Source organism: Scomber japonicus, chromosome 6 (assembly GCF_027409825.1).
Source record: "Scomber japonicus isolate fScoJap1 chromosome 6, fScoJap1.pri, whole genome shotgun sequence".
Lineage (NCBI taxonomy): Eukaryota > Metazoa > Chordata > Actinopteri > Scombriformes > Scombridae > Scomber > Scomber japonicus.
The window spans coordinates 20,435,707-20,505,209 of NC_070583.1; the positions used below are offsets into that span (position 1 = coordinate 20,435,707).

Genomic DNA, 69,503 nt, shown 5'->3' on the forward strand with positions numbered 1-69,503 from the left:
CAGATGTTATGAAGCACTGAACTCTTGCTAGTAGCCATTGCTCTGAAAACAGTAGTTTCCAGAGAACCAATTAGATTATTAGTCCAAAGGTCCAGTTGCTAGCTTTTGAAGCTTTTCAACCTCAACTTATAGTCTTCTTTAAACTACACAAAGTAAGTTGTGGTTTTGTTTTTTTGTTGCTGCTGTTTTTGTCCCAAGTGTAAAGAGAAAATGTAAAAAATAGACACATCTTTAACACAGAAGTACATTTATTCAGGTCTTAATACATTAATATTGAACAAGTTACATATTCGTATTGATTTGCAAATTACACAACACAATTCCAATTTATTTCCTGCATATAAGTTAAATGTAACAGATTTTTATTTTAAAATATGTGGGAACTCTTCCTCTTATTACGAGGAGCACTTTGTTATAAAATGTAAGTAAAAGTGCAATATTTTTCTACTGATAAAATTACAAAAATTGGTCCAGAATCTGGGTTCTGAGCAGGACTTATCTGACAGACTAAATATTGTGTTTTTCATTTTTAAAAATGCAATATATCTTTACATTGTTTTTAAAAGTAATTTGCTTTTTGACGCTATTTTCTAAAAACTGTAGCTAAATACATGAAATACAACATTGTCAGTTTACAAAAGCTTAGCATGTCAATCACTGCATCATCTATTTTCTAAATAAACTTCATTTTTTCCCCCCATACAACTATCTGAAACATAGAGTTTTGACAACAACATCACCATAGTATCTCACAGCGCTATGTTACAATAAAATATCTCTGTAATAAGTTCAAAAGAAAAAGGAAATATAACAATAGCAACATAAAATTAAGGTATACAATGCATAGATTCAATCATTTAAAAATGTAGATATAATTTACTTAGTACAGCTCTTTTTCTTTTAGAGTGAACCCTGTGACACTGACTACATGGATTCATAACAGTTTATCCTGACTTGAGTGACCGGCACAAATATATATAATTCTGAACATATCACATGATAAAAATGCTAAATATATCACTTTGACTTCAAAGGCAAATTTGGCTATAGTACACTATGGCATGTTTGGGTAAGAAAAGGCAACACCTGGCACCAAAGCCAAACAGCAGCTTCTTTAACGGCTTCTCTGCAGAGCCTTTTGAAATGTTAAGAATTTCATTTTACTCTTCTCAAACCTGCCCCATCTCCCTGGCTTCCTTAAAATCTATGTCAGTGGTGTCAGATTATGTGCTATTATTGGCCTGAAGTATGCAAGTTTTCATTTCAGCCACATACCCCCCCAAAAAAGATATTACTTCTGGTTGAAGATGAACTTTTTGTTGGTGCGACTTGAATAAAAACTTGCATACTCACTACCCCCAACATATGATCAGACACCCACTGATATATGTGGTTTCTGGATAAATCAAACAATAGACATTATTGTTAAATAGGCAGTTTTCAGTTTTAGTTTGTTATCTCTAAGCCACTTGGTCTTTCAGCCACCATATCAGTCGACCTCATGAGAAGCTAAGGTCGCCTGAATCGTGTACATTATGTGTGACTCTGCATAATGAGTCTCTGACAGGCTGACAAGCTCATTGTTAGTACAGCAATAAAATGGGAAAAGCAAGTCAAGAAAATGCAAATATACAAGCTTGATAAGATACTTAACACTTAGTGGCGCTGTTCAGGGGCAACATTAAAAAATAATTAAAATAGGACTTTGAATGAAAAAAAATCATTGGAGCTATCAAGTCACATGTTACTGTTATATCAAATGTTTAAAAAGACACAGAGATAGGTAGAGGTAGGAAGGACAGAGTGAAAGTAAAGTCTCATTAAAAGCAGCAAAGCTGATCTGATTGACAGCATCAGAGGGCTCTTTTGGCCTAAAAGGAATCATACTGTGCTAAATTAAATCAGTCACGCTAACCTTTTTGAGACAAAGAAGAAAATGAAACAAGCTCTGAAACTGAACACGGGACAAGGCTGGTAACTCACAGTGTCTTTAATGACAGTCACCGGCAGGTCTTGGACTCAGCCTTGGTGTGAAAACAACAGTAGCACTGAGAATATCTTTTATCCACCAACCTGCCTTGACCTCCTCACATTCACAGCGGCGCAAAGAGTTCAGGAACCCCTAACAATAACAATCTACAGTCACTTGTTTCTTCTTGGTTTCTAAAGAAAAGTGAAAGCAGGACACTGAAAATAAAGAATCCACTGTACGTTTCTTCAAGACTGCTAGATTTGAGTATGTTCTGGACCGTAGACATTTACAATATAAAACCCTTCAAGCCTGCAGTCAATATCTACTTTGTTAGGCACAATAAATAGGCCCCTGTGGTATTAAGGTTCAGAGTGACAAACGACTCAGAACAATTGTGATGTCTGAGTGCAGGTTACGCACCAGAATAAATCTATATTAACCACAAATAATTTAGGTCTGTAATATATACTAAATCTAGTAAACATCTACTACATCATTTTAATATACATTCTTAATGTATGTACAAGAAATCAGAGAGGGTATTACCATTTTACAGCCTGATTGAGATAGATCCTCAAGCACAGATGTGTCTAAAATAATCTGATCCAGTTTTCTCTGTAAGCTCATTTCTGCTGCCTTGATTTTTGCTTCTGTTCTGTAAACATGATTTACAGTCTTAGAAAACACACTACTAGACCTGATTTTACAAACTGTATGATGCCATTATGTACATTCAGGCAAGAACAAAGTGAGTTATTATGTAACATCGTCCAAAGATCCCTTGAGAGGTCTGTCTCTTAACATCATGTCAGTCCACAAAACCCATGAGCCAGATTACCTTCATAATTTGTCCGTAGTGGTAATCAATTATCACTACACTGTACATAAAGAGTTTGATTGTGAAAACACAGTAAAACAGCATTGAATGTTGTACGTTTGTGCTGCTGCTGCTGCTGCTGATGAGATGTAGTTTGCTTTGTCACATGAAAAAGTTGCAGACACTATCACTGTAAAGTATCTGTAATCTTTGATGAGTAAACCAGAGAGGTGTGTTTCCGTTGGCTCTTATGTTAAGGCGAAATGTTTGGCACTTAGTTTGTACAGAATATTTGATATTTCAAAAATAATTCTGATTTTTATCTTGACCAGTTCAGGGGCCTTAATGGAGACTTCAGCAGATTGTGACCAGTCTTAGTCTGCTGCAGTGATCAGAAAGGCATCTTTGAAATAGAAATGTTGATGGTACAGAATTTGCAGGTGATGTTTGGATTAAGCATCCTCGGATGCATTTTTTCTTTGAGTTCTGATTGTGTCTTTTACCAAATGGCAACAACAAGAAGTCAGTTGAGCAGAACTTTTTTTTTTCGCACTACAGTCTCTACCCTGACACCCAGCTATGTGTGGTGGTCTTCACCCCATGGGAGAAACCTTGCTGGGTCACCATTGGCTCAAAGTTGAAGTCCAGTGAGTCCCCGTCCATCAGTGTCTCATGGAGGACAGTTTCCATGTCAAACTCAAACTTCTCAATAGACATGTCATCCAGGTCACTGGGCAGCTTCTCCGGGTGCGAAGGTGGTGGCAGACCTGGTCGACCGTATCCGTTGGTGTTGAGAGGACAGAAGCCACCAGGCATGCCTCCAGGGCTGAGGTGGCTCGAGAGGCCATAAGGCACCTGCATGGGGCTTTTGGTTGTAGGCAAACGCATATTGCCCCCGCTGTGGCTAAGGGACATGAGCAAGCGGCCATTCATAGCCGGTGATGTGGCCGGGGCTTGGCTGTGCACATTGTGGGGGTGAGTGTGAGAGAGATTGTGCGGGTGACCATTCCCTCCTCCCATTAGTTTGGCTGCATGCTGGCTGCTGCTGTAGGGTGGCAGCATGCAGCCTCCGCTGGACTGAGACACCACAGTGTCTACTGATGGCATGAGCTCTCCATGCTGGTCTGTATCTGACGTCAGCAGCTCCTTCAGAAGCCCAGGGCAGCTGTACTGACCCATACTGGGCCCGAAGGTTGGCTTGCTCTCTGGAAGTGTCTGCAGTGGCATGGACGACAGGCTATTCATGCCCACTTGGCCATACGCACACTTGCGATACTCCTGCTGGGGCTGGGAAGCCATGCTGGGAGAGCTGTAAGCAGAGTACCCAGGGCTTGGCTGCATCATAGAGGAGGGGGAGGACTGGGAGGAACCAGGGGTCGTTGCCCCTCCTCCAACCTGAGAGTTGTTGGGTGAGAGCAAGTTCAGGTTGTCCAGAAGGTTCTCCATGACATTCTCAGAACTGTGTCCCAAAGAGCCCGTCATTTCTGTGAGGCTGGGCAGTGTGGCTGTCATCTTGGCCCCTGGGGCTCCAGGGTAGCCCATGTGTACGTCTGCCTCCGCAAGGTCATCCTCAGGCATAAAGGGTGAGAGGCGTCCACTCAGAGTGCTAGCGTTGGAGCTGGTTCGAGGTCTGAAGCTGCTCCACGCATCGAAGTCGTCGTTGCTGTGAGAGTTGGGGCTGCCAGGCCACTTGGAGTAAGAGCCTGGGCTGTCGGCGCCTCCGTCAGGGCCGCCCTGCAGGGACAGCTGTGGGGAGACAGGGAGACTCTCAGTGCACCAACAGACATATCGTATGTGTCAGGATAACATATACTTCTGCTAGTAAAACACGAGGTTGAAGGATACTTAAAAATCTAATATTTTTATAGCCAAAATACTGTATCAGTAATGCAGTAAAATGTAGAGAATAGATACCTAGAGACAAGATAATTCATTAGCAGTGTGGATATGATTGTCAAACACAAAATCTCATTAACCTCAGTTAATGTTTTTTTTTTAGTTCTATTACTATAAACATAGAGTGATAATTTATGAAAAAAAATATGAAAAGACTAATAACATCAATATACTTTCTCTAAGAAGAAGATTGGAACAACCATTTATAATTTTCAAATTCTTATTTGAAAAGATAGATAGTGGAGTGAATGTGGAGATAAAAATGTTCTTTTTTGGCAAACTAAGCCAAAAGCAAAACACAGTTTGGTTCTTTCTTTACCTTTTTCTTAGCTGCCCTTCCTCTGCTCTTGGTTAACTTGCTGTTGTTGTCCATGGAGGCCGCCCTGCGACGTGGAGACTTGCCGCTCTTTCCACCCTCTGGGTTTAGCATCCACCATGAGCTCTTCCCCGTCCCCTCATTCTGGACACGAACAAAGCGGCTGTGCAGCGACAGGTTGTGTCTGATGGAGTTCTAGAAAACAGGGAGAAAGAAAGAGAGAGAAAAACATGGTGATGAGAAGACAAACAGACAGAGCTTTGTGTTTGCCCTTTTCCCAAAACACCTCAGATTTGCCTCCACATAGAAGTGCAAATCCATCCTTACAGGTGGTTCTCTTTTGAAAACACACCCGGCTTGACAGCTGACTTAGAGAGGAAAAAAGGGAGATTTTAAGGTCACTCAACAATGTAATGCCATTTGCTATGCAAAGAAACACACACACACACATAGACACACACATACACACAATAGGTGTCAATACATTTACTTCATGAGCAATACATCCTGAGCAGAGTAAGGCTTAAACTGCAGACAGTCTTATCTCTAAACACACTGTATATGCGGCCCTTTATTTCCTTCACAAAAAGAGTGGGTCCCACTTTAAAACAGCATTATACCAACACTCACATTCCACCTGACTACGTGTCTTTTCTAAATCAGCCCAAAATCAAAGGGAGGAAACAGACTAATCTTTCCTCCTTACAGACACATTAATACTACGCTCTAACGTTGCTTAGTGACACCCCCAGTGGAAAAACACATTTTTGTGAAGGAAGCTAGTGAAGCATTATAAAAACACGGCAAACAAAAGAGCGTGAATATTGGGCAAATGTCTGAAGGTGAGGCACTGTTTCTGTCCTACTTTAATGTAACTACTGTACAGGGAGACTTGTGTTACTCAACTTTCCAGACTTAATTTTCAGCCTGTGATGATTTTGAGACTAAATTAGCCAGAACTGTTGTTCAACTGAGCATTTACCTTCAGAGAATAATTTATACTCTTGCTCTGTGTTGCTTTGTGTCCGGGCCATAACATGAAGTAATGAGCCTTGGCCAGACATTACTGTGCATGCGTAAGGCTTGTTGTTTTGGAAGAAACGCTGGAACTCCCGGCACACATACACACACACACGCGCGCACACACAGAGCTTAGCATGCATAGTGGCTAACGTCATCAAGCCTGTTCCCGCTGTGAGTCACTACTTCACATCTGGTTCACAGTCTGCCCTTTGCTCGGTTTTCACCTCTGCTTCTCTTCCTCATCTCTACCATATCTTCTCATTCTCGACTATGAAACGTCATCCCCCTCTTACGATGTTATGATTCTTTCAAATGCTGATGTTGTCTATTTTTTCCAATTTCTATAAAATGACAATATGGCAGAGCTCAGGGTGACAACTTCAAATTGCTTGTTTTGTCCAATAGTCCAAAAGCTCAAATATATTTATTTTACAATGCTTTAAACAGAATATCATTATACTTTTTAAAGGCTGAAAGTTTGGTATGTTTGCTTAATAAATGACTCAAAAAATTAAAGGGATATTCCATCTATTTCATATTGCACATTTATAAAATTTAAAGACTTTCAAGAGACAATCTTTTAAAATTAATGGTTAAATTATTGCAGAAGAAGCTAGAAATATTGTGACTTTTAGTCTCTATTAAACTGTAAGAATGTTGGTGCCTACATTTCCAACATAATGAAACTCAATAGTCTTTTAGCCTTATGTCTTTTGAAAAGCCCCTCCACAACCACAGGAGATGAAAAAAGTGTCCCTTCAATCAATAACCAGAAGTGCTGTTGTTGTCTATTAAATACTATCACTTCCTATTTCTGCTGTAACGCCTCCTTTCATTTGTCAGTTCTTTATTCTCTTTTCATTTCACCTCTTCCACTCCTCCTTCTCTCCACCTCTTTCATATCGTTACTGCAGGACCTCAGGCTCCAGGGCACATGAGGGCGTGCTTGAACACTGGCCCTTCACAAATGAATGAAATTACCTTCGAATCAAATGACCCGACACCCTCAGCCAATAGTCTGGGGCTAGTTTGCATGATCTGAGGGACGTGACAGCCCCCCCCTCTCTCCTCGTGCACATCGGTAGCTATGACAAAAGGCGAGGAGGAAAGTCTGGTCATGAGCCTCTCTTTCCCATGACCACTAAGAGTGCTGGTAATTTCAGCTGTGCTGCAACAAGGAATGACTGCAATGTGAGTGCAGACGCCGGGATGTCCTGTTACAGCCTTATATCATCCTGATGACAGGAAGGAGAAACTCACAGCTAAAATCTCCACTTTGGAGTTTCTGGTTTCTATTTTGGTTCATGTCACAGCCAGTGCATTGGGTGTTGTGATGATCGAGAGTAAACTAGTTTAAAAGTCTTGATGCAAGAAAAGGAGTACAAGTGAAGGGTCATAAAAAATGCTCTGATGGGAAATACCAGGACTCGGCAGAACTCAGTGTGCCGTGTGGGGAGTGTGGCTGAGGGTGTCTGCTGGGGCCAATGGAAAAGCCTCGTCTCACACTCTGTGTGTGTGTGTGTGTGTGTGTGTGTGTGTGTGTGTGTGTGTGTGTGTGTGTGTGCCAGCTCATGTTTTTTGTGGAATGGCAATGTGACAAACAGCAGCGCAGTATGGTTTTGATTTTGTTGTTCACTCCACTGCAGCCACTGATATGGTGGTTTGAATGCACACGCGATTGGGGATGAAAACATACACATGAACACAAAGTTGCACTCAAACACATGCATGCACTCAGACACATGTTTGAAGCAGACATGCACATACAGGGTTTCCCATACATTCATTTATTTTTGGTGGCCCGCCACAGCATCAGAATTGCCCGCCACATATTACTTTTCTATTTTTGACGCTGCACGCGCCACTCCCTCTCTCTCACACACACACAAACACATAACAACAGACCCATCTGTCAACAGAATAATGTTACACACTCCAGTACAGTAGGTGGCCGCATGCAATTTTAATGTTAATTTGTAGTCTACCAGTAAATCAGAGAAGATGTGGAGGGGTATGGTTGGTGGCTGGCCGAACCAATCCAGAGATCACAGCTTTCTGAGCCTGTTAGCATGTTAGCATGTTAGCCTGTGTGTGTGTGTGTATGTGTGTCATAGGCTACTTTTGGGGACAAATTTCCTACCTAAGTTGACTGGGGATGGTTTGTCCTGCTGGGGACAAAAGCTGCGTCCCAAATTGGAAAAAAAAAGGTGATTTTTGGGTTAGTGGTTAAGGTTAGGGTAAGGGTTAAAATTAGTACCCTAGTGGTTATGGTAAGGGTAAAATGCTATGTCAAGTCCCCAAAAGTCAGGACATCAGGCTAACAGCTAAAACACTTCATACTAAGAAGAATGACAAATTGCTGTCTATATTTGCTCATGTACTTTTCATAAATTAGATTTTTTTTAATATAGAAATTAAAAGTCTGTTTCATTTGGATCCTGCGACTATATGTGACACTCATTTATCTCTGGCTGCAGTACACAGGAATCTCACATTCCAGCTAATCACTGTGTGCAACGTTCAATCATAAGCACAGCCAACTTGTTAGTATCTCTTAGGAAAGAGTAAAGGCAGGATTCCCAGCCAGGCAGCCATCACAATCAACATTCCTCAGCAAGGTTACAAAACCAACGATTTCACAGAACTGAACTCTAATTACCGTCACTGGAGGATAGTGGAGAGAAACAAAAGATTGCGTAAAGATAGACAATAATACCAAGACAAGACATGGCATGTTGCTTTCATTCAATTCATTATTTAATTAAAGTGAATACTTTCTGCAATGGTGAACCTCATGATAATAAATGTTGTGAAGAACAGGCAGCCAGCTGACATTATCTCTGAAAACTGAGTTCATGTTAGCCAGAGATAATAAAGAGTTTTCTCTATTCTGCTTGAGCCCACCACAAGGAGCACCACCTCCATTCTCTGAGTCAACAGAACAGAGCAGCGCTGGCAAAACATGAGGAAGTGACCACATGAAAGAGGACTGTGACAGGAAACAGAGCTAACTTCCTGCCTCACAGGAAACACGGCGGTCGTGAGGTAGAAAAAAAGGCATGGAATGCGAAGCGGCAAGCATCGCGAGCCAAGTGGACACCGCAAATTTAGCTTTGCTCCCCCGCACCCCCTTCCCCTCCCTCCTCCCTCCTCCACCCCCCCCCCCCCCCCAAAAAAAAAAAAACTGCCAGTGAGTTTATGTTTAGCTGCAAACACCAACCCCTGATGTCACACTTTATTTATTAAATGAGAGTAATGTGCACTTTGTCGCGTGACTGTTTCAAAATAAATTACATGACCGGATACGTCACGACTGACTCAACAAGTGGCTGCAGTATGGGAGTCTGGGTGGTGTGAGTGAGTGTGTGTGTGTGTGTGTGTGAGAGCAGGAGAATGTGTTTGGAGCGTAGGCTATTTAAGAAAAAGAGAAAGAGGGGTTGTGTGTGACAGAGTGGGCATGGATCAGTAAAGAACACACTGTGCTGGTTTAAACTCTTTCCCTGGCAGTACTACTGAAAGGCCACAGTGTTCAGTACATTACCTTCTCCTCCTTTCCTTCCTTCTCTCCTCCTTATTTCTCATCCCTTTTCTCCTATAGTCATCTTTGCTTCTTGCCTTGTCACCCTTGCCTTGTCACCCTCTCACTTCCTTCCTACTCATCTCATTTCCTCTCTCCTTTTCACCTTTCCTCTCTCCTACCTTCTCATCTGTTTGCAATTTTTCTTTTCTCTCCTCCTTACTGTCTCTTTCCATCTGGTCTTTTCTTCTTCATCATCCTCTCCTTCCTTCACCCTTTTCTCACTGTCTTCTTATCTCTTCTCCTTTCCGGCTCTCTTTTTGCAGATGGTAGCCACCTACCTGCAGAAAACTGAGTGACAAAATGCCAGACAGATGCTGGCAGACTGACCGAAGTGCTAACGCTTTCGGAGCTGCTCAAATGTCAACTCATCTAATGAAAAAATCCCCATATGAACGTAACACCACCCACATGCAGGGCTGCTCTGAATCAAGTGAAGCCACAAGTGAAACCTCAGCTGCAAGGCCAATACAGTTATATGTATATGGTGTCTGCAGCATTGCTCCTTCTTCAGTCTCAAAGCGTGCAGTAGGTATGAACTCACACGCCAGCAGTTCTCTGAGCAGTTTCACATGCATTTACCAGAGATATGGAACTGATCAAAGTGAAAAAATGTGGTTTCCCTGCACTATTTCCACTGAACTCATTAGTGTAACGGTGCTGTCCTGAGCAGACTTTTTCACCTTTTGTTGCCCCATGTTTCAACCTTAACAGTTAGTTTCAAACGTAGTTTTATTTTTGCACGATGCACAAAAAGTTTTCTTGCAGAAAAATATGACGATAATACATACAGTAATATACAGTGCAGGAAGAGGCGGTTAACCCAATGTGCGTATTTGAAGCATCAACCCATGTTATAGAGAATACCAATTCATATACAAATAATGTTATGACATAAATGTGATGGCAAACTAAAATGAGCTATAATAAAAAGAACACGGATAATAACAATAAAAGCAAAATAAAAACAAAAAAAGTGAGTGTCTGCTGTGTGTGCATGCAAGTGAATGTGTTTGCACGTGTGTGTGTATGTTAATGCATGAGTGCAAGTGTTTGATTGAGCTTGTGAGCGCGATATTGGTTTATGCACCTGTATTTACTCCAGAGCAAGAAGTAATGATACATTTCAGTGTGAGTGAAACAAATAAAACCTGCACACATGGACAACAACACATGAAAAGCAGTTACTAAAAAGCAGTTAAGTCATCTTTTAAGCATTTTTTGAGACATTTTTATAAAAGGAACAGTGTTTTGTCAGCTGGGAAAAGCCATTCCATAATTTGGTACCTCTAAACCTTTTTGAAAATCGACATCTGCAACTGAGAAATTCAAGATTAACAAGTAAGGTAAGAATGGACATGGGAATTTGCTTTTTAAGTAAGTCTTGAACTATTCAAAACACATATTTGAGAAATATTGATGTCATAAATGGTTTCTAAAGTAGAAGAGCAGAACAGATGTGTTACTCTGATCGGGTTGCAGTCCTAACAAAATGTATGAAAGAGTAAGGAGACAACAGTTTGTGTCTGACAAGATGACTAACCCTCCTCTTTATAACAATAGATTTATTCATTTTTCTGCTAACCCAGTTTGTTTGAGCTCTTCAACTCAAACTCTCATCAACAATATTTCCCAGGAGTCTCAACAGACTCAATTGTTATTTTAGATAAATTCCACTGTAAAGATTTATTCATATTCAAAGATTTATTTCAGGGTGTGATTTGTGAAATGTTTTTATTCATGAAAATAAATCAGAACCAGAGGTGGACCTATATACTATGAAGTATATTAGGCTATTTGTTGCATTAAACCCCCTCCCCAAAGCTCCTTTCAGTCCACCCCACTCTGCCAGATCTATCTGTCAATATAGGCCTACTTAATATCACTGTTTAATTCTATGCACAACATGCAAATCTATGCATAGCATGCAGCAAACTTCAATATTGAATTTAAAATAATCACAACATACAACAGCACGACAAACTTATATTCTCTTTTCATGCTTTCCCGTGGAGGGGTCATCTGCAGCGTGTTGCCCCTGTTTTACCCAAATCTCTGTGGAACTCTGAGCAGGGAAGGAGGCAACCCCTGGTGTTTTTGTCTCAACCATCTATTATTTCCCATTCCCATCATCGCCCCCCACAAATCACTCCTTGGTTTATTATTAACGTCCTTAATCAGTGAACTGACATTTTATGAGAGAGCTAGTGTTGTGTCATCTGCAAACATTATTGAGAAAGAAAATTTGAAACATAGATAAAGAATACTAATAGTCCAAGAATGAACCCCTGTGGAACCCCACAGGGAAGTCTGGCTTTGTTGGATTAGCAACCTTAACGCAAACAAACTTCTGTAGGAATCAAGATGGAAAATATGTTATCAATCAAAGTTGCTGCATTGTCGATTTATGAGTAAGAGGGGAGAGAGTAACTAGAGTAAAGAATATTGAGGTAATTCTTGGTAAAGGTATCTATTTTTAAACAGTGTTTATCCTCAGTGTTTATCAGGTCAAGAGAAGTGGACAAACTTCCATTAAAATCACGGTGACAGAATAAGGTGGGCGAGAAATAACATCAACAATAACATTCTTTCCATCAGAGACACCAGCAAACTCTAAAAAATCAGATTCAGAGAAAGGGAGATCATCCCTAAATTTAAACTCATGGTCATCATGAATAAACAAAGATACTCCACCTCCAGATCTATTCTGTTTTATGTAGTGAACCAAACTGCATTTAAGTAATTTAAAGATTTCTCTAGAGACGCCTGTAAGCCTGAAAAAGCAATTTGTTTAATTTAAAGTTTGAGGGAAGATAAATAATGAAAGAATTTGTCATAGCTGCTGGAATGGCTTCTTACATTTAGACGAGAAGTAGAGAATATATAAAGATAGAAACGCATAAGTCATTGAAGCGGTTTTCATTATAAAAACTAGAGAGGTTAGATGCATCAAATGATGGAAGAAAAAGTCTGGGTCAACATTGGGATTGTAAGAGTCAATTGTAGAGGGATCAATGGGCTTAAAGATCTAGGTGTGTTTGCACATTATACCTACCTATTTTCTGTGTAATGTCTGCGGCTGTAAGGAGGACAAACCTACAGAGAGTGTAGCTCACCATCTCTGACCGCCAAAGTGAGTAGCCCTAAAGCTGCAGCTTGGTCATGTCTGGAGCAGCGTGCTTTGTGCTGAGTCTGGCAGAGTTAGAGCAGTGTGGTTAAGACAGAAAATGTGTAAACCTGTAATTATCCTAACACCACCTCAGCAGGTCTGAGGTGGTGTTGGGGGCGAAGGTGATAGCGGGACGACAAATGACGGGGATCTACCACTCAGAGTCATCAGGTTTTTCCCCTTCATGTCTGATGAACTTAGTATTCTGTGATCTAGAGGCTGATTACTACGTATTCCATTAGAGTATGAAAGTAGGTTTACTAAAAGTGGTGCATTGTGGTACAAGTGGTTGGTAAAGGCAGATCAAAGTGGTAATATCTAGAAGGCGGGACGGTGCAGAGCAGACATGAGAAAGATAAGATGAGATAAAGATAAATGAATGGATTGTTATATGTATGGTAAAACACTGAGGTTCAGACAATGCAATGAAATTCTTATGGGAGAAGCTCTTCTTGGCATAAGATAAGCTGATGGGGGTTAGCGCTGAGTATCAAACCTAAATGACTTAATAGTGTCTGTACAGAGTATCGACAACTGTATCAAAAGGCATCAAAAACTGGCACTGATGCCTGGTCAGATTCTTTTTTTCTTCCTTTACTTAATAATTGATCAAGTTTGTTAAATCAGAATTTCAATCTCAGACAAAGTTCTTACATAACATTTGTGGAGTATATTTATTTATTTTGGGTTGTTTAATGGGTGGATTTATTGGAGACCAACAGTCAATGAAGACAAGCTAAAAATGGGTTGTTATAAAACTGTCTGCATCTAAATTGTGCCTTAATTTGCTCAGTCACAACATATTGAGTGATTAGCGTCTTTCTTTCTTTCTATCCTTCTGTCACACACACACACACACACACACACACAAACATAACAAAAGGAAAAAAAGCAATACACCCTCACATTACCACATTCACAAGGCAATCTGAATAGCCTGTGATGACTTCATGTGTTTGCAGTTTGATAGGTTGATAGGTTATCATCAGCACCAATATTGAACTGACCAGTGATAATCTGACCTATTTACTAAAGTCAATACAGCAATGATCATAAAAAACGGTGGAAATAAGAACAGCGCACAGGAAATGTAAAGCTCCGGGCCTTTTTTATTATTTACACCCTCGGTTTCATTAAAACGGTCTGGAGAAAAGGAAATGATTGTTGTCATTAATGTTGCGTAGCAGCGAGCAACACAGCACAGGCCTCAGGTTTGAGTGGCTGGGAAAAGCATAAATGTGTCACTGTTAACAGAGATATAAAAAGAAATCTGTTTTGCCACAATTTCTGTTTTTAAAAAAAGTCTTGGATTAAAAATGGAAACTGACCCTAGGATATGGTACGATCCAGAAATAGGTTGTCTCTGCCCTCTCCCTCCATCACGCCCCCTTTCTTAGTTCTCTATTCCTCCCTTGTCCTTTCCCCTTGCTCCTCTGGGACATCATGCACATGCACTACTGGCCACAGCTGATCGCACACTCGTGTTGCAACAAAAAGAGTCCTTTTCTAACCTGCTGACGTCAACTTCCAATAATTCAATTTGGCAGAGAAGGGAGACAAGAGGCCTGGACACTGAGTGCTCAGTGTGGAGCTCCTTAAATTCACTTTAGAATTCTATGGGTCCAAGTAGCAGTCTATGACTTCCAGGAAAGTACCTCTTCAAAATGGTCATTGTCAGATGCTCAGTTATATGACTGATCGTAAAGCGCAGATGGAAAGACAGAAAACACAAGTCATGCAGGAGCAAATCTGTCTGCAAATGTATTTACTGACGGCCTCTTGGCAGGATCTCCTTTTCACAATCCTCTGCAAGGAATCTGAGTGCCCTCCCCCCAAACACACACACTGAACTTGGAAGACTGAGAGGATGGTGACTGGTTAAGCTTAAGATTGATCGGTCTCACAAATGCTGCAGACACATGATAAATAGGCTATATGTGGTTTTGTGCATACGGTGAGAGGCAGCATAGTCGCTGACACTCCAGGATCTTTCATCGCTGTATGATAGTGTGAGACAAGTGGCGTAGTGGACGGGCTATTAGTGAACTTCCTGCTGCATTGTATCCGCACAGGAAGAGCTGGCCAGTCCTGATACTGATCCCACTGAAGCCTCTGGTTTCTATGCAAAACACTGCAGAATAAGGCCCTCATAGATGCAATGCTGGAGCCAAGCTGAAGAAAACAGCGGGTTCAAGAGCTACTACTTCCTAATCAAAACTCTGTAGTCTGACTGGGCAAAACAAGAGGAAAAAGGAAAGAGGGGGCCCTTGTCCAGGTAAAGTTTTTCAGCAGGATTACAATGGCAGATAAAGCGCTTACTGTACATATTACAAACAGTTAAGATTTGCTCTCAATTACAGATCCAAAGAGGTACAACAAATCATGCGCTATTTCCTGGTCTGACATGTGGACAAATTGCTCCAACAGAGATCTTGGCTGTATGTATGAGTGAGTGACCATATATGTTTGGTGGCTATAAAACTTTCAACAGCCAATGAGGTTTTAGTTCTTCCTTGTATTTATTTCACGAGGACATCGAGGGAGGATGAGGAGTTGACGACCTCCTGTTAAAATCTAAAAAACATGCAGTTAGTTGTTATCAAAGGTAAGCCTATGTATGTTCTTGATCAGTTTCAGCTTATTTGAATAAAAAAAACCAAAAAACATAAAAATTAAACATTGTGTAACTTTAAACCAATTGTCAATTTAAACTTGCTGCTTTAAAGCCTTAAAGGTCTTTTGTCCTTCAAGACATAAGGAATGTGGACTTTACTAACTCTTAAAGGGCTGGGCGATAATTATCCTGTGATGATGTGATCATAGTTATCATCTTTCAAAACTCAAATGAATGATTCAAAGTAAACTGTGATTAAAAATTAACAAATGCAATCAACAGGCGTTGTGCAGTAATTAATCTTCAACTGACACGTCAGCTGTTTTCAGTGCTTACACTTTAACTGATGTTTTAACCGACAGTTCAACTACTCGAGTACCTCTTTTTCGAGCAAGAAATTTACATTTGAAAACATTTTTTAACCTATTTGCACAGTTTAAAAAGCTTTGAGAGGTTTCAAATGTGCAATTTCTCAGCAGGAGCAAGTATGTAAATGTTCTTCAGAAAATCATGAATATTTCCCAGAGTCACTGATATCAGAACATATATTAGTGCAATAAAGATTTGACCACGCTCCCCTCATGTCACTTCACCTGGAAAACCCATGAACTGTATGAACTTCATCAGTAAGTGATTTCATTTCCTCATTTTTCTGGCTGTACATACATTATGCTGTTTATTATGCCTGCTACATGTACTTTTTAAGATAATGTCCCCGTAGTATTTTAAAGCTCAGTGTGTACATGTCAAGCTCCCTCACTGATTTCCTGACTCAAACTTAAATGGCACGCAGTTCATGTGTACAGACAGGGACCGGGTTGTGCTGGCTAAGCTTGCCATGCTAAAATATGTGCATGTGTTGCTATGTGGAACACAATGTGAGTCTGTAAATGCACAGAGCTGTGTCTGTGGAGCGGGGATATTTTTCGCCTCTGATCAGCGGCACGGCTGGGCTGGGCTGCTGCCTGCTCAGCCTGGATAAAGATGCAGTGTGTGGACCACTGCTGGGTGCCTGTGTGGCGGTCTGCGTCCATAAGCCTGACCCAACAGTGGAGGAAAGGAGGGAGGGAGGGAGAGGAGAGTGTTTGGGGGTTATATTTATATGCTTGTTACACCAGTTCAACCTGGCAAACACGGGGATATCCCCGAGCTGTTTATACTGCTAGATGTTGATTCCAACAATAAATCACCATTTGGTTTCGAGAGGATTCCTCATGATTTGTGTACTTGTTTTCTGTGATATTTCATGACACTGTAAAGCACTTAGATAAATATGTGTACTGCCACATTGAGTACTTAAAAAAGATCACATCAACTGCATATCAGAGAAAAATGCCTGCCTATACTATACTGTTTTCTTCTGAGGAGATGACTTGTATTACATTAGTCTGGGTTCATAGTGGTTTTAACTCTACTGGCATATGCACAATGTCCATGATGCAGTCTGTACACCTGTATGTTGGGCTGTAATGCCTTACCTATTTGAAAGATCTAAAATGAACATGACTCAATCACCAAAAAGTCACAAAAAGTACAAAAGGAACCTTATGAGATGTAGTGGAGCCATTATAGCACTTTCATCACAAAGTAATTGTTTTCTGTCATGGGCTCATTATGACAAGGAAATAAAATGTGTCACTGTACACATCACAAAATAAATAAATATATGTGAACTTCACAGAGGGAGTGCTGGGAGACTTGATTCAAGTGAATTATTTTAACAAAGACCAATGACGAGATAGTCACTGTGCTCCATTTCATGGTTATCTCCTGATGATATGATAGTTCCTTCAAGCGTCTTAAAATGTAAAACATAGTTTGTTTAACATAAAAATACTGCTTTGTTTTACATTTAACATTTGCTGTTTTTTAACATTATCACCAACGTCCTTGTTACCCGGCCTTGTTGCGATTACACAATCACCATTGATGACACACGTTCAATATGTGCAACACTATGCAATATAAGTCTCTTGAGTGCAGTTGTGATTTCAGTAGTCATGGAAGAAAATAAGCTGAAAAGGGTGCTGCTTGTCTCTCTCAAGTTATAAAGTGGAGCAAAAGCAATATGTATGACTACAAAAATTCTGCCCAACGTTTAAAATCTCCTCCGATGATTATTAAAAACCTGGTGACTAAGGGCTTACATTTTTGTGAGGGACAGTACACGGAAAGTGTGACATCAAACAAGGGCACCAAAAGCTGGACTTGGCATCCCAGTTAGAGGGGCCATTATCAAACTGGCACCAGTACAGGTCAGGATGAGGTCACATGAGTAAACCAAAGCCTCACTCCAACATTTACTTTGGCTCTATTTAGCCTAACTGAGTTCCATTTAATTTAGCTCCATGTGTTCGTGATCCTGCACTATAAAAGGCCAAAGAGATGTCTGCAAAAAAAAAAGAAGCTCTGCTGATAATGTTTTTAATTTAAAATGATTAAATAGACAGATGATGAGAAAAACAAGTACTGAAGTATTTCCAAACTCTAAGTGGAGCAAAGAGGAAGAATGAAAAAAAAAAAAAATGAAGGAAATGCTGGAAGAGGAAGAAGCCACAGAATCTGACATCATGCTCAGTGTTGCTTCCTCTCCTGATGACATCACTACCATAGTGTTGCGTACCTTGTGCTGCTTTCAAAGCACCCACTTCCTGTCACCCATGGGCTGAAATTTGCATCTCTTAAAAGGGAGAGGAGCAGGTGGAGGAAGAGAGAGGTAATAGAAGGCTAGAACAGGGATAATTTCATGCAATCAGTGCAGCAAACTACATGTGCTGAGAAAATAACATAACTGCTGGACTATACAGATGTACTGATGGAAAAGCACACATTTTATTTCCCTCACTTTATGTGACAATAAATGAATCACTTTTCATGAGATCACAATGTTTCTACAATTCAGGTTTTCCGCTGTTCTGTCCTCAAGAGAAGCACAAAGAAATGACAAGTTGAATAAGACAGATGATGTAAGCTCATTAAATTAAACTCATGTAAGTATTATATGCATAGAATATAAATATGCTCAGAATAGAAGATGTGAGATGCACGAATGCAACAACAGCACCATGGTAGAAGAGAGAAACCATGGACACGTTTTCCACTTGAGCACACTTGGCTGCTTCCCAAATGTTTTCTCTCATTTCTCAACCTTTGGTGACAGTCAGTGAAATAATAATCGCATGTCATGTGATTAAACAGGATAAAGCCCCAACTGAAGCTGTCTGTCAACACTGACAATAATGATTCAGGATTTGTAACATCCCAACACAAATGATCTATGTCGTCAGCAACTCCATATTTATTTTGTTCCTTGGTATCTCTCTTGTGGGTTACTTCAACCAGAACATGAATGATTCATTGAGAGAAAAATGAGTCCACAAGTGGTTACATGTTTAATTTTCCTGACTATGACTGCTGCACTTCCTCGAGTCCAACGCAAGAAACCTGAATGAAAAGCCACACAAGAAGCTATAGATGCCACCCGCTGACTCTCACCCCCCCTACCATACATCTAACCAGAAACATTACTGTGTACATCCATTGTGAACCATTGTACAGTACCCCAAACATACATTAGTACACTCAGGAGAACTAATTTTTCATTCTCAGCTATCAATCCTGATAATATAATAGTAACATCTAACTCAGAAGAAGACTTGCTTCAGAAATTGCTAACATAAGTCATTTCTGGACTTACAAAACCTTTCTTTAACCAGTTTTATGCATGCAGTGTACATGTCTCAAGTGAAGCCTGACTTCTGGTAACCTCTCCTCTTCCGTGTGTGAGGTGTTTCTTTTATAAACACTACGTCAGCCAAGATTCTCGCTATACGACACAGACAATAGTGCTGCAATGTCGCAACATCTATGCACACCTCAAATGAACACTCCAGTAGGCAGTTTCGTTACGCTGTTGTACGCACTTTGACCTCAAAACAAACTAGTAGTGTGTCCGTGACAACAGAGGTGGGGAACCCGCGGTCTGACACACAAGTCATAACCGCACTTCTGATTAAAGTGAGCATTTGAATTTCCACCCATGCCAGCCAGCTACAGGGCTCAAGTGAGCATTCATGTATGTGATAGAGGGCCTGAATGCATGTGTGATTGTGTGATAATGCCGGGCCAGTCTGACAGGCACCATGCATAATCGCTTTAGGGCGGGAATTGCACAACAATGTGGGTCTGGGTAATGCCTGTGGTTTGGGGCCCTCAGCAGCGAGCAGTCCCGTAAATGTGTTGCTCTACTCAGCACCCTGTGTGTCTGCAGCCGGTTCTCTCTTTCTCACACACACACACACACACACACACACACACACACACACACACACACACACACACACACACACACACACACACACACACACACACACACACACACACACACACACACACACACACACACACACACACACACACACGTAAGCTATGAGGAATTGATGGGAGACCAGATATTTCATGTGTAAAGAAGCGTTGAGGGATTTTACTTCTCATTTCAGTGGTGAAATTATCAAAATCTGTGTCACAGTTCCCTTTTCTCACACCATAAAACAATGCGGAGGCCATCCAGACAACTCTACAGGACATTTTTACAATTTTCCTGACTGATGAGAAGTTGTGATGGCAGACAGAGCAACAGTATGTACTGTGAAACAAACTGCCATGCCTGGGCAAACCCTCTGCCAAAACAGACAGTCACGTGCTCTCGTCCCACTACTACTAACCCTCACTCAGAAAAATACAACATTCTGACTCATCCTAAATGACTGTTTACCTGACCACAGCGCTGGATGTCAACTCTCTGTGTTTTTCGACTCTAGACAAGCAACCTGCGTGGGCACATTTTTTTTCTGTCCTGCACTTGACTCTCCGCCGGCGTCTTTCTGTATATCACTTACACTTTGTGCAGTAACTGGATGGTACACTCACTGAATGATCTGGTACACAGCCAGAAAAAGAACTGACAAAACAAAACACTGGCAGGGGTGCAGCAGGGTTCACAAAATCGCAAAATGACAGGGGCACTTTGCAGGGATTTTCCTGGGTCATTTCCAGTCAAGTGAAGTATTCACAAGTGTCACGTTGCCAGCTGTTAAACCACTCACGAAAAGTTAAACCGTATATTCAATCAAAATATTGCTTCTAATGTAGACAGCTAGCATTCCTCAACTCAGTAAATGTACAGTTTTAATAGATTATGCTCTAATCCAATATGTTTAACATAGATATTTTAGAAAAAACAATAGGGTGGGGGTCTGATAGATGGTTTTATTTTGCATTTTCCAAATCTAATGAGGCTCTTGGCAAATATTCAACCTCTTCTCATTTTTAAATAGCAAAAAGCAACATAAAAGACACATAACCATACAGATGAACTACAAATATGCAATCTTAATGAAATAATATAATGTCACTCTCTTGAGTTTTAGACTCAAATTTTCTCAAAAGCTAAATCTAAATGAATCGGACTAGATATTCAAAAGGATTCAAATTAATTTGCTATATCAGAAGCAAATTCTTTTTTTGTGCTATGACAAGCACTGAATTCATTACACAAAATTTAAATGTCACAGGATTTTAAACCTTGTTTCTTTTCTCAGTTGAATCAAATCTCTGATTCATGGCCGCCTTTCAGCTCTCAATGCAGGGAAACCTTGACTGAGTGGACCATCTGTTACATCAAATAGCATAGCAACCCTCTGCAGATACATTGTGGTTTGTTCTATGTGGGAGCAGAAATCTTAATTATTGCCCTTTTCAACTATAGCTTATTTGCATGCTACATGGGAATACATCTGCAATACAGTCTGACAAGTGGAGCAGTGACCCAGAAGAATCTGAACTTTTTGGAGACAAAATTACAACGTTGAAGCTTGATAGAAAACCAGACAGACAGACACAACGCCCTGTGTGGTATGTGGCTTCTGGCCGCTGCCTCTTGGCTTCCTCCCCATGGTATTCTGGACACACTGTTAAAGGGTTACTGTGAAACACTGACCCAAACAGCACCAGCACATGGTATCAATTGTCAATACTCACCTGAGGTTAAACTGATGCGTCAGTTCAGCTACAGAATGTCCATGAATGGATCCATAAATAAACACACGTGTACCACACAGACATAAACATTCAAACGCTATCCAGTATCCCCGGCCCACACTGACCTGCTTTCCTGCCTCTTTTATATTCTGTCTGTTAAGGTGTAAAAGTGTGATTAATATCCTAAAATGTTCCTTTGTGAGAGGGAATGAGATACAGACAACAACAGAGAGTACTCGTGTCAGAGCCGAGAGGTAAACAAATGTGGAGCAGGGCAGAAGGAAAACATGAGGTTGTGAAATCATCCGTGGGGTTACTAGTTTCACACTGTTGCTCAATCGAATCAGTGAGGATGGGCACAGTTACATCACTTTGAACACAATGATATTTTTCACTCATCTGTCTCACATTTTCTGCACATGTGCGAAACCAAAAACATCTTAACAAGTGGATCATTTTACTACCGCTAAAATGATTAGTAGACAAATCGATTAATTGGTCATCATAATCAATCGCTTAAGTCATCTACACACCAAAATATTTGTTTATTCCACCTTTTTAAATGTGACTAGTTGCTATTTTTGTTTTGTTTTACATCATTAAACATTGAACCATCTTTTTTTTCTTTTAATTTTTTCTGACATTTTATGGACTCAGCAATTCACTAGTTAATGAAATAAATAATCAATAGGTTCAGTGATAATGAAAACAATTATTACCAGTACATCTCACAAAGAGACTAACAGGTAGTGTTCATCAATACTCGCAGCTGCTTTTTAACACCCGTGGTGTGCCAGCTATGGTGATTCAGCACATCAAAGCACTAAGCGAGTGCAGAGAAAAGGGCAGTTGTAAGAAGATACTGGATTAAAATCAGCTGGGGAGAAAAGGAAAGGCAGAATATCACGCCACAATAAAAAAGATATAAAAGCTTGTGCTGGAATGTTCCCTGTGTCGGCCTGTCGGTCTGTCTGCCATCGTGTCTGTGCATCTGCCAGCAGCAGGGCTTTAATTATGAGGCCCAGGTTATGTGCGTGCGGGCACACACACACACATGCACAGGAGACTTGCGTCCCACATATCTCTAACACAGTGCCTCACAGTTCCGCTGACTAACCAGTGGCACCAGACTTTGGCCTGCGGCTCCCTGATTCCAGTAAATGTCTTGTTATGCAACTCCTAACGAGAGTCACCCAGTCTGAACTTAGAGCATTCTGGGTCTCTATCGCTCTCTCTCTCTCTCTCTCTTTCTTTCTATCTCTTAATTTTTCTCCGAAGACAGTGAGCGCTCCTTGAGATTTGAGGAGGGGGTGGGTGGGGAGGGGTGGGGTGGGGGGTGTCCAATAACCCTTCAAAATACAAAGTGTGGCCTGCTTTGTGCAGCAGCAGAAAACCAGGAATGGAGAGGCAGGCAGCGTAGGCAGGAAATGGGGAGGAGGGTGAGGAGAGCTCCTCCAGCTCTTTGCCTGAGAAACACAGCTGCCCCTCATGTCTTGGGGCAATGCCAAGGTTGGACTCCTCAACTGCCTCAGGGGGTTGAGGTGTGTGTGTGTGTGTGTGTGTGTGTGTGTGTGTGTGTGTGTTGAACCAGGAGAAACAGGACGACTGCTGTTCTATCCAGCTCCCTGTCCTACTAATACACATTCAGACTCAAGAGAGACAAGCTTCTTTCTGAATTGTGATAACCAAATCAGCTTTGTGCTCGCTCAGGATTAGAATGCCTTAATTCTTAGCTTCTGTTTTTCTTTAAGCTGTGTTCGCGGGATCCATGGGAAAGACATTTTAGATTACAATATGATGCAAACACAAAGGAGCAATCTGTGAGGAAAATTAAAGCCAACTAAAAAATCAAAGCTTATATAACAAAACGGGGGTACAGGGATACTGTGACACATAATATTTGAAATCTAGCAACAGTTCACGTCTGAGTAATGTTAGCTGAAAGATTGTTGCATAATGCTCTGTAAGCTACAAGTTGGAACTCATGACTGTGCCCCGAAGATATCATGTCCTGTTGGTGGTCACAGTGAAACGCAAAGTGGAGCTTGAAGGTTATGAGACGCTTTACATATTCAGACTCTTCATAGTGTCAGTGTGTCCCTCAAATAAAACAACAAAAGATGCTTTCTGAATATTAATCACCAGTCAGGTCACTGTGATCCATGACAACGTAGATAAGCTTTCAAAAAAAGATGCTGAGATTCAACCCAGACTCACATCCCAGTACAGCTACACAACCAATCTGAGCCTCTCGTCTCGGCCATACCTACAGTGTTTACTGTAAGACTAAAAGGGATCAATGGGTGCATTTACATGGTAATGACCCGTGTGTCACCAGCTTATAATCGGCTCGGACCTGCATGTTTGTCTGCTCCGACACAGTTTGTTTTGAGATCCGTGGGAGTGTTTACCAGCGTAGGCTGAGGAATTTTAGGTCAAGAGAGCGCCATGTACAGAGAAACGCTACGACCGAATTGATCTCCATACTGACATCAAAGAGCACCTGAGCCATCCAGCTTCATTGGCTTAAATCAAATATTTATTCAGTGGTGACGTACGAAAAGTAGAGAAATACAAGAAAGAACAGATTTTTGGCAGGCGTGTGAGAATGTGTGTGTACTGTACATACTGCACTGTACAAATGCCTGTGTGCAGTTTGTGTTTGTGTGTCTCAGCCTAAATCTGTTGATACATACATTAAAAACATATTAGTCAGTGAAATTAAAAAAACCTCAGCCAGCACTATTGGCGGATCTAACCTAACCAATCCAACCACATTTTAAAGCTACAATTAGCAGTCTGCGAGGGAACGGGACATATTAGAACTAAGTAACTGGAGCTGCTGAGAGGTTCGGTGATACATCATTTTGTGCCATCTGTTCTTCTTCCTGTTGGACGGCGTCCTGTGCCAGGGCCAGTGTCCAGTCCACTCAGAGAGCTCCTCCAAGCTGGTCCCACCTGGCACAACTGTCCTCAAAATTCACACTGTCACAGATGGCCTGAGAAGTGTGGAGGCTGTCATGATTCAGTTCAGACACGACTGACTGTGGGAGATCGGCATCGCTGTGAAACAAGCTAGCCCTTAAACAATTACCGAGCAGACAGCCTTAATCATAGAGTAATGAAAACTTCATGTGCTTCAACGAGATCACTTCAAGGGAGCTGCGTCTGCTCACAGAGATCAGTCACACAGAGAGATGATTCTTCTTTAAATTCCGAAAGATTGAATCTGAAGTAAATGACTGATGTTTCAAGGTGTTGTACAGTCACTGGTTGGTCGTGACTTATGTCAACATGAGTTCCGTCGTGCAGCACAAAAGAAGCCACAACAAGCTTCAGCCTGTATGTGACTTAAAACTCAACCAGTGAAGCACTTCCACAAACCACAGAACATGTACAGTCCCCATTCTGAGGCCTTTGTTTCTTTGTCTAGTGAGGGTAATATTTAGTCTGTGTGCTTTTGTGCAAATGTCTAGAGTAATTTTGCAGGGTCGGTGTCTGTGGGATGAGGGGCAAATTTTTACATTTTTCTGTTTCACCTGTCATGTCCCCTCAACTGAGACAACGTCTAAGTAGACACTTGGAGTTTTACACTAGAAAATAAAATGATGCATCTTCTTCACTGAGAAAAGTTCTGTCAAAAAAAAAAGATTAAATAAATAGGATTTAAATATTGTTTCATTGAACTGTTTAGAAAATATTTTTTACATCAAATAACCACTGAAGAGGAAACAACACAAAAAGCATGGCTGCCCACAAAATTACCATCTCACATTATCATCTTTCCCCCATACGCGCTTCTCTCTTCTCATCTCCTCTCTGGCCCCATCTCATAAGTAAGCTCACTCTGAAGAGACAATGTGCGATAGCCCCCCTGTGTGGAACCGAGGGGAGCTCTATGAATAACTCCCCTCGCAGCAGTTAATGGCACTTTGCTTTCCCACAGTATTACTCAGTCTACACCCCCAACATGGCAGGATAAGCAGCGAGCCCAGGCGGTGGCTGAGCGCCCCTCTCTGAGCCACCAATCACACAATTGTTAAACGGATGGAACACCACCGAGAAACTTCACTATTTATTTAGGTGTTTTGAGGAAGATTAAAAAAAAAAAAAAAGGCACAATAAGGTCACAGTGTTTGTCACTGTGACTCTGCAGCAGGCTTCACAGAATGTAAATGATCTACAATGAAGGAGACAATTAACTCACAAACCCTTGTCTTAACTACACTCTGCTATATAATAACTTAAGAATTATACTGTAACAGGCGAGTATGACTGAGAAAGTGTTGACCACAGCATGTTTTGCGGTTACTGAGGGGTAGGTACCAACCCTGACATTCCTGTGGCCGACTGAAAAGTATACATTCTCACCAAAACTGCATATGATATAATTTATAAGGAAAAATAATAAAAGTACAGACATGTCCTCTAAATTCAACACCAGCCATTTTCTGTCCGTTGATGATCCACTTTATACATGACTAACACTCTGTAGGTGTTGGCACACATTGCCAATAGATTCTATTTGCATCCTAGCTTCGATGACAATTATACTGGGGTTCACATAGATGTGTTCAGGTTTAATTTCCCATTTTCCATTTGTGTGACCCTAAAGCACATTTTAGGTTGAAACAAAGCCGCAGAGCAGTACAGATTCTGAACCATGTAGGACAGACAAATACCAATAACCTTCAAAGAAACAAACCCACTGGGCAGTATCATTGCCCTGACAGCACATGTGCTCGGTACCTGCTTTGTTTACTATGTGTAATTCACTACAGCTACTGTACGGTTTTTTCCACTCCCATAGTTTGACTGACAGGTCAAGAGTTTTTGTGTTTTTTCTAAACACTAAAGGTCAAAAGGATGAATGTTGACCTGGGCGTTGCTGAAATTTTGTACTCAGTCAACTTTTGAAAAATGTGTTTAAAAAAAGAAAAAAATCCCCAGTACAAATATGGCAACTGTACTGATATTTTTAACGTATCTGTCTACGTATCTGAATTAGTAAGAACCAAAAGAGATTTGTGACTGACATGAGTGTGTCATCTCGGCACATGACTCAGACATGGGAGTCTGCTCTGTTGGGGGAAGACAAATACACTCCACTACTGCTTTAAATTTCATCGGCAACCCAGACAGCCTATAACAGAGGGAAGCCATAATAAATCTCTCAATGTGTGACTACAGGCTCAATATGATTTCCCGCTGGGAGAGTAGACTGTCATCAATTTATTGTCAGACACCACTGAAACTATGTGTCTCCAAAGGGAGGTTTACGCCCTTAAATAGTGTTCAGTGGGAGGGCCTGTCACACCACATCAGAAATTTTAAGTCCCCTCTTGTGTAATGTTTTGGACAGTTTCCAGGACACATGAATGCTTCTGGTATCTCACTGGTTCCTTACGACATAGATGTAAAAATTCCTCTTTCCTTCAAGCCACACACTCTAATATGGAAAACTGATTGAAGTGATTGAGCCTAACATCGACCATAAATTTTAAGATAACAGCGGAGAGAATAGCGCTGTTTCAATCACGCCAAACCAGAACTCACAGCACTGAGGGAAGCAATAAGGCAATGAGAAGAAAAAAACCCTGTTGAGTCAGCAGACTAATATAAATCACATACTGCAGGGAGAAGTCAGATGACTGTCATGGTCACGGTAGCAATTGGTCAGTTTACTGAATTGCCATGAACTGGATGGATGACAATGACGGGAGACATGGTTTCACGAGACCATGAATGGAGCAAATGATAAACAACTTCATGCATCTTTTGTTAATGTTGAACCCTTTGTGTTAGAAAAAGCTGGATGGATGCTATGCAAATATCAACAGTGGTCCCAGCAGGAGACAACCATGATAACACAGAGGATGGTGTTAGATGATGATGATGATGATGATGATGATGATGATGATGATGGAGATAAAAAATAAAATAAATAATCCTGACCAAGAAGCATTATATAGTTACAATAAACTGACTATGAAACACCACAGACAAGCCAGAAATCCCTGGAGTGATATTACAGTGATACCACAGGAGATAAAAACATAGCATAAAGCACAATGAACTCCCTGTGAAGCCACTGTTACCGTACCACAAACACAAAACTTCCCACTGGAAAAGTTTGTTCAAGAATTGGCACAGGGAGCTGCTTTATAAAGCCAAGGCAGCAGCCATAAGCCATTCTTGGTGTGAACTCCCACCACACACACACACACACACAGAGAGAGAGAGAGAGAGAGAGAGAGAGAGCGAGAGAGAGACTAAAGGATGGAAGTACCAGTACCGAAAAACAACCAAACAAACCAAGCTTTTAAAAAAAACCTACCTTCCACCCTGCAGAGCTGTTGCTGTCTCCTTTGTCCTTGAAATAAGGCACACTCTTCACCATCCAATCATAAATCTGAGACAGAGTTAGTCGGTTCTCAGGAGAACTTTCGATAGCTTTGGTTATGAGGTCTGCATATGACATATTCCCCCATGCGTTTCGACGGGAGGAGCTGCTCTTCCTCTGGGCAGCGGCGGCAGCTGCGGCCGCGGCCGCCGAGGACGACGAGCCGACCGGGGAGGAGAGCAGAGGCACCTGCTGCTGCTGCTGCTGATGCGGGAGTTGCGGGTTCGGGTGCTGCTGATGCTGCTGATGTTGCTGCTGATGTTGTTGCTGATGTTGCTGCTGCTGCTGCTGTGGAGGTTGCTGGTGGACGCAGTTGTCCTGACACTGGAAATCAGTGCACAGGATAACAGGCTTCTGCTCCGTGAAGTCTTCAGTCTCTTCCAGCAGGCTGAGGTTGTTGATGAACTCGGCGTTGCCGGTGGGCTCCTGCTTCACAGACGGCACCGGCGAGGACGTGTTGGAATCACCCGGGTTGATGAACTCCGGTCGGGGCAAGGGCCAAGTGCACGACCGGGGCCGCGACAGGGGCTCAAAATCCGGGTCGATTTCCACCAGGTGTGGCTGCTGGGCCGCTTCCGCCATGGTTGAAAGGTGATGGAGCAAAGTGTTACAGTGTCATGTAAATGTGACAAACCTGTCGCCCCTCAAAAGTAATAACTTCACGGATGAAAAGAAAGCGAACACAAGATAAATCTGTCCGGGTAAAACAGCTCCGCCTGGGCTCACTGAAAGTCACATCCCAAGCCCAGCAAAAAATGAAAATGAACAATGATTTTTTTCACCACTACTCTAAAAAAAGTATTTCATGTGTAAGAAAGCTGTGTAAGTGGCCCACAGCTGGTTTGTTTTTGTTATCCAGTCGTAGTGATGTTCCGTCTGTGCCCCGCTCAGCCTGTTGCCTCTATGTGGTGTACAGCATGTGAGGACTTACTGGAACTATCATTTGTCAGCTGACACCGCCCACCTGCGACTGACAGCCGAAAACAGCCAATGAATGACATCTAAAGAGTTGCATAAAAAAAAAAGAAAAGCCCCGTGTTTTCATTCTTTCGCCTAGTAAACATCTTAGCCGGAAAAAAAGAGAAGGAACTTTTCTCTGTCACAATTGGTCTGTCTTGAAAAATAACGCAGGCCCACCAGCTTTGATTCATTTATTAGTTATTTTACACATTACTCCAGTCCAAACCATAAATATTTTCCTTACATCTCAAAAATTAGTATTGGGCAATCAAACATCCTGTTTCTTGATAAGTCACGTAAATTAATTTTCTGATTTCTCAGCCAACACTAATACTGATCAATCTGTTCCATTACTTTTTGGATAGTTCACTTCCTGCAACCAGATGTTTGTAGATACTGAAGATAACAACGATAGCCCAATATGTGTCATGTGTAACGTAATTTTAAATAAACATATCAATAAACTGAGTGTGTTTCTAAGTTGGCTTACACTTGAGACACACTGCTGCTACCTGTGTTACTACAATATTATATTGATAATCCTCTGAGCTGCACATAAAATACAGAAGAAAACGCCTCAAAACAAGAGGAGCCACTAAGAACAATGTTACTATATCATAGTGGTAAAACACAGAGACAGTATTCATAGATAGCCTATTTAAAAAATAAATAAACAAAATTCAGATCCAAAGACATGTACAGAAGCGTACAGTTTTAATTTATACAACATAACTGTTTGTGGCTGAGCTGCAGGTGGTGGATGTTTGACCAATTATGGAGTTTATTGACATCTTGTGGCCGCAGCGAGGTATGACACCCAGACACATCCTGCAGCTTCCGCATTTTGCTCTTTATTTTTGTGGAAGAAAGATGAACCGCACACCAAAAGACAGAAGAAATGGTCAGAATCACCACTGTGTGTGTGTGTGTGTGTGTGTGTGTGTGTGTGTGTGTGTGTGTTCAAAAGTTCAAACTTTTAAATTATCGTGACTCCACATCCAATTACTCAGTCATTTTGGTCAGACAAATACAAAACAATAACTGTTACATTATTACAGTTACATGAATAGGAGTTACGTTGTGTCTTTTTCAGTATCTGCCCAGTCTTTTTCTTTCTTTCTTCACAAAGAAAAATAAAATAAAATAAAAAGGTTTGCAGTCCAGCAACAATGTACTCAAGCCAGACCTCCAACACAAAACATAGATCCGCAAAACAAAAAAACAAAGCACAAACACAACACCCTAGGAAGTCTACATAGTATACACATCCTGTACCTGAACCAAATAAAAGATTATGGTAGGTAGCGTCATCCTTTCATATCCAGCAATCGAGCTAGGAATGGACCCCAAACTTCATTAAATAGATCTTCCCTCCGAGCTACTCTATAGGTGACCTGGGCCCTGTTCCATGAAGCAGGATTTCGAAATAAGCCAGGCTTATTTCGTTAGTCTGGCTCATTTTCCAGCAGATTCGGTTCCATAAAGCAAGCCCAGCATAGTTCAAACTCAGTTACCATGGCAAAATGCTGGCAAACTAACCTGGTCCAGACCAGGCTAATTGTCAGGCTAGCCTGAGTTGCTGCTTATCCTGAAAGAAAAGAAATGATTTAACATATTATATGGCATTTAAAAAGAAAAGTTCACATAAAGTCGACATAATAATAGCCTAATCATATGAATATATATACATATCGTCAACTTAATACTCATACATTCATACAAAGCCCTATATAGTCAGTACATAGTCAACTTAATTATATATATGTATTTGTGCCTGTGTGTGTGTTCATAATATTGAAAATTGAGGCCTGACAGAATATCAGCCTCATAAATAATGAACAACTGCAAAATTATTTGGACAACAGATGTAATATTTAAATCCATGTCTTTAACTGGTAGGAAGCGCTGTTAAAGGTATTGGTTATTGACTAGTACATTTAAAATAATGTCTGAAAAGTCAACTAAGACGTTTTTAGTGGATGCATGTCTAGGCGTTCCGTTTTTCTGTTAATTGATTAAGGTCCAGTCTATAACGACCTCAACCCATGCGCTGTTTCCCTGTTTGTGAATACGTGTCCCTTGATTGAGAAGCTTGTACACGACAGAGCTGCTATAGTACGTAGGGCACTGCAACAAAAGCACACCTTCAGAGACAGATCAGACCCATTCAATTGATCAGCAATTTCCTGCCAGCCTTTCTCTTGGATTTTATTTACTGTTTTTTTGTGATCATATGTTTACATTCTTCATATGTCTTCAGCAGTGTATGCTAGAGACTGCTGCTACTCTGTGGCACGTGTGCATGTGAATGGCGTGCACACAAGTCTGAATACTTGAGCCTGTCTTGAATTAGTTTGATTGCATGAACATGGATCGACCTTTATGGAACCACTGTAGCCTGGTCTCATTTGTTAGGCTCATTCAAATCAGGTGTTCAACAATAAGCACCGCTTGCTGAGTTTGCTTTATGAAACGGACCCCTGCTCATAGCTTGCCATTGAGCTTAGAAGGCCTACTTCTATCCATTCCTTAAAAGTGGACAAAGCGGGATATTTCCAGTGGCGTAAAGTTATCCTGCACCCTGTTATCATAGCTAAACGACACCATGATTTTCTGCGTTTTGACATTTGAACATTATCTGGTAGTAATCCCAAAAGCCATAATGAGGGGGTTTTGATCAAATGTGTGCCAATCTTATTCAAGAACACAATTATTGCATTCCACAGGTCATTAGTTCTATCAGACTCATACAACAGCACCAGAGTTCCCACCTTTCTATTACATATCCAGCCTACGTATATCATTGTTTCTGAGCTTCAGTCTTGCTAATTTGGAAGGAGTCCAGTTGGATCTATTTAATATCTTATAACAAATGTTTCACGTGAGTAACACTACCATGATGCACATAGTTTTTTCTGGTATCTCCTGGGCCAGGTCCCTACCCCAACATACTTCCAGGCAGTCATTTCTATCAAAGGTTTCTTGTATATACCACTTTCTGGCTATATACTTCCACCCAAATACCATGCTTTCTGCATTTCCAGCATTGTTTTGCAGCTATCAGCTCTTTAGCTGAATGCCTCTTTTGTTTCAAAGCGCTTAGCAATTCAGTTCATCTGTCTGGTATCAATACAAATAACTAATTCTTTCAGCCTTCTCAGGCAACTTCCAATTTTTACAGTTTCAGCGATGTATTCCAACTCTGGAAGCTGAACAACATTATTCAGCCATGCAGTCAATGCCTGAAAAGATTTTTAAAAATGTCTTCTACCGCTCTCTTCTTCTTTGTATATTTTATGTAATTGTCATTCAAATTCTGCCACCTACTGCTCTTCATTAGTTCAGTCAACCTGAATCATTGTACTGTCCTGCCTCACAGTTGTGAAATTTTGTGTTATTCTTCTTTATAATTCTCCTTAATCTTGATTTTTAGTATGAATACTTAAAGTGAAAGTGAACTCTCACAATTCCTCTTTTGGATTTAAAGCTTAAGGGAAAAACTTATCATAGGAAAAACTGGACTGTGGCAGTTAAAGCGATGGTTCGGCGTAATTTCGACCTAGCGTCATATGCACCATGAGGTCTATCTAATCAGCGCCTCAGCCCTTTTTTTTCATTTGGTTGCAAAATAATGGAGTTAGAGCCATCAGCCAAATGGCTTAGTACCGGCGCTAACGGGACCACCAGTGTATCTCGTAAATTACGGCCAAGGAGGTGCAGCAACCCTTCGAAGCAGTAGATTGTGTGCTAAATAAATTGGACGGCAAGTTTACTTTGAAAATAGAACAAAAACTTGCGCTGAATGATTTTTCCTTCATAAAAAGGATGTGTTCGCACTGCTCCCTACAGACTCTGAATATGTCATCATGTACCGTTGATATGATTGCCTGTAAGTTTGTCCAACAGAGTACAGAAGCATTTGATCGACATTCGTTGATCCCGCCTCAAATACAAGGAAATTAACGGCTCCCCGCCAGACGTTAGCCAGGCTATCATTAAACAATCTTGACAACAAAAATACAAATCTACAGTGTTAACAAGTGCCAAGGTGAAAGTCTTTTTTGTCTGATGTCCAGTGTTCTTTATCTTTTCAGTTGAGTTATTTTTAGTTTAAAAACCACATCACTTGTAATAGTAGCTTTGTGAATAACCACTGCACATGTCGTCCTCCATATTTTTGTTACTAAAGAGGGTTGACAAATTAATTAAGTACCTCAAAATTGAGCTTAGGTACTTCAGTAAATGTACTTATTTACTTTTCCACCAATGGAACAGACATAATGGTTGGAACATGGATGTTGTGCTGGGTTGTTAGTATTATAACCTGATTCTAGGACTTAATTTACCAAGCAACAGTGTGCAATAAATTGAACCTAACGCCAACCCTAACCCTAACCCATCCAATTTCATCCCTTTACTACCCAGAAACTACAGGTCAAATAGTGAATGGACAGAAATGAGAACCCTCTGTCTCTCCCATCCATGAACACGCTCAGATATGTTCGTTTAATGTTCAATGAACCAAGCCAGTGATGGACAGGAATCTGGTCAAACTATCTATGCACCATATCATGTCTGTATCATCTGTGACAGTTTTAATTATTGTGGAGTCAGGCTCCCACTGCTGTCCATAATGTTCCTGTTGAATGTCCACTCCTCATCACTTTCAAGTTGAAAGTATTAAATGATAAATGGAAAAAAAGCATGATTAAGACAGAATGAAAATTTACATTGGTAGTCAAGTTTAGTCAAGGTTTGAGACCAATTCTGTTTTTGTTTTTTTCATCATCATGATCATCATCATTGTTTACTTATATGGAAAACTTACTGCCAAGGATGAAACTGAGTAACAAAAAGCCACTGGATCCAGAGATAATGTCTGTAGAATATTATATGTATAATAATACAACTTAAAACAAATGTCAGATCTGTTCACACACAGACTTATACATGGTTCACACTAGTTTAAAACAACTTACTTTGTAAAAAGGATGAGAATAGCTGGAGAATGAGTTCTGTTCCTGAGGTTTGAAATCCTAATAGACATATTTTGGAAGTGGATGAGGTCTGTGTAGTTTCTCTTGTGCACTCTGCTTACTGACTGTCATACAAAAAAAATCATAAAAAAGAAGAGAGCAAGGAATATTTTGTTTTATTTTAAATAATATGAATAGACACAAATTCCAATTTCATGAAATCATGTGTAATAATGAATGATTGAATATAAAAAAGCCAAGCAAAAAGTCTCACTGCACACATACATTGTTTTTCTTTTTTTTTTAATGCTTTAGATAGATACATTTTAAACTCATCCCTGTAAATTAAACTAACAAACGGTGCTGCTGTGTGCAGGACTGAACAAGTGGAGCTGGAATTCAGATGCACATCTTGTTTTGAGTGGGCTGTCATGTGACCAAGGGTCGTGTGACAATCCAAAAAGAAAAAATATGAAAACCAGCAGCTCACATGTAAGTTCTTATGACTCTGTAGTTTACACTGCACATCTTCACATCATAGAAATAACTACTTTACTTTTTTTTTTTACGTTATTGCATGTAGCTATGTATCCATATTGCTCTCATGTACCATGTTTTAACAAATATTAAATTCCCTCACCTCACTCCTTTCCTCTCTTCCTCTCTCTCTTATTTTTTTTAAACCAATTTTAAACAGAAATCTTACTCATTGTGAAAAATTGAAAAATCTTTTTCAATTAATCGAAGCTTGATAAGCGCAGTTTCGGGAGCGGGAACACACACCAATTACACCCCTTCCGGCTCCTATATAAACAGACCTAACAGCTTCCCCCTCGTTCACTCTCGCTTTCGAGTTTCACGTGCAGGCAGTCTCAGTCAAGCTTTCATGGTCATCCCAGAAACAGATCGTACTTCCCGCATCGCATCAACAAAACTTGAACAAATGCTACGATTACTACTCCAAGAGTGAACTCACCACGGATCACGAACTGCAGATCAACCCGTCCGACTTGACTGAAGATTCGTGGGAAACCGGTTCTCCTCTCGTCACACAGTAGCAGACCGCAGCCGAGCGCCCCGCGGGGCACATGCCGGCCTTGCAGGCTCTTCAGCCCACACTGATGTGACACTCCCGGTAGATCTCCGGCTTCCTCTCCTCCACTAGCGAGGGCAAAAACCAGGGAAGCAACGCACAAAGCCGCTGGAGCAGCAGCTTCAATCCCCTCCTCAACCGCTTCAACAGTCCAGATAACTCTCCACCACACCGGACTCGCACTCTCTAAAGCTTCATCGTTTACTCAGCATCAACAACAGCAACCGGCGCTCCCGCCTTCCGGGTTTTCGTCTAAGCCAATCACCGCCCGGTTCGGCACGCGTGACGTCACAGAGCCCCGTAGCCCCACGGCCACAGCGCCCCGGGCAGGGGCCAGGTAGTATTGCGCTACTCATTCTACTCAGACTTGTCAGTATTATCGTTTTGGTGTCATAAAAGAAAAAGAGGGAAAATAAATAAATAAATTAATTAATAAATATAAATAAATTTAAATTAAATTAAAGTGGCTCCCGAGCAGCAGTCCACAAACCAGTGGGTGACATCACATTGTTACGTCCATTTCTTCTATACAGTCTATGGCATTATACCAACGGCATCAGTCCTGCATCATACGTTATCCATCGCCACTACTTTGTAGTAAAGATTCATAATTAATTTAAAGTTACTTCCACATTGTCTTTTCCATATACCAGCTGGAAGCTTCTCGCGCAGCTACTCTAACGTCACTTTGCCATTGCACACATTACACGTGCTTGAACATTACAAACACCAGGTTGCACGTTGCCAGCATATCGAGTCATCGTCATTTTAGGCATCATCTGCCATTAAACGCATCGTATTGCACGTTACTAACACAGTTATCACAATACTAACCGAAATCACTCTGTATCGTCCACGTTAAAAGCTGGATCGCAAGCTACTAACACAATTTATCACAAATACAACTAACCTGAAATTGATTCTATATTGTCTGAGTCATAAACCCCCTGCCGTCTCCTCACTCCAACCGCAGCGCCGCTCCTAGACAGGGACATCAGGCACCGGGATGCCTGCGACCCATGCGGTTTCTTACTCCAGCCACAGCATTTCGTTTAGACAGGGACATCAGGCACCGGGATGCCTGCGACCCATGCGGTTTCTTACTCCAGCCACAGCATTTTGTTTAGACAGGGACATCAGGCACCGGTATGCCTGCGACCCATGCGGTTTCTTACTCCAGCCACAGCATTTCGTTTAGACAGGGACATCAGGCACCGGGATGCCTGCGACCCATGCGGTTTTCTTTACTCCAGCCACAGTGTTCTGTTTAGACGGAACATCAGTCACAGTGATACCAGCAACCATGCCATTTCCTCAATACGACCGCAGCGCTTCGTTTAGACAGGGACATCAGGCACCGGGATGCCTGCGACCATGCTGTTTTCTAAATCCAACAGCAGCACTTCGCTTAGTCGTCTACATCAGGCACCGGGATGCCTGCGACCTATGCGGTTTTCTTTACTCCAGCCACAGCATTTCGTTTAGACAGGGGTATCAGGCACCGGGATGCCTGCAACCCATGCGGTTTTCTTTACTCGAGCCACAGTGTACCGCTTAGACGGAACATCAGACACAGTGATACCAGCAACCATGCCATTTCCTCACTACGACCGCAGCGCTTTATTTAGACAGGGACATCAGGCACCGGGATGCCTGCGACCCATGCGGTTTTCTTTACTCCAGCCATGCATTTCGTTTAGACAGGGACATCAGGCACCGGGATGCCTGCGACCCATGTGGTTTTCTAACTCCAACCAGTGTTCCGCTTAGACGGGAACATCGGGCACAGTGATACCAGCAACCATGGCGTTTCCTCACTACGACCCCAGCGCTTCGCTTAGACAGGGAAATCAGGCACCGGGATGTCTGCGACCATGCTGTTTTCTAAATCCAACAGCAGCACTTCACTTAGTCGTGTACTTCAGGCATCGAGATGCCTGCGACCGATGCTGTTTCCTTAAATCCAACAGCAGCACAGCGCTTGTTTAGACAGGGACATCAGGCACCGGGATGCCTACGACCCATGCTGTTTCCTTAAATCCAACAGCAGCACAGCGCTTGTTTAGACAGAGACATCAGGCACCGGGATGCCTACGACCCATGCTGTTTCCTTAAATCCAACAGCAGCACAGCGCTTGTTTAGACAGAGACATCAGGCACCGGGATGCCTACGACCCATGCTATTTCCTTAAATCTAACAGCAGCACTTTGCATAGTTATGGACATCAGGCACCGGGATGCCTGCAACCCATGCTGTTTATTTGTCCAACCACAGCACTTCGTTCCAACGGGAACATCGGGCACCGGGATGCCTACAACCCTTGCCTTCACATGTTTAACGTAACCTACACTTCATCCTATCTCATCACTTCTACCATTTCATTGTCAATGCCCCTGTCACACATTCAAAGTAACATATATATGTCGTCCTATTTCACCACCATAACTATTTCATTATCGACGCTCTATCGTATCGTCCTGTCGCTTCTGTCTTCCTTGTCACGGAACCAATCCTGTCTCGCCGAGCTTCGCTTGTGATTCCATCTCCTCTCTAGCCGGAACGGTATCTCCTTCTTTTATGATGATCAGCTGACTAACTCCCTTGACATCCAGCTACACTGATGCCGCTCCTTCTGCTGATTTTGGGGGTTTCTACAATGGTAGATGGTTAGCATCAGAATGGCCCCCAGAACTCATGGACAATTGCCAGGTCGCTTCCTCCGCCTCTTCGAAATCTACCCCCGTAGTAGCCACCGCTGTTCTATGGGGACACGAATAGTCTAGTTAATCCATTCTTATACACTATGATAATCTCAGTCGTTGAAATCATTAACCAAGGTCGCTCCAACTCCTTTTCAATCACGCCATTCATGCGTCGCTCACGTGGCACTCCATCACTAACCAATATCCTCCATGCGGCCTACGTCCCAGGCAACCATAATACCATCGCTGACTCTCATTTTATGTTCCAGAAGTTCAGAAACTGGCTCTGCACGCCAAACCGCTGCCGACTCCAGTTCCTCCATATTCTGCACTGACTTCAATCTGTAAATCCATCTTTAATACTACTGATCTTCGAATTCCAAACTACAATATTAACAGTTTATCTTCTACACTCTCCTCCTACTGGACAGCTTGGAATAAGTTCCAACACTTTCATGACCGACACAACATCATTTCCCCCTCGTTCTATCTCACCACCGTCATCTGCTACATCACCTATGCTCATTCTGCCATGAACATAAAACACCTACTATCAAATCCTATCTCAGCGGTACTAGTTTTTCTCCAAACTAATCACAGGTAATCCCAGCCCAGCCATAAACCATCCCCAAGTAAGTCACTTCTCGCTGGTCTCGTCAGCCAAGAACCAGCCAAACGGCTTTCTCTTACCGCCAATCTGCTGTCCACTTGCTTACACACCATTCGCTGAGGATACCAAACTCCTCACATCGCCCTGACCCTCAAAGCGAGGTTCATAATCCATATTCCATATAGCATCTTCAGTTTCCTTGGATGCTCAGAATTCACTGTCACATCACACTTCGACCCGTGCCGTCTTGCTTGTATCTTGGACTCTCACTATTAACGCTCATTAACGTATCACAGCTATATCTGCTCAGACTCAACGATCTAATATCCGCACGAGCACATCTCAAATAATTGGAGGTTTTTTGGGGGTTCGTCACTGCCCGGGCGCAGCGGCGGATCCTTCGTCCGACCTCCCCACACCGCATCAAGAATCACCGTATCAAGAATCGTTCCGCATCAAGAATACACAATTCATTCAAATTCTGTCAATAAATCTGTTAAAACATATCTCGTTGGTGATGTGTTCCTTGCTCGTGAATCGAAGCTTGATAAGCGCAGTTTCGGGAGTGGGAACACACACCAATTACACCCCTTCCGGCTCCTATATAAACAGACCTAACAGCTTCCCCCTCGTTCACTCTCGCTTTCGAGTTTCCCTCCCCCCCGCCCTCTCTTCTGTTCTTCTCTCCTCTCTCATAGGTTCCTGGGGGTTCGTCACTGCCCGGGCGCAGCGGCGGATCCTTCGTCCGACCTCCCCACACCGCATCAAGAATACACAATTCATTCAAATTCTGTCAATAAATCTGTTAAAACGTATCTCGTTGGTGATGTGTTCCTTGCTCGTGAAGCTCACTTTAAATGTGGGGAGACTTGAGACAAGAAACATGAGCATGATCACATCTTGTGCCTGCACCAGCACTCATGTTTCACGACTTGGATGCCACCTATTGTTTATTCATATCCCACATCAACAGGTGTCAGACTCCTGGACCTGCATGTAAGAGTATAATAGGATACCACAAGCGCTGAACCTTAAGCTGGTTGAGATCTACAGTATGGTTCATGTTACTTGTTGGCACCCACGAGCTGAGTCCATGAGTCACACATCATCAAGTGGGAGTTTGAGTTTGTGTGTCTCCGGCTCCTGGAAACCAACTGGTAATTAGGGAAGGGGATAGGCCACACCTCTCAGGGACAACAGATAGGTAAACAAGTGCAGCACTGCTTCACTCACTCCACCACACTGAAACCTTCTCACAAATGATCACAACGTCCAGCACGGCCAGTATGGTTACGCAAGGTAAACTTCAAATCAACTCCATGGAGAACGTTGCAGGTAAATACTTTCTTTGATCTTTAACTGAATGGGACAAGTCTGGGTATTTGGAGGGAAAATCCCATAGAGTATAGATATTGTTAATGGACCCCAAGTGAACTGTTTTTAAGGGACATAGAAACATGCATTACTGTCTTTTAGTAAAACTTTACACAATACAGATACAGCTGGCTTTGAAATTATGTGACTTCCTTTTGAGATTATTTACATCATTAGTGACAAATGAGACATACATAAATACAAGGTGCTGTCCCGCTGGATCATATTACTCTTTAATTGTGTCAACAGCATGACTGCAACAATCTTCGGTTTAGATTTCAATGCTAAAATAACATAACAAACATAGAAAATGAATAATCACTCCAGTACAAGCTTGTTAAGTGTTTTCTACTTCCTCTACAGATAAAAACTCAGGGAGACTAGGATGCTTTGGTTGGATATTGGTCATCGTATCCCTCCTCTTTATAATACCACTCTTCCCTGTCACAATGTTTATGTGTGTTAAGGTAGAGTATATCCATATTCATGTACACTTCTGATTGGTGTTAGGCAAGTATTGGTTTCTGAAGGCTGTTGCAGACAGCAGTGTACATGACACACAAACCCACAATCACTTACCCACTTACCTTATCTGCACTCCTGCTTAACTGTGTAACTTGTCTACATTTAATCTATTTATTTGACAGATGATTTTGTCAAAAGCAATGTCAAATGAGGTACAATCCAAGCTATAGCAGATCAAATATAACCCTTCAAGAATAAGTGCCTCCGCACCCAGTTCCATGTCCCACATGACACAAGTGCTTGCAGGTATATGAAGTGCTTAGAAGATTACTTATTTTTTCAAGAGAGACAGAGTGAGCTAGGATTGAGATATAGTAGTGCTGTAATAGAGAAACCTAATTTGGATAGGGTGTAACGCCTTGAGTTTTGAAGCTTTTTAAGGATGAAGTGGAGAATAGTATGTAATTATAGCATCTTTGAAATTATTCTTTGTTTTTTTTGTAGAAAACCAAAATCTGTGTAATGATCAATACACTTTTTAAAGTCTTTACAAAATATATTTAGTCAATGAAATCCAAAAGTAGAATGTGCAAATGTCACAGATGTCACAGTAGTTCAGATAAACTGCCATCATGATGAGAGAAGCTGATCTTTGATGTCCAGCTACATAAGCAAACTGATATGGGTCCAGTCCTTAAAGTTATGCATTTGGATTGAGTTCTCTGATGTGGCTACATGTCATGAGATACTCTTACTTTTCTTTCTGTATGACTGACTGTGTCTATAATGTGCAGATAGTGAAGGAGTATGAGCGAGCCGTCATTTTTAGACTTGGCCGAATCACAGACAGGAAACCTAAAGGACCAGGTACGGCTCTTACACTTTGAATGACATGATCATTTGCAATGCTATCAAGTCAAGGATAACTTTCCAGAAAATTGTATTTGTGTTATATACTGTATTTGTTACTTCATTCTGTTATACCAAACAACTAACTAATATACATAGGATGCTCTAAATAGATTGCACAAGCACCCCTTGCTTAAAGTAGCTATAAAGATTGGTCTTACTTCCTTTCAGGACTTTTCTTAGTTCTGCCCTGCACTGACACCTTTGTGAAAGTTGATCTGAGAACTGTGTCCTTTGACATCCCCCCACAAGAGGTAAGGTTTTATGCATTTCTTCTGTTTTCATGGTTTACTTAAAATGTGGGGAGATCATTTTGTATGTCAAAATCCAATGTGTTAGAGGGTCATTGCATGCTACCTTGCAGCCATTAATAGAAAATAATATATGATCCTCCTCCTTGAACCCACAGCATCAGAGTTTTTGTTTTTTTCTTTTACCTTTTCAGATCCTGACCAAAGACTCTGTGACAGTGTCTGTGGATGGTGTGGTGTACTTTCGGATCCACTGCCCCATATCATCTGTGGCCAATGTGTCCAATGCACACTCATCTACACGGCTGCTGGCTCAAACAACCCTAAGAAATGTACTGGGCACCAAGAACCTTGCAGAACTGCTGTCTGAGAGAGATGCCATATCACTCACCATGCAGGTGACAACTAATTCTGTGATGTGATAAGAAGGTTTATGAGCAGCTGGAGGTCAAGAGAGTAAAATCTTAAATCTATTGGCACAATATTTTATAATTATATAATTTATATATTTTCATTTTATATTTTATATTTTATATTTTACAATATTTATGCCCTACTGGTCCTAGCATCAGCTGAACCTCATTACCTTCTATTTCTGACAAATGGCACTTGTTTGGTAAATGTTTGACAACAAAACAGAAAGTTGAAACTTTTCATGGTCATTAAAACTAGAGATAGCCTATGAGCTCTTATTATGATGAAGCATTGACATATCTTTGCCTTAAAAATTGCTGTGGCTAAGATGTTAGCATATATTTCCCTCCATACGACTCTAGAAGACATGGAATAACATTTTCATCTAATCAGCTAATAGATGTAAATCCAAAATGCACTCTTTTTTACATGCAAATTTTTCTGAACTTTCAAAAATGTCTGGTTGTATCATTTTTGTTCTTGTCTTCACTAGCTGGCTAGCTTTGTCTAAAATTTGGGACAGTGAGTTTATCAAAGTTTCTCACATAAAGCAGCAGCCAGCTTTGGCAAAAAACAGCATATAGAGCAGTTAGGTGGAGTAAATGTGCCACAAAACCAAAACTATGAGCTACTAGAGGTTAAAAGATCTATAGAACTGAAGATCTTGGTGTTAAATCTCAGTAAGATCATCAATATGAGCAATGTCTTACATTAAAAATAGTCATAAAAAACTGAAACTGTAATAGTAATGTTTTTAAGTGCCTGGAATATTTATCTTCAGGAAGCTCTGGATGAAGCCACTGATCCGTGGGGTATTAAGGTGGAGCGTGTGGAGATCAAAGATGTGAAGTTGCCTCAACAGTTGCAGAGAGCCATGGCAGCAGAGGCAGAAGCCAGCCGGGAGGCCAGGGCTAAGGTGAAGAGGGCCACAGAAGATTGAAATTAATTTCTTAATGCACTCCGCTGATGAAAAAGAAGAGAGGCTGAGAGAGAACAATGTTGTTTGTCTGTCTTTCAGATCATTGCTGCAGAGGGAGAGATGAAGGCCTCCAGGGCTCTGAAAGAAGCCTCTCTGGTCATCTCTGAGTCACCCTCTGCTCTCCAGCTGCGATACTTGCAGACGCTCAGCTCCATCGCAGGAGAGAAGAACTCCACCATTGTCTTCCCTCTCCCTATAGATATGTTGCAAAATTTTATGCAGCGGAAGTGATGACTTTAAATTTCAAGTAATATAAAAGTTACTTTCAGTCGGATTTGTATCGTTGTTATAGTTATATTGTCATTATTACTGTTACAAACTACAGTGGTATCTCTTTTTGATGTAGTCCTTGAATGTTTGCATTTGCACTTCTCAAACATAAAATGTATTCTAGTTTTACTACAACAGACAAGCTCGATATATTAGCACCATGTATATGAGTGGCAACAATAAAATAGAATAATTGAGGTATATCCACACCAACTTGCACTTATTTTCTTAATGTGATTTAATACTTAAATACAAAGTGCAACATATACAGTATGGACATTAGTGTCTCATCACTGACCACAATTATTTTAACCAGCTAAGCTACAGTTGCAGTTGTGGAGGAGGACAAATAAATAGATATATGAAATGCACAAGAAATGTAAAAACAAAAATCAAGCACAACAACCTTATAAAGACATGCTTTCATATAAATGTGTTTCTGAAATACTGGATACAATCTTTACAACAGAAGTCCTGTAAACAATCAACAGAAGTACTAACAGCTACATGATACGTCAACCTGCTCTGACATTGGATGTAAACTGTAAACAAAAACACTTATGTTGAACAAACATTCAGTAAATGATTACTATGTCATGTCCATAGGACACAGAGGCAATCAGTGCAATCGGAATACCTGATGGAGAGAAATATCATTTCCACTACCTTTCAGAAATCAGTAAAGTTGAACATAATCAACTAACAGTCATAACAGCAAATGCATCTCACCAACAACTAAATACCTGTTTGAGCAGATTTCTACATTTTATGTGCCAGGGGGGATATTATAACATTATAATAAAGTACTCCAATCCGTTTTATATATTTGCTAACTGCACTTTGCTCTTTAAAAAATGCATACACATTCTCTACATCCAAATCATGTTGTACAAAGAATATCTTGCAAACAATGGTTACAAAAACATGAATATACCTTTAAAAAAATACAACTAATACACAAGCATGTGAACTAAGTTATGGCAGTTGCTTCCCTTTGATGAATCATAATTTGCCTGAGATTATTCTCTATACTGAGAAATGAGGTAAGAGCTTGCAGATTTTCAATTTTTTTCACAATTATTTTTTTGTGAAGAAATTTTGTGAAGTCAATTTGGTGTACAAACAAAAAGTTTGGAAGTCATAATAGTGTTTTTCATTACATTTGCTCATGTTTTTTTTCCTCTGGTGAAATTCAAGCTACACAGAAAACTACTCAGTTAATCAATTATTCAGAAAACAGCAACAATGCCAGGCTGCAAGAGCGATGCATTAAAAAAAAAAGTGGTAATGAAACAGATGTCAGATTGAAACGTGTACAGGTTAAAACCTTTTGACAAGAACTGCAGTGTATGCACCATTCATGGCTGATTTTGCAGCAACACACACCAGACATGACAGCTAGGTGGACTGTTGTGTTTCATGATTTCTTCTTTGGTGGTTCCTACAGATCCTGCATGCTTATTTTGTGGGAAATAGAAATTGTTTCTTGAAGGGCACCATCTCACATGAAAAACATGAGATAAGTTTCTGTGTGAAATGTGTAATTATGTATTGATCTATTATTTATATTGTTTTCAATAGATCCTGCTCTGATTCATTGGACATAGGAGGTAAGTCGTGTTGCCCGTTCACCATTCTGCTCCACATCATCACACTGATGGTAATCTTAAAATAAAGTTAATTGTCACCGGAAGACAGAACATGCTTTAAAGAGAGCAATAAATGTACAGTTTTTACAAATGAAAATCAATATTATAATAATACCTTGTTGGCAGTTCAACAGATTTATGAGTTATGTTGTTGCAATCATACATTTCGGGTCGACGCTAATACCTAGCTGTTGACAGAGAAAGTAGGGTTGATGATTGAGGTTAAATGGCTAGGTAGTCATTCATACACTCCAGATATATGAACTATTTCAATTAGTACTTTGTGATTTTACTCAAAGTATTTCCTGTGCCTGGACAGACGTTGCTGGTGGAAGAGAATGGACGGCAAAGGCGCTTCTTGTGTTGTGGTTGCACTTTTGATGCTTGCTATGTCTTGTACATCCATCATCTTGAGCGCTGGATGAGAAAGTGGAGATGCAGATGGAGGCAAAAACATGGAAATGAGGCACCGTGAGTCTGATCCTGCTCTCTGGAGTCTAGAATGACCAGGTCTTTCATCTACTGCAGTGTTTTGAGGGGTTTTCATGTAGAATAGAAAAAAGTGGACAGCAGAGAATTCCCTTTGAACAACAAGAGATGTGACACTTAATACAATTCTTTAGGTCAGACATTAAAATTCCTGCGGTTTGGCTTTGGAAATGCATCACATGGGCTTACGCCATTTCCTATGAGTAAAACTAATGTGAGTCATTCCATCTACACTGTGTAAAGTCCTACACTTTAAACGGAGAGGAACATTCAACAAAGAGTTAAAAAAATTAATCAGGGCATCCGATGCCAGATAAAAGAAAGCGTTTGATACAAGAGCTTCCACTGAGAATGTCATTGATGGTAGGAGTGTGGGCGGGCAGGTGAGCCTGGTCCAGAGGAGGGTCGATGGATGGGGGAGGAGCTGGGGGACATGCGAGGGCTCAGCTCGCCTGTCTGAAGACGCCACAGCAGTTCCTCATTGGTGCGGCTCAGCCGTTTCTTCTCGTTGCTCTCCTTCTCCACGTTTACTTGCAAGTTGGCATTCTCCTCAGAGAGTTGCCTAATAGGGACATGCAAAAATTAAAACATGAATACCATGTACTAGTCAGATTTCCAGCTGCAAATCTTTACTATTTAACTTTATATTTCAGCTGTAGATTTACCAGAGATGTGTTTGGGTAGATGTAGGTTTGTTCAATAATGAAACCCCAGAAGGTAATGAGCAAAAAGTGGACAAAAAGTATATGCAGATGTATATTATTATACTTTATGTATAATCAAATGCATACTTCCACAAGATATATTGTATTCGATATGTTTACACTCGTCCTCAACTCTTACTCTCTATACGGTTCTCTCTACCTGAAAATACAGTATAACCCATTCTCTTTGGGTTATAAAAAGTCATTATGGAAAATGTTAGAACACTTGATATAACACTTGAAATGCATTTCAAATATATATTTTTTTATATTTCAGGATTTACAGCGCACCAATTTTTGAATTTTCAAATTGAAGGTATGCTGCAATAATTGTTTTCTTGTGAGAAGCATGAATCTCCATTTTTTCCCATGATGTCATTGTAAGTAGTCAGAGAGTCATGCTTTAGTGAGGCAAACTAGAGTTATATTTCAAACTGTAAAGTCACATCAATATCAGAGTTAAAAGAAAAATACAATTACCAATGACATTATTGGATACATTACAAAAGTATTTACATATTTTAATAACAAGATATAACAATGCTTCAACAATAACACAGATTTTTCCTTCTGTTTATTTTCTATTTCTTTTATTATAGTATCTCTTTTATCAATATTATGAGTTTAAATTCATTTAATCTCACTGGTTTGAACTGGATTTTAAATCTGCATCAGTATGCATTCAAAAAAATCTGACCTGGACACAGCTAAGTTCTTGTCTATTCGAGCTTTCAGGTCCTCATTCTGCTGCTGCAACACCTGCACTCTTTCCTCCAGGTACACATTCTTTTCAGCCTGCTCAAAAACAAAGAGGAAAATGTGCACAACATTAAATTCTTCAAATGATGAATGAGTCTATAACTAACAAAAAATGGCAACTTCACATACAACAAAGCATATCTAAAGGTTTCCTTTGTTGCTAAAACAAAATCAAAAATTTTAAGCTTACTATTTTCTCCAGTTCTGTAATCTTCAGTTCCTGTTGATGGATTTGTTGATTTTTCATCTCCAGAACTTCTTTCAGACTCTTCAGGTCCTCCTCAATGTGTTGATATGGTGCCAAAGCATCCTGTAAACAACAGACAACATCAGTGAAAACTACCGTCAATCTTTAGAGCAAATAAACAATGCAAGCAAACAATAGATTTTTCCTGCCATTTCCACTGCCATCATATTTCTCTGTACTGTATCATGCAGCAGTTACCACTATCTGTTCGTCTGTGCTCTTTCGTAGAGCTTCTTCAAAGCGCTTTGCTCGGTCTCGAAGGCTGTGGTTCTGAAATGTCAGCGTGTCCACCTGATCCTGGTCAGCCAGCAGACAATAAGACCATAATTAGTTAGTTAGTTACTGTCACTGACCACACAATGTATTATATTGTATATCTTTAGAAAACATAAATCATAAGGGAGGAAGAACCATTAACCTGCAGTGACAATCTGATCTTTCCAAACTCCTCCTCCAGAGATTTCCTCTGCTGCTCATGGGCCATCTTCAGATCTGATGCAAGATAAAAAAAAAACATTATAATTATTTCAAGCTGCAGAAAAATGTGTCAGTAAAGGAGAGGCATTTTAATGATTCATACTTTTCACAGTCCTGGCATGCTCCTCCTGCAGAGTGATCAGTGTGTCATTGTGTGCCGTCTCGATCTCCATCAAGGACTCCTCATGGTTCTCAAACATCTCCTCAACCTGGACCAACATGGAGACAATGAACAGTTAGAAAAATGTATTATGATTGTATTTTCTTCCATGAGTTGACTGTACACCCAAAGTTTCTACAGTAGAACTCATAGCGGAAGTTATGTATTTGCTCTTAAGCTGCTAGTAGCTGAAACTGTATATATAGAGGGTATTTAGAGTATGTGAGGATAATGTAGGATTTCAGTGGAAGTTTTACACCCAGCAACAGCAGTGCCAAAACATCCTAACTTCTCAGTGGATGAAAATGACATACAGTACCTGCTCCTGCTGTTTGACCCGTAGATCCTGTAGTTCTGCGTATTGCTGGGCCTTCAGGCTCTTGCACTCAGCCATATGCTGTGCCTTCAGCCGCTCCTCCAGCGCTCCCAGCTCTCTTTGCTGCTGAGCGCGCAATCCTTGCAGCTCAGCCTCAAAACGCTGTTCCAGTTCCTCCTTCTCCTGCTGCAGTTGCTCCCAGTGTGCAACACTGAAAGCTGGAACACAATGAAGAACTGAAGTCTCATTCACTAGATCCAAGATTTGGGTCATTGACTAAAAGAAACAACTTTGCCTTAAGAGGATATACCAAAGTTAATTTAATGTTTCTTATCATTGTCAGTACTTGTGTTTTAATGTCTGGATGTTATTTGTTGTGTGAGACAACACAACTCACATATTTGGAACTAGTGTGTACCTTCATATGTTTATTTTGTTTGAATATATATTTTTATTTTATTTGAAAAGCTATTATAATTATGAAAAAGCAAACATGGAGGCTTTTATGGTAAAATGGAGGCAGGGATTTCTAAATGAAACAATGACAACAGGGCAGCGTTATTACAATATCTGGTATATGGTGTTCAATATTGCACTTAATCCAGACCTCCATTAGTAGAGTGTACTCCCAGGGGACACTTATTCATATATAGCTCTGTATTATACATGATACGCTGTGAGGTAAGAGTGACTCACTGCACTCCACCCTGTGGTGCCATATCTGTCAGACTGTATCCCACTTACCCACTTCATCCCTGATTCTGGTGAGCTCTAGGGACAGTTCCCTCTCTTTGACAATGGCACTCTCACTCTGAAATGCAAACACATACAGCTGTGAACATCTTTGAACAGTAAAAATGGATTTCTTACAAACAGCAACAATATAACTCAAAGCATTAAAGTCAAATTAATGTGACAGTTCTGCCACAAATCTAGTGAAGCTGGTGAAGAGTACAACAAAGTTATATGATATGAACATCACAATATTAAAAAGGAGCTATTTTGTAGTGTTAAAGTGTTAAAACTCACTCCACTTTTTAATTGAAGCTGTTTTAAAGATGTTTAATCCTCCTTTAAAATGTAGTTAGAAGTGCGGTAGAATGTTGTGTTATACTGAGAGCTGTTTTTTGTTCACCTGATTTATATCAATGAGGGATACTTTAATGTGACACTGCTTAACACTGAGCTGTTGTGCTGCACTTTAAAGATAAGATTTTATGGCATCTTTTAATTCAAGCAGAAAAAGGAAGGCTTAAATCAGAAAGTAATTTGAACCTAGAATATTGCAGGTACATGTGCAAAATGATATTCCTGCTAGATATCTTAGGGTTTTTCCCACACACACAGTGACAATCTTAAATTCTGACTATGCTTATGTTTTGTAAAAGTGTTAATTCCTTATATGGTAACAGCAAGACAACCAATTAGCTGTAACCACAAACCAACAACAACCACACACTGTACAATTAATAAACTAAACACCAGCACTTTATACAGCAAATCCTATGCTTGAATTGACATGATATTGTCTGAGCCCATGATTCAATGACAAACATAGCAAGCACAACACAAGCAATAAAAGCCCTATGTTATAATTTGCCACAATTTCCTGGAGAGAAGGTCAGAAGCCACAGCTGTAGTATGTTTCACTTTGCAGCAGTGCTCACAAATCACAGTAGATAAAGCAGCTCACAATGAATGGTAGTTAATTTAATTTTTTACATTTATGTGCATTTCAGAAAAAAGAAATAGGAACCATTTTTTGTGTGGTACTATATTTTTGTGTCAGTACATCACCTAGTTCATTACAGGCCAGAGAAGTAAGCTAGATTCTTCACTTCATCCTGCAATAGTCAACAAAAAAGTTAACATTTTACAATGAAAAAGCCACCAGTCACAGCTTAAAGGCTTCTCTAGTATCCTCTGGGGACTCATCATGATGTGGCACTCTCAAAGCTCATCTTACTCACAGAGGCAGCATTGCACACAGTTCAGTTAAATGACCATGCAGTAAGGTGGTTACACACACTGTTGCTTCAAGATCAAGCAAAGCTCATCAAGCTCACGCGGAACAAAGAGAGTCTGAGAGCAGTAGGTAAAATATGTATGACATAGTGCACGGTATGTCTCAGCAGTAATGATGTCATCGTCCTGACCAGGTTGTGCTTGGAACATACAATCATCAGTGTGAGATTGCAGTGATCACATGAGGGTTGGAGGATGGTCAGCAGCTTTTTTTTTTTCATTTCATAGTCCTAAGCTCCACCTCTGCTCCTACCCACCATTCCCCCAGTCCTGCCCAGAGGTCCATGGGAGTCTCTGGGGAGTTCCAGAATGTGACATCCATCTCAATTTTCTCATCTGATGTTCATCCCTCACCAAGGCAACATAATCCATTTTTAGTAAGTAATTCCACTTGTCATTTTTGTAATTCATCTCTTAATCCTGTCTGTAGACATGGCAGAAAATAGTGAAAAATGACCATCACAAGCAACCAGAACGATGGAGTAAAATCTTCAAATTGCTTGACTGAAAGTCCTAAAGCAAAAGATATTATAATTAAACTGAAATAAACAGAGAAAAGCAGAAAATCCTAATATCTGAAAAGTAGGAACTATATAATGTTTGGCATTCTCCATACTATAAATCACAAATTATCAAACATGATGTTGTTGATGAATTCTCTAACAATCAAACAGCACCATCAATTTTAACTTCTGGAAAAGTGTCTTTTTATAACAATACTGGTCATTCTCAAGGATATAATGAGTTAATTAACCTCTCCAAAATCAGCACCCATGCAATCAGTCCAATGTGAGAAGAACCATAAAAAGCTTCAAATGTGCATCTGTTTTTATATTTCAACTTTTTGTGCTGCAGAGAACCAGACTCTGTAACAGCAGTATGAAATCCAAACGTGATTTCTCGCAGATGAGAAACACAGCAACATTAGGTAAACAAGGGGATAATGCATCCTGATCATAATCAGCAAGACACAATATGCCCTACTATAACAGGAAAAAAGGTTAGAATATAGTATAGCAGCAATAGTGTGTTATGTAATATTGCTGCAAACTGTAAAAGAATAAAAAGAGGGACAGTGCGACAGACAAGCCTGCTTTGACTCAGCATATTCATGCACAGCTTTACACTCTCTTCACTGGCTCCGTCACTAGGAAACAAGTGAATATAAAGCTCATATAGACAGAAACCCTCAGAACCCCCCCCCCCCCCACACACACACATATACCAAACACACACATGCGCACAACCACACATAGATAAAGAAATCCTTGATGCTAAAACAAGCCTACTGTCTGCAGAAGATACTAGCTTTACCGTTTGGTCCAGACAGTGCAGAGGGAGGAAATGCCCACAGCAGCAATGGCCCATACTATGCTAGCAGACAGCAGCATCCCTGAGCCGGCTAGGGAGGCAGCAGTTACAGATGCAAATGCCAGAAAGATACAGAAAGAGAGAAAGAGGAGGAGGGAGACAGGCGGAGGAGGAAAGAGGGGGGAGGAGAGATTGGAAGACCGAAGCCTCACCTCGTTTCCTGGTTTTCGACCGGCATTTATCCCTGCTGGAACAAAGACTGTCAGCCCAGCCCAGCCCAGCTCTGCCTGCCTGCCCACCCCTTAAACCCCAGCCAATACGCCCTGTATCACATTCACATGCATAAAAGGGAGCAACAGACACACACACACACACACACACAAACACCCACACATACACATACACACGTACGGTCTTTTACATCTTTGAGAAAAAAACAAAAAGAGTGCAGCAGGAGAAGATGGGGGAGGGAGATAATCAATAAGTGGCCAATTATCTTCTCTGTTACTCAGCTCAGGGAAAAAATAGCTACATGCAAGAATTTCAATACATACAGAACACACACACACACACACACACACACTTAATAGAAATTCATGAATTCTTCATAGTTCTGACTGAGGCAATAATGTTCAAATAATATATTTGTATATATGGAAGCTCTCGAAAAAAGTCGATATGCTCAATCAAGATATGTATAAAACACCTCAAATCTGATGGCTCTTATTCAGTAGAATATTGGTCCTTTCACTTTGACTTCAATACAACTGATTACAATTTAAGCTTCATAAACATATATTGTGACTGCTTGTACAGTCCTTAAAACAGTCCAGAAATTAACGAAATAGTGGTGCGGGATTACAGGATGGAAGGAGGTATTCTAAGAGAGATATGAGCCTATAGAGACCTGTTGGAGTATATGACATCACAAATAAAATATATTTAACAATAATGAATAATTGACAATAATTGACTATATTCCATCAAAACTGGACAGGAAACAAACAAACATTTAAGGCTGCCTATCAAGATCATGTAATAAAACACTGCCGAATCAAAAATCTAATTGAATTAATGTTTTCCAACGGGCACCCTGTCCCTCCGGTTCTTACATGCTGATATATTTCCGATGCATTCAGTATATTTCAAGGTACTCCATGAGTCAGACCTGGGTATTCTGCGCTAGTCTGACAATCAGTCAAAGTAAAAGCACAGCCAGGCCGAGGCAGGCAGCTCTAATCTCATTAATCATATCCCACTGTTGAGCAGAACATGTGGGTGGGGCTGGGAGATGGATGAAAGACAAGCAGAGGACCAGGAGGAAAGGACAACAAAAATAAAGTACTTCATCTAGGTTTGAGATGCAGAACACAAAATGAATAAGAAATAATATGTTTGATTTTGACTTTGGCAGTTACAGGGATTTCCTTACACAACAGGAGAATAATGTGTTACTCAACTTTACATCTTATTGAGTCAACCTTTCAGCCCCACATCAGTCTTGTGCATGTCCACATACACCTGAATGTATAAAGGGCCATCATGCAAACAAATTGTTTCCATGCTACTTGCAAAACCTCTAGAAGTAAAACCCTTGTTTGCCTGCAACAACAGAGTCATCCATGACACATTCAAAAAGCCACAACAGCAACTGTTTTAAAGCAAGTGATTGGCTTTGTGAACAAAGTAATACTAACAACAAAAGCAAGGTGCTACAGGTGTCACTTGTTCAAGTGGAAGCATCAAAGTTTGTAGTTGCATGCTGAAGCCATGTGTACCTCTCTACTCTTGAAAGATGCCTGAAAAATGAATTATTCACCATATTAACCATGATGCACACTTTTAAGCTTTTGTGTATTTGCATGAGACTAAATGACCATGTTTTGGCCTGTTTACCAGAATACTTTCGCAATCATTTTCAAGGCAACATTTTATGTACTTGTATTTATTTATCAACTTCAGTCAGTGTTTCTGTTTGGCATGAAACCTGCTTAAAGGACCAGTGTGTAGGATACAGTGCCATCTAGTGGTGAGGTTGCAGATTGCCACCAATTGAATACTCCTTGCCTTCACCCACCCCTTCCAAGTGTGTAGAAGAACCCATAGTGGCCATGAAACTCACAAAAATGCCATTGTGCCAGTCTGGCCTACTGTGGAAACATGGTGGTGCAACATGGTAGCCTCCGAGGAAGAGGATCCACTCTAGGTGTGGGAATCTTTGGGTACCTCACGATTCAATTACGATTATGATTCAGGGGCTACGATTCAATTATAAAACAATTATTGATGCATCTTTAATTTATGTATATTGATGCACTTTTCATATTTCTTTTTGTCTCACTGATTAAGCATTCATCACTTGCAATTTAAAAAAAACTTGTAATAAGATAAAAAGAGTTCATTTCCATTATATTTTATGAAACTAATGGAAATGCATGCAAACTGGAAAGTTACAACTTTGTTGTAAAGGATCAAAGGTAACTCTCATGTTTGTTGTGTTGCCAAAGTATTGTAGCGTCCGCCAGCCAGGATGTGTGGAAAAGACGACGCAGTTATTCGGCAAACAACTTTATTACTGAAACAGTACAGGTTACTGTTGGCCGTAACCACACCAAAACAACTAACAAACAAGGACTTAGCTGCAACTCCAACTCCAACTGTCTACTGCTGCGCTCTCCTCCAGCTTGCTCATACATACACAAGCATGTGCACTCACACAGCCCTCGTCCCCATCACACTCGCACTCCGGCCTCTACCTACTCATTCAATCTCAAACATTTAATTAACTCAGAACATTTAACATTATAAAAGAACATTACTGCAGGGTTGCTACAGTATTTTATTTTAGCACGACACAGCTTACATATAACGTGGCTCTTGTCCAGTTCGCTTCCGCCGTCGACATTTTAGAAGTCAATGTGTTTCCACACGTCTGCTTTTAAATTAGAAGGAGCTAGTCGGATTTCACAGTGGGGTGGGTAGCTGCGGTCAGCCTTGTTTGTTTTCTTTGTTCAGCATGTCCACTCCTGGCGCGCTCCCCATAGTGTCTCAGCGACATTCCGCATTTTAGAACCGTCTGTATTACTTTATTTAACAGATTTAAATAATGGAAATTTGGACTTGTGTGAAACGATTCGGGTTCGTCCATGTTCAAATCTCGATGCATCTAAGAATTGGAAATTTCCCCCACCCCCTAATCCACTCCCTATGTAATTATAAAGGATTCATTCTAAAGTAACAAAAACACAATGATCCTTAATTTCAGGTGATTATATACTAATTAAAGAATACTAAATAATTTTATTATTTTTATACTTACCTAAATGTATTCAATTTCTGCAAATAGATACCACAGAATCTTACACAGTGATCCTTTAAGCTAGTCAATCCATCCCTCCCTATGAACATTAATGAACAAAGTTAGGGTTATGTCAGTATTTTACACCCTAATGCGTTGAACTGCATACATCCATGAAGTCTAATAAATGTATTAATTCCGTTTCTTCTATAAAGGGAAGATGAGAAGAAGGTCTAAAGCAAAGATACAGCACATTAAATTAAGCTTTTATCTTGCTCTTAAAGTGGAGGCCAGGTCAAGTTTTCTAGCTTGTTAGTCCTATGCTGTAGCCTAGCTGTGGCTCAGGAGGTAGAGCGGTCCTCCAATTGGAAGATTGGAGGTTCGATTCCCGTCTCCTCAGGTCCACATGTCGATGTGTCCTTGGACAAGACACTTAACCCCAAATTGTATGAATGGTTAAATTCCCCCTGATGAGCAGGTTGGCACCCTGCGTGGTAGCCATCAGTGTATGAATGTGTGTGAATGGGTGAATGACATGTAATGTAAAGCACTTTGAGTGGTCACAAAGACTAGAAGGGCACTATATAAGTACAGTCCATTTAGTCTATTTACCTTGTGACAGAAGTGCTGGGTGGTGATGGTGAAAACGTCCAGGCACAGGGAGGCCTTTTTTAATTGGGCCTGGAGGCTCTGTAGCTGCAGGTCCTGCTGCTCACAGCGCTCTCGCAGCTGCTTGATCAGAGCCTGGTCCAACTCCTGGACCCTGTCAGGTCGACCAGCACCATGGACTGCTGCTGTCCGTCCACGAACTGCAGGAAAAGAGAACAGATGGTTTAACAAAACAGAGGCCTAGTGAAAAATTCTCAATTATAAGAGAGTTGATGAAATCACATGTACAATAATCAATTATTTTCTAATGAGACAAGGACACTGGTAGTACATCAACAAAATGCTGCTTTTCTATTATATATGAGTGCAAATTTCATGGATTTGGGTTTGGATTGTTCTGACTAAACAGCGGTCATGAAATGTCTCCTGTGGCTTGGAAACATCTGCTAGTGTTTAATATTGAACTACTTTTGTAATTTTTTTTTGATCAAACAATTATTCGAAAAAAAAAAAATCAACAGCTTAATCGATTATGACAAGAATGATTAGCTGCAGTCCAAACAGTAAAACACTGTACATAATTTTATAGATTGGTTTACTCCCTCAGATTAGTGGTTCACATCCTCCCACATGGACTAATGGGCTTTTCAATTTACTATTACTCAAGCCTGCTCACTGTTCAGGTCAATCGCCTGTTATGTCCTCTTTCACCTCAAAACACTCCAGCTTTCCCAGTATGGGTGTGCTATGTGTGCACTTCTCCTGCACTGGAGCTCTGCCAGCTGTTACTCTGTCTGCCTGGTCTGAATAAAGGACCAAATGCTGACTTGTGTTGGCAATCTAACTCAGCAGGATTACTTCTGGAGGAGCCAACCTAGCATTGCAGCTACTGTAGCCTGTCGCTATGACAACAGCAGGCTGCCATCGGTCTTGTGAATGTAGTGCAAAAGAAGGCAGAGAGGGAATAACTGTGCCTTTTAAAGGTACAGTACATGCTGAAAATGTTGCATCCCACACTTTTATATCACATCAGAAATAAACACAAAAACACAATATAAGATCAATGTGTATAGTGTCACATGTACAGCGCACACACACACACACACACACACACACACACACACACATACACAATGATGTGATATGTAAGGTCTCACCAGGGGACTGAGGCTTGGGCGAAACCACTGCAAACCTTTTAGGGGAGGACTTTGGTGGCAGCGCAGTCTCTGGGTCCTTCTGCACCTCTCTCCGAGAAGCTGTGTAGTGTAGTAAAGAAGTATTTTACTTTTTTTTATACAAACAGTGGAAGAGCAAACAAAACCTTCATCAGTAGGCTATTATGTAAAATCAGTGGAGGGAAGTAGCTACTGTAAGTACATTTAGGTACTTTCCCCCATTTTACACTACTTTTACTTCTATTACTACAATACTTCTACTGCTCTGCCCTTTAGAGAAAAACACATTTAGCTGATAGTCCTTCTGTACTTGTATTTGTAATAGTGTAATTTTACACTATGGCATCACTACTTTTACTTAGAAGATCTGAATACTACCACTACTGTTAATAACTTACACAAAAGAGTACTTCAAGTTCATTAGATTACTACTGCTAATTGTAAGTGTTTAATTCTGAAACCCAGCATGCTTTGTGAAAACCTCCTGGAAGTTTGAGGGGATGCGAGATGGTAACTGTGTCATGAAAAAAACAAAACACACACACAAAACAACCTGATATGTTTTATACTTCTTAGATTTTTTTCCCTTGGGAACTACTTCAGCTATTTAAAAAATAAATATAATATAAATATAAAAAATTATAAAACAAGATAATCAATGTGTGCAGAGGGACTGCAAGCAGACTTTGTTTCCTTTCATCTATTTACAAACCAACAAGGTTGAGAATTCTTGGTGTATAACTACAAGTGAGAAAAAGATCAAATAAGATACAGTGTGGTATAGTGACCACTAGCTGGAGTCGCTGCTCCATTTCACACAGATTCTCTGGCATGAAGAGCAGCCTCTTGCAGTAATACACTCTGTGACCACGAGATGGTACTGAAACACCACACTCTGCAAAGATGCCAACATCGGCACTAAGGTGCACTAACTAACAATAAAGACGCCTACATCAGCAGAGAGAGAATACATTGCACTGTATCACCACTGTGATGCAATACTAGGCAATATGTAGGTTACATTACAGAGGGTCTCAGTTTTGGCCAAATAATCTTTAATTTTGAATTTCTATTCTTCAGATGTAAATCCCCGAAAGGAAAAATGAGATGAGCAATGGCTGTTAAGGGCCTTTCAGAGGACACACTCAAGCACACAGCTTTATATAGGAATTTCTTTATAGAAATTGCCTGTGACTAAAGACACTATAGCCACAGCTCAGCCTCAGTTTCATCTTGTTAAAGAAGTAGTAGAAGTTTTTAAATTTTGTGCATCTACCTGTACAGTATAAACATGTTAAGAGCCATGTTTAAAAAAACACAACCCACCCTGACTTTCTCATTAAATGAAACTGAGCAGGCATGACTAACCTATAGTAGCAGGCATTGGTAAGACTGATATACTTTAAGTGTTGATAATCGTTTTAATAGAGAAACTGAAAGAAACTCTCCCTTGCCATAGCATGTTTGTTGTAGTTCATCAATCTGCAGTTGTCGTTTGTGGTTGTTGTCACACAGTTTGGTTTTGATGCAACCATATAACCCACAACCTCTGAATGTAACTCCTCTCACTGGGGTTAATTCTAACAAGTTCATTTTCTCTGTTCTCGACCATTTAAGCCTTGTTCCCATTTGTCATGAGGTTCCCCAACACCTGACACGTCAAGGCGGTACGACTCAAGTTTGTGATTTCACTCATCGTGAGGTACTGTATGCCAGCACCACCAAGGACTTTGCCTTTCGAGCTACTTATCAGGTAATAATCAAGCTCTTTATATTGTACATAAATACACTTATTTTAATAAACATGTGCAGGATGGGACAAGACACAGATGTGCTAATAGGTCAATTCATTTTATGGCACCTCATGAAGACAACTCAGTGTAACACTGATGACCATAATTTTTGCATTTACATACACAAATAAAAAGGGCATAATGCTCTGACAAAAACCTTGTGGATGAAATGTTAAGTAATGTCTGTAATGGGAATTGGAGTTTTTACCTTTGCCTTGAACAAACAGGTTGTACAAGCAACTTTAAAGTGGCTTTTTCAGTTTGTTGAAATTTGGTTATACTTTCTCATTCAAGTGAATGGGAAGGTGTGGAAACTTTTGTCTGGAACTGTAATTTACATTTTAATTTCTTTTTCCCAGCAAGAAAGCCAAGATGTCAACAGAGCCTTTTTTAACATACATTTTATATTAGCTTGAACATCTGACATGTACAATCATGTCCAGACCTAAGCACTAAAACACATAAATTGCCCAATTTCAATTAAACTGCTTGCGAGTTATACACAGAATACATGTCCAGTTATGTCTATTCTATCTTCCTGCTCCATTATGCAATTCAGTAACCTTAATAAAGTAAAAGATCAATTTCAAAACAGAAGTTTCTGTTAATCATATTTTTAAAGTTTGCAGACACCTTCTGTGGAATGAATACCACCATGTGAATTCAGTTGTCAGTGAGTTGTCAGTGCTGACGGCAGTCTGCTTTTACATTCTTGCATTCCACCTGCCACCACCATCTGATGCCCTGCCAGCACACACTCACACGTCCAATCTCAGGGGTCGTCTGATCACCAGACAGTGAGTGACCTTCGGTGGGGAGGTGTGGAAACAGCTACAGTACAGTATGCTGTTCCATGAGACAGCACCAACATCACATACACATGTCACCAAAAATAGAGCACTGTTTCCACTGGTTGAGTGCTGCAGGGACTTACTGAGGGGGGAGCTGTGCGCCGGCGGCAGAGAGCGTCGCTGGAGGCTGGGGGCGTTGGGAGGTTGAGGCCGGTTCTGACCGTAGGAAGATTCACTGGGGGCCACTGTAGCTTTGTGGAGAGGTGTGTCATCGCTGCCGCTGCTGGGATCTGAGTGGGAAGGATGTCAAAGAACACAAAAGTGAAGTCAGTGACAGTGGCTTCATCAGTTCTCATCAGTTTTTGTGTGTGCATCTATACATATAAACACAACCCACCCTGACTGTCTCACAACCTGAAGCTGAGCAGGAAAGAGCAACCTATAGTAGCAGGCATGAGTAAGACGTAATGATATACTGTATAGTGTAAGTGTTGATTATCATTTTAGTAGGTGTTTAATAGAGAAACTGAAACTGAAATTTTGGCTTATATATAAAATAAAAAACTCATCCCTCTCTCTACGGGCCATAGAGTTTGTTGCATTTCTTCTGTTGTCAACACACAATTATTTCTTCATCACGGTGGGTTTCAAAGCATCCATATATCCCACAACCTCTGCATATAATCCCCTCTCTCAATGGGGTTACTTGCAGTTTCCCAACAGGTCCACATGCTCTGCTCCATGCATTGTTCCCATTTTTCATCATTTGCCATGGTTCCCTTGTTGACCCGTGGTACATCCAGTACGACTCAAGTTTTTGGTTTCGAATGCTGATAGTTGGTTTGAAAATGGAACATGATCTTTGGTACAGTAGGTCAGTGAGGTTTACATTGTGTCTTTCTTTTGTATTTTTAGGATCAAGTATCAGAATATCACTGCCTTTCCTAGGAGAGTAGTTTTTCTTAACTGCAGACATTCACCAGTACTAGCAAAAAGCAGAATGCTGAACACCTTTTAATTATTCATAACAGCTGTTATTACGCCTCTAGCTCTCTAAAGAAATGAAAGGCTTTGATTCATAGACAAACTGAGGCCATAGCAACAAGCCATCGAATGGAGAAACATCACCGAGAACAAACATTGCTTCCATAAAAACAGGAAAGGCTTTCATCAGTTTATTAGACTATCCAGTATATGGGTTTCCTTAAAAGTGAAGAGTTGCTGGAGTGCTTTGGTAGCCTAGTGGTTACCGCCCATGTCATTCCCCTCTCTCTCTGTCCCTGTTTCCTGTTGATCTCTATACCAGCTACTTTCAAAAATGCAAAATTGCCCATTAACATAAACATTATTGATTTTTTTTTTCAAGTGAAGAGTTCCTAACCCGATACCTCCAATCACTTATCATGAAATATTCAGTTCCTCAATCAATGATAGTGCTGACACATGCTGTAACTATAGGTAACTCAGCACTCTGCCAGAGGAAAGAACAGCATGCTTGTGCCCTTGAATTAAAGTAACACACTGCCAGTCTACAGTATCTGGATAAGTCAGGAGATTGTTTAAGAAGCCTGAAATCACAGATAAAACACAGAGCTGAAATATATAATGTGGCATCACATTCTTAACGGTACTGCAGTATACAGGACACTTTTTTAGGCACCTGATAAAATCACATTTTTTATCTAATGGAATTAATGCATGAAGAGCAAAAAAGACACTTCAAAGATTTTTGCTTTAATGTTGACGCTTACAGTAGTTTCAAATGCTCTTTGACGGTGTATTACCACAAACTCAAAATCACTTCTGATGGCAAAATGCTCAGGGCCTGTGTGAAACCTCCAGTGGCAACTCGAATTAATTTACCTGAGAGAGTCAGCAGCCTCCATTTTTTTTCCAAATGAAGGCTGAGCCACGAATCGTATTGGCTGAGTGAGACGGCTGGAGGCTGACTCATAGTGGTAAATGCTTGTTTCCAGCCTGCATGTACAGTACAAATCCTTCTCTAGCTATCGGCCTGCTGGCATCAGTGTTACACTAGCAAGAGACAAGAACGACTTGACTCTGCTTACATACTAATCCTTTTATTTTTTACTTGCAATAAAGTGTATCCTTATCACATCTACTGAATGTACAGTTCTCATATCGTCCATTTCTCAACAATCTCCCTTTATGTATGTGCATTTTTCAATTAATTTATTTGCCTTGATGATTAAAGTCTTTGAAATACAGTACCAGTCAAGTCTGGACACACTTTCTCATTTCAATGAATGGGGTAGTATGTGCAAACTGAATTGACTGATACTGTATACAAATTCAGACGAGATTTCATAGGAATAATGTTTTTTTTTATGACTTAAACTTTAAACTACAGAGTGGCAGTAAGGGAATGATGGAATTGGAGAAAGCAATATGGGAAGACAAAATTGTCAAGCCAGCATTCACCACAATACCACCATATTTTTTGTATTTCATATTCACTTTCATGCATTTTGCACATTTATCTGTTTCATATTTCAGAGTTAAAAAAGAAAAATTGGCATCTTATCAGCTTTATATGAGATGATTTCTTATGCATCTCTTTTATATGTGGTTATTTCTTTGACTTCAGTTCACAGGCTTTATATAAGCTTGTTTCTTTTATCATGATCTTACTTATTTATACAGTATATGAACTTATTACCTTTACTTCGGTCTATTATCATTATTATTATTGTTATCATTATTATTATGACAGGGGCAGGATTGATTTACACACTCAAGCAGGCAAAGACTGAAACAGAAGCCTACTGTATAATATTCATATAATATTCAATACTATGTCACAGTTATTTATTGTGTTTCATCTACTGTGACTACAACTCTACTCTGCGTGCAACTGATAAACTATATTTCCAAGCACACAGGACTCATGATTCTAGCCAGCCAAGTAGCATACAGCAAAAAAAGAAACATGAGCATACTGTGTGCTCATAAAAGGCTGCCACCAAGTTAATTAGACAGAAAAATTCATCATAGCATCAGCTACACTCAACAGGATCTACTCACGCCCAGTCACAATGTTTTGCTGGAGCACATCCCCAGTGAATGTGGCTGCATTTGAGGCACACAGAGGCATACTAATAGATCAGCACCGACTGAGCCAACAGCCTGAAGGGAAACATTGCCATGCAAGCTGCCAGTCATGTATATGCTGTTTGAGCTACTCCCAAGTGATTTACTATCTGGTAGACACCCATCTATTCACTGCAGCACAACAAATTACATTATTTTTTTTCTTTTTACTGAAAAGAATATAGCAAATTTGAAATTGGCTTACACATTCTTGATAATGGAACAACAGATCCACAGAGAAGCTGACAAACAAAGACAACAATGCCAGTAAAAGACAGGGTAGGCCACACTTACATGACTGGAGATTATCTTCTTGAGCTGTGGCTGTTTTTTGAAGAATGAGTGTTAAAAATGGTACAAAATAACCCAGTAAAGTGTACATCTGAGCCTTTTTCTGCTGAATGCAGTTTAAGTTTGAGGAGGGGATCCACAGGCAGGAAAAAGAGGCAAATTATGCAGTCATACCACACCCTTGACACATACTATAGCTGCCGGCACCTTTTTTTTTTTTTTACATTTCAGAGATTATAAATAGGAAAGAGGAGACTGCTGCAGACATGTGAAGCAGTTACTGAGGCTGAGGCTTGGGGGCGCACCCTGAACAAGACAACAGCTGTTTGAGGACGCTGTCTGCACCAGCACCAGCAGTTTGAGGTGGTGTCTGAACCCAGCAGGTCAATGTAAGACAAAAAAGTGGTGAGCAGGGAGAGTCAGCAGTCAGTAGCTTCTCAGCTGTCTACTGAAACAAATGTAGTGACACTCGAGCAGAGGACAGCATTAACTCATCATCATGTCTGCCAATCAGCACAGTCATTACAGATGCCACAGAGACACTTGTGCTTTTAATGCAAACGGATCGGTCCAAGCATTCAATATTACAAAGCAGCTATGAGTACATATTTTGGATGGTTTAAATACATTTTATTTAAACAAAGAGTGATTGCTGTTTGAAATTATCCCTCTTTCTGTGATAAATGTCATAACACAGGAGGGGAAAACATTTTTTTTAATTTATTGGATCTCTAAGGATTTGTCAGACAATGGATGCCTTCAACATACACTGCATATATTCAATGACTGCTTTCTCTTCAATCATTTATTTGATGAGTTAAGTCTTAACATCCCAGCTCAACCATTTGTATTATATCTCCATCTCTATTACATCCAAAGATAACCAGTTTGTTGACTGAGTTTTACATACATCATTGATGTCTCTAAATGAAGGCTACAGGTGGTGTCAGACTGAGCCCCAGATCTGATCCAGATAAAATGATGCAGTATGCAGGCTGAAGAGAGACAGCAGAGGGAGGAGAGGAGAGTGCCTTTTAAGATTTTTTCATCAAAGGTTCTGTGGTGCAGCGGTTTCTGGCGCTGGCTTGTGATAAATGAATGAAAGAATTAATGGAAGCGAGTAACAGTTACTATAGTAACCGAGGATAGTAGGAGTAGCCACTTCTGCTAGTGAACTAATAAGGAGATGTAGCTGTGATAAAGTATGAACGTGGAATATCCTTTTAATCAGATTGAACCATATCTGCCTGATGTCTGGGAATCTCTTTAGTCTGTCAAAGTTAAGTTGAGGTACACAGAGCGTTACTCACGCTGAGAGGGTCGGCAAGGATCACTGTGACTGCTTTCGTTAGACTGGTTGCTGGACACAGACGAGACACTCGAGCTCCGGACGAAGCCGAAGGCAGCCAGACGGGCAGCTGGCAGGGCGGAGAAGCCTGGAGGACGGAGACCAGACTGGCCTGGTTTGGCCAGGAGGCTCTTGGGGGAGGCCTCTGGACCTGACCTCCTTTGCTCTCCTAGAGGTAGATGGGAAAACATGCAATATTATGGTATGACCTGACAATCTGTTTCAGTGATGATTATCACCTAAAAAACACCAGAATGCTTTAAGTCAACTCAGAAGAGTAACAATTTCAGTTCAGTTCATTGACTCAGTTTAAGTCCCTGCAAGTTCTGACCAGAAATAAGTTCAGGATCATAGTTTCATTCAAACTGTAACTGCATAGTTAGTGACTCCTGTTAATAGCAATGAGAAACTAAAACCTGATATGACTTTGTTTTGTGATATAAATGGTAGCACTAGATATCTTGAAAAGGAATATGCAAAGAACAGTAGGTGTTACATTTGCTGTGGGAGTAAAAAAAAGCTGACTAGACTGTGATTTATGCAGTGAGCAGGTAAAAAATATACAATGGCAAGCTGTATGTGAGTTACACTGCTATCAAATACATTGCACATCAAAGAGTTTAGGTGCCACAAGCTAAGCCTCATCCATAAGCATGACAGAAAAAAAAAACTTTGACACATCATGCAGAAAGCTGAAGGATAAGTTTTCTGCAGCTCCACAACAACAGGATGTGCACAGAAGAGAAAAGTACGCAGAGAGATGTCTTTTTTTTTCTTTTTTTTTTAGATGTAAACAATGTTAGTAAAATTAGCTTTTGTGTTCTCTTATTTGAAGTGCACAGAGTGTTGCCCTACCACTACAATTTCTCTTTTAACCTGTTCTGATAGCCATCTCACCTGTTGGGTCCTGGTAACCTTGAGTGGACACTCCAGCTGCCTGAGCAGGATGGTTAGGGCCTGGTGCTGATCTTTGACCTGTCTGCTGAACTCTTGTCTTCGCTACAGGCTGCCTGGTGACCGCCCCCAACCCCAGCTGAGGCCTAAGTGTTCTTGGGGAGCGGTATACACCACCTCTGTCTTGGGAAACATGCTGTTGAGAGACATTCAGTTGATTGGTCAACCACCGACACAACAAACATTTCTTCTGTTGGCAATAAAATGGAATAATATAGTTTTGAGATGGAATAAAAATGTGTTAAATTAAAGCTAGAAAAAATTCAGTGGCAACAGCAAGGAGCATCCCATCTCACCCACAGATTTGTCCCAGCAGTCTCAGAGAAGTGACTGTTTCTGCAACAAATCTCACATGTGGATAAAAGTAAAGCAAAAGTAAACTGACCTCAGCTTCATTTGGCAATGAGAAGTTGCATTGCTAGTATTACTGTTTAGATGCACATACTGTACATTGTTGTTGTTAAGTTTTCGGTGAGTTGCCTCTGTGACGTGTCAGGACACACAAAGAGGGAATTTGATGCTAAAAATACTGTAAATGTATCAGATATCCAATTTATATGAACTAACTAACTCAGACTGCTGCCTGAAGCCTCATATAAGCTTCAGATAAATTATTAAATCAATTTTTGCACAAAATGACTGCGTTGACTGGTTTCATTTAATGCTAAGTGACCATTCTACTTACATGTAGAATGGTTTACATGTCTAATCAGTTTTGGTGTTTTTGTTTTTTGATTGGTCGGTTGGATGGTAAACCTGGAAGCTTTTAAGGGGAAGGGTATGATGTCCCTCTTGCTTGGGCTTCCTGGCTCAGGAGCGAGTGGGCGGGACTAGAGAGGACACCAGGCACACTACCTACACCTGTGTAGTTTGGACCTCAGCCTATTTAGCTGGTGGCTTTGTAAATCCTTTGCTCTTCTCTTCCTTCCAGGCCTCCACCAGCCAGATGGGTTAGACTTTTGGTTTTGGTTTTGTTTGCGCACACCACACATTTCACTCATCCACACGCTGCATTCATGAATGATGTAACTCACTAACATTATTTTCTTTTTAATTTAAGTTTGTAATAAAAAATGATTTTAGATCGTTTGTCATGTGTGCTTCCCATTTTTGTTGTGGACTCTGAGCCGGTTTGTAACACACATTTGTAGGCAATTTTTAAATAGCCAGTATGAACAGGAGGAATGATTACAGTGAGAACATCTGTGAAAATCTGTTTTAGTGTTCATAAGGACACCTGTTTTTTGGTTACTTTTGAAAAAAAAAAAAAAAATTTGGATAGCTGTGGCTCAGGAGGCAGAGTGGTCATCCATCAATCAAAAGATTGGCCGTTTGATTCCTGGCTCCTCCAACCCACATGCCTATGTGCCAATGTGCCAATGGTGTGTGAATGTGTGACTGAATGTTAGCTCTCTCCTGATGAGCAGGTTAGTCAAAAAGATTAGAAAAGAGCTATATATTAGTAAGTAAAGATTAAACTAATAATGACATGCAGCTCTGTTAAAAGAATAAAAAGAACATTTTCTTACCTCCTGATGATATTTCTCAGTCACCTCCTCATGTGAGCTGTCTGATTTCCAACTCAGATTATGAGAGCCAGCACTGCTTGGAGGCTTCAACCCTGTCACAGCCATGCCTGGAGGATAATGTCCAGACCTATGCATCTCCTGCCGATATTTGTCAAACAGCAGATTGGAGGAAGATAGCACTGGTGTGGCTTTGGGTTGAGGACCAGCCTTCGGATCTTTATGAGCTGGTGGGTTGCAGTAAGAAGATGGTCTTAGTGTGTGTGTAGAGGCTTCAAGAGGGGCATCTGTAGTTTGTGATTTTGCTTGAGGATTCTTCCGAACGTAGGTGATGATTTTTGGTCGGACATTTTTGGGTTTCTGGGGAGGAGAAGACTTCCTGGCTTCAGGCTCCCTCTGCTGAGTCATGACAGGTTTTGGGATGCCGCTGCTCAAATTTGTCTTACCTGGTGGTTTGATCGATTGACTTAAAAATCTCTGAGGGGAGCTGCTGCGCTCCAAGCTCAATGCCCTGACACCCTGTACCTTGGCTGGAGAACCAGGGGGTCGTCTCTTGGGCGAACAGGAGGTAGTTCTGGGAGAGGAAGGAGTTGCTGGTCGACTAGGGCTTCCCCATGGCTTCCTCCTCTCTAGACTTGAAGAGCTGGTGTTCTCAAAAGAGCCCTGCTTTTTTAAGCTGTTATCAAAAGAGAGCTGCTTCTTTAAAGTATTCTCAAATGAAGGCTGTTTTTTAAAACTCTTGTCAAAAGAGTTTTGTTTCTTCAATGTGTTATCAAATGATCCTTGTTTCTTTATGGCTTTGGATTCAATTGATGACTGAGTCCCCTTTGTAACAGTTTTGGATGGGCTGTAGTTCATAACGGGGGCATCATCAGCTTGTGTGCTTTTATCCATTTTAGTGTTACTTTCTTCTGCAACAGGTAAAGCCTTATGTTCAGTGCTTCTTTTTCTATCACACCCTCCCACTAATGAAACAATATTCCCTGCTTTATTTATCTGGTTATTGTTCTTATTGTGCTCATCATTGACATCTTCAATGTGACCTTTACGTTGAACAACTCCATTGCTCACTTGTGCTTCTGATATGACATCCTCTGAGTGAACTGAGGAATTCAAATTCATATCCACATTTTTCGGATGTATTGTGCTTTTTCCAGAGAGGAGGGAATGGTGTTCAACTCTTTGAGATGACTTTTCTCTCTCAGAAATAATGTTGCAAGTCTGGGAAGCCAGTGTCAGGTCTTCTGAGATGGTTGAGTATGGACCAGAGGCAATGTGCCATGAGTCGGTTGTTTGTGTCCTGCCAGCAGTGTCCATAGCTGTTGCCATGCTTGAAATGGTGGACAGACAGGACACAAAGGCATCCGTTTCAGAGCTTAACTCAGTCCTGGACACTTCTTTACTCTCAGATTCCTGTTCACTGTTACCATGTGTAATAGACTTGCGCTCTTCCTTGCTCTTTTTATCGGTTGCCTGTTTTACTGTGGCTTTGCTGTATGAGGATGGCTGATCTTGAAGTTTCTCACGCTCTGCAAGCCCAACAAAATCCTCTCCATCGTCCACCAGGTACGCCTCTAGTTCCTGACACTCCAACATCTCGAACTCAGCCAGCTCGGGGTCGTCGCATTGGGAGTCCATACCCCAGATGATGACCTTGTCTTGGTCTACTGTTTCAGTTGTCAGTGCGGACAGAGTGCTGGTATCACCTGTCCTCCTGCCATCCTCTGTCCTGATATCGTTGGCATTGGCGTCACCATCACCATAACCCTCAGCCAGCTCTCCATCCTGCTGGTTATTATTCCTTAACTCCTCCTGTCCCAAGGGCTCAGACATTTGGGAACAGCTCTGAGTTTACACTGCCATCAAGAGCACTTAAAAAATCATTCATCCATGACATCAGTTACCAAAAAGTCTTCCCATCAAAGAGTCTTAGCATGCAGCTGGAGCATATGACTGATTTTCACATTTCTTTCCAGTATATCAGTGATCCAAATGTTGAATATCATGTCTAATTTAGAAGATGGATCTTCATAGAACCAGGGTTCCTTATCCTGTACAAAAGCAAAAGATAACAAATAAAAAGATTAAGAAAATGGCAGACGACTTCAGAAGAAAGTATTGATACTGAGCTCTTGTAAAATCTGACAAAATAATCACTTCACTTTAGTCCATTGCTTTGAATTGATAATCATTTTTCAGGCTTCAGCACTCAGCAGTGACATCCACATCACAGCACCTTAGACCCAGACAAACCCTGGAGCATTGCCTGACTATATTCATCTTTTATTTCAGAATCCTGAATTAACTATTGTCAAATGAACAGCACTGCTGTGGCAGGGCCCTACTTTTCCAAATGATTTGTTCTTTAAAAAATGTGCAAAAGTTAAAATGTTTTTTTTTAAAAAGGAAACTGGCTTCTTCCTGATCTGAAGTGTATTTTAGAACATATAACTAAGTCCTATAATTAGCAAGTGAAACAATACACTCTATCCCTCAGGTCACTGGGAAAACTGTGACATGTATTCTCACATTTGTGTGACAGAATGTCTGATTCAGTTTCAGATGCTTGCATGTGTGGTTGCTTAACATGCAAACAAAACCTAACAACGGGTTCTGTAACTCTGTTCTGTAGCAAATAGAACTAATGCTGCCTGACCCACCCAGGTACAAAAAAGCCCCCCTAGCCCCCACTGCTGAAAAAAGTCCTAGAGGAAAAACTGTAAAGATTTTGAAAAGTGTCTTTGTGGGGTTGTGAAGTTTCATCTTGACCATCACTTTCTGAGATCGTCTCCTCACAATTTAAAAAAAAGAAAACTGTCATTCTCTAGCAGTGGTGCATTTCTGCAGGATTGCATTGTTTGGTTGTCCTTGCAGAGGAGTGGTGTAGTTGTGACACTGACATGCTGTGATGTGGGAAGAACAGGGGTCTGTTCATTATGTATGAATGGGTCCAACAACTATTGAGTACTGCTGGTGATCTGTTCCTTAGGATTTACCTATGGTGATTTTTCTTTCTGTGTGTGTATTGTATAACTTCTGCAAGTTCCTGTCACATCGGATCACACCATTAGCCCCACGTCAAGTGAGGACTGACTTGCCCCGCTGAGATCATTAGGGGAAGTTCTTTGGCCTTTTAAAGAGCTTAAGTCTGTCAAAATACATTTAAGGTCTTTTTTGCAAATGGCCCCAAAGTCTTGTCGCTCATTACTGCATTTACTAATTGCTAAAAACGACCCAGTGATTATTAGCAGCTAGCATGTGTGTTCCCTTTTTCTGATATTTAGCACAGAGGGTTTCTGATTAGGCCCATAGTGTAAACTGGAAGAAACCAGTAGTGTTTTTTCTCCTCTGCTTCCCTTCATCTTGTCAACTAAAAGCTTACAATAAAGGATGTCTGCAACTGATCTATTTCCTGAGTGGACTCTTGCACAGCACAAAGAGCTCTGACAGACCCTCTGATCTCAGGTAGCAACTCTTTTTCACCAAAGCTTCCACGCATTAAGTTCACCAACTTGCCACGTCTTTGTAGCTTAGGTCGTCACCTCAGCTAGGTACCATATATTAACCTCCATGTTTGAAAAAAACCTGATGTTTTCCGCTGATGTAGACACAGCAGTAAAAAAAAGAAGAAAAAAAAGAA

General features: G+C 40.7%; 3 protein-coding genes across 3 annotated transcripts; 1 reads left to right on the top strand and 2 right to left on the bottom strand.

Moving 5' to 3' along the window:
• Nucleotides 1–230: 230 nt before the first annotated feature.
• On the bottom strand, nt 231–29,025 carry foxo1a (forkhead box O1 a). Its single transcript, XM_053321013.1, has 3 exons — nt 27,761–29,025; nt 5,005–5,196; nt 231–4,535 (listed from the first exon to the last, which is right to left on the bottom strand). Exons 1-3 carry the CDS (start codon nt 28,406–28,408, stop codon nt 3,351–3,353), a joined length of 2,025 nt encoding a protein of 674 aa, XP_053176988.1. The 5' UTR covers nt 28,409–29,025; the 3' UTR covers nt 231–3,350.
• Nucleotides 29,026–39,895: 10,870 nt separating this feature from the next.
• stoml3a (stomatin (EPB72)-like 3a) lies at nt 39,896–42,791 on the top strand. Its single transcript, XM_053321018.1, has 6 exons — nt 39,896–40,009; nt 40,802–40,874; nt 41,088–41,170; nt 41,362–41,565; nt 42,363–42,497; nt 42,600–42,791. Exons 1-6 carry the CDS (start codon nt 39,992–39,994, stop codon nt 42,789–42,791), a joined length of 705 nt encoding a protein of 234 aa, XP_053176993.1. The 5' UTR covers nt 39,896–39,991.
• A 2,531-nt stretch (nt 42,792–45,322) lies between these two features.
• Nucleotides 45,323–67,696, bottom strand: mtus2b (microtubule associated tumor suppressor candidate 2b). Its single transcript, XM_053320182.1, has 15 exons — nt 65,867–67,696; nt 64,281–64,473; nt 63,346–63,552; nt 58,777–58,923; nt 56,822–56,944; nt 56,032–56,130; nt 54,878–55,074; nt 48,376–48,442; nt 47,635–47,849; nt 47,259–47,364; nt 47,097–47,170; nt 46,877–46,975; nt 46,622–46,741; nt 46,370–46,470; nt 45,323–45,530 (listed from the first exon to the last, which is right to left on the bottom strand). The coding sequence occupies exons 1-15, from the start codon at nt 67,694–67,696 to the stop codon at nt 45,323–45,325; spliced, it is 3,786 nt and encodes a 1,261-aa protein (XP_053176157.1).
• Nucleotides 67,697–69,503: the final 1,807 nt, after the last annotated feature.

Bases quoted from the DNA above. Each gene is read 5' to 3' on its own strand.
- foxo1a (XM_053321013.1), bottom strand. From the start codon at position 28,408: ATGGCGGAAGCGGCCCAGCAGCCACACCTGGTGGAAATCGACCCGGAT. The intron at 5,197-27,760 runs GTAGGTTTTTTT...CCTGTTTTCTAG, and splicing joins ACAGCTCTGCAGGGTGGAAG to AACTCCATCAGACACAACCT. The intron at 4,536-5,004 runs GTAAAGAAAGAA...GTCTCCCCACAG, and splicing joins GAAGGGCAGCTAAGAAAAAG to CTGTCCCTGCAGGGCGGCCC.
- stoml3a (XM_053321018.1), top strand. The intron at 40,875-41,087 runs GTACGGCTCTTA...ACTTCCTTTCAG, and splicing joins CAGGAAACCTAAAGGACCAG to GACTTTTCTTAGTTCTGCCC. The intron at 42,498-42,599 runs GTGAAGAGGGCC...TCTGTCTTTCAG, and splicing joins GCCGGGAGGCCAGGGCTAAG to ATCATTGCTGCAGAGGGAGA.
- mtus2b (XM_053320182.1), bottom strand. From the start codon at position 67,696: ATGTCTGAGCCCTTGGGACAGGAGGAGTTAAGGAATAATAACCAGCAG. The intron at 55,075-56,031 runs GTGAGACCTTAC...CTTTTCCTGCAG, and splicing joins GCCCAAGCCTCAGTCCCCTG to TTCGTGGACGGACAGCAGCA. The intron at 48,443-54,877 runs GTAAATAGACTA...TTTGCATTTCAG, and splicing joins CCCAGCACTTCTGTCACAAG to AGTGAGAGTGCCATTGTCAA.